At 33.2% G+C, this 71,783-nt stretch overlaps 6 protein-coding genes and 3 pseudogenes across 7 annotated transcripts; 5 read left to right on the top strand and 4 right to left on the bottom strand.

The window, feature by feature from the left end:
- The first annotated feature begins 10,076 nt into the window (after positions 1–10,076).
- Positions 10,077–13,986, top strand: LOC107489959 (disease resistance protein Roq1-like; annotated as a pseudogene).
- Positions 13,987–17,088: 3,102 nt separating this feature from the next.
- Positions 17,089–21,116, top strand: LOC107489870 (disease resistance protein Roq1). Its single transcript, XM_021143906.2, has 5 exons — positions 17,089–17,895; positions 17,988–19,092; positions 19,190–19,519; positions 19,606–20,418; positions 20,529–21,116. The coding sequence occupies exons 1-5, from the start codon at positions 17,369–17,371 to the stop codon at positions 21,114–21,116; spliced, it is 3,363 nt and encodes a 1,120-aa protein (XP_020999565.2). The 5' UTR covers positions 17,089–17,368.
- Positions 21,117–22,160: 1,044 nt separating this feature from the next.
- Positions 22,161–23,807, top strand: LOC107489961 (E3 ubiquitin-protein ligase RING1). Its single transcript, XM_016110728.3, is given in 3 exon segments — positions 22,161–23,075; positions 23,077–23,379; positions 23,620–23,807. Coding segments are annotated over 2 exon segments (1,077 nt in total). The 5' UTR covers positions 22,161–22,280; the 3' UTR covers positions 23,359–23,379; positions 23,620–23,807.
- A 5,877-nt stretch (positions 23,808–29,684) lies between these two features.
- Positions 29,685–32,811, top strand: LOC107489958 (uncharacterized; annotated as a pseudogene).
- A 712-nt stretch (positions 32,812–33,523) lies between these two features.
- LOC107489957 (dolichyl-diphosphooligosaccharide--protein glycosyltransferase subunit STT3B) lies at positions 33,524–39,142 on the bottom strand. The gene is made up of 6 exons (XM_016110724.3): positions 37,901–39,142; positions 36,696–37,232; positions 36,168–36,622; positions 35,406–35,528; positions 34,668–34,727; positions 33,524–33,830 (listed from the first exon to the last, which is right to left on the bottom strand). The coding sequence occupies exons 1-6, from the start codon at positions 38,813–38,815 to the stop codon at positions 33,701–33,703; spliced, it is 2,220 nt and encodes a 739-aa protein (XP_015966210.1). The 5' UTR covers positions 38,816–39,142; the 3' UTR covers positions 33,524–33,700.
- Positions 39,143–40,798: 1,656 nt separating this feature from the next.
- LOC107489956 (succinate--CoA ligase [ADP-forming] subunit alpha-2, mitochondrial) lies at positions 40,799–45,342 on the bottom strand. Its single transcript, XM_016110722.3, has 7 exons — positions 45,009–45,342; positions 44,584–44,793; positions 43,447–43,617; positions 42,734–42,857; positions 42,500–42,561; positions 41,829–41,910; positions 40,799–41,222 (listed from the first exon to the last, which is right to left on the bottom strand). The coding sequence occupies exons 1-7, from the start codon at positions 45,204–45,206 to the stop codon at positions 41,083–41,085; spliced, it is 987 nt and encodes a 328-aa protein (XP_015966208.1). The 5' UTR covers positions 45,207–45,342; the 3' UTR covers positions 40,799–41,082.
- Positions 45,343–46,638: 1,296 nt separating this feature from the next.
- On the bottom strand, positions 46,639–52,480 carry LOC107489955 (plastid division protein CDP1, chloroplastic). Its single transcript, XM_016110721.3, has 12 exons — positions 51,803–52,480; positions 51,251–51,364; positions 51,038–51,175; positions 50,814–50,918; positions 50,596–50,718; positions 49,580–49,948; positions 49,348–49,443; positions 49,076–49,192; positions 48,465–48,530; positions 47,597–48,373; positions 47,193–47,383; positions 46,639–47,011 (listed from the first exon to the last, which is right to left on the bottom strand). The coding sequence occupies exons 1-12, from the start codon at positions 52,064–52,066 to the stop codon at positions 46,930–46,932; spliced, it is 2,442 nt and encodes an 813-aa protein (XP_015966207.1). The 5' UTR covers positions 52,067–52,480; the 3' UTR covers positions 46,639–46,929.
- A 489-nt stretch (positions 52,481–52,969) lies between these two features.
- LOC107489954 (DNA-binding protein RHL1) lies at positions 52,970–59,151 on the top strand. 2 transcript variants are annotated; one of them, XM_016110720.3, is made up of 12 exons: positions 52,970–53,433; positions 54,005–54,115; positions 54,586–54,672; positions 54,830–55,041; positions 55,544–55,616; positions 55,903–56,121; positions 56,972–57,002; positions 57,086–57,135; positions 57,249–57,297; positions 57,927–57,961; positions 58,507–58,611; positions 58,734–59,151. In XM_016110720.3, exons 1-12 carry the CDS (start codon positions 53,092–53,094, stop codon positions 58,782–58,784), a joined length of 1,365 nt encoding a protein of 454 aa, XP_015966206.1. In that variant the 5' UTR covers positions 52,970–53,091; the 3' UTR covers positions 58,785–59,151. The 2 variants fall into 2 exon arrangements, with proteins under 2 accessions (XP_015966206.1, XP_015966205.1); XM_016110719.3 differs by having other exon boundaries at positions 52,971–53,433; positions 56,969–57,002.
- Positions 59,152–66,231: 7,080 nt separating this feature from the next.
- On the bottom strand, positions 66,232–69,836 carry LOC107489953 (probable metal-nicotianamine transporter YSL7; annotated as a pseudogene).
- Positions 69,837–71,783: the final 1,947 nt, after the last annotated feature.

Here is a 71,783-nt window from a genome sequence, read left to right as displayed (position 1 = left end):
CATTGCAATCTGACTTTTGCTTTGCACAATAAAATAATGAAATGGGAATACATAGAATTCGCCCATCTACCCAGCGAACTCCCTTTAACTTTTTTCAAATCCGTATTTTTAATCAAATTTAATCTATTATTATTATCTTCAAATAGTATATAGATCTACAAACAGTATATAAGAGTACACAAAAATATACATATAACAACCATGACTTCTTCAAAGATTTTTTAATTATAAATTAAAAAAATAAATCATATTTAACTATGACAACCATTATCATCGTCTCCAGAAATACGACTTATAATTAAAAAATAAGTCTAATAGCTCGTGACATGCACGTGATAAGATTGAAATTATAATTTTAAATTCTTTTGTTAAGATTAATTTGAATTATAATAATTTGATTAATAAAAATGTAACATATTATGTATTGTTTGTTTTTTCTTAATCTAGTGTTAAATGTATTAACTCTAAAATAGTTATTAATTAGTTTTAATAATTTACTTTTTTCAATAAATCAAACATATATACTCAATGTGATCACAAATAACTTAGTAATACTTAGACCCACCAACATTTTTTTATATGATGTTTTATTGTCAAGTAAGAACATATCAAAATCAGCTCAAAATAAATAATAACTTATTAGAGAATTCTAATGCACAAAATTCTCTAATAAACAATAAATAATTTAAACCACTAAAAGTAACTCAACACTTTCTTTGATACCTGCAAAACATATACCTGAAATAATATTATATCAATGTTAGTATACAGTTTTACAATCATCGATCGATTGTATTTACTATACGTGACTCCTTCTTAAAATTTATTCTACATACGTGTGCAGTCGAAAGATAAATTACTGGACTTTATTTTATTTTTCTAAATTACTATAATTATGCATTATTCATTAAATGCTACTTGTAACATAATTGTAATATTGTAATATAAGTATAATACAGATATTTTTCTAAAATAAATTTAGAAGAGAGAATAATGCTTTCATTTTGGAGGAAAAATGAATTTATGAAGAATTGACACTTCACTTTTATTAGTTGATAATGTATTAAATATTGATTTTATATAATTTTAATAAAGATATTTTCCTAAATTAGCATAATCATACATTATTTGTTAAATGTTAATTGTAATATAATTATAATAAAGATATTTTTCTAAAATAAATTTAGAAGAGAAAATAGTGATCTTTTAGAGGAAAAATGAATTCATGAGGAATTGACACCTTACTTTTATTAGTTGGAGGAAAAATCCAGTTTTAGTATATTTCTCGTTATTATATATTTTTCTCTAATAATATATCCACTGTTTTCTTTCATTCGTTTCAGCATTTTGAATCTGGATTTAACTTATCGTAGTTCTTACTTCTCAGTCATTCTATTAGATGTAGTTGATAAATATTGAAATTCTTTGATTAATATATGAGAAAAATATATTATTATATGATAGAATTAATATGAGTATATTTTGTTATTAAATACACAAAGTTAATGTAAAATAAAATTACACATAAAAAAAGCAGAGAAAATAAAATTAAAATAGCAAAAACGATAAAAAGATTATTTTTACAATTTTGTTTTGTCATTTTTATGTATAGAAGATTAGAAAATAATAAACTTTTGACTAAATTAATTTTGTATTTGTTGTATTCAAATTAAATAAGTAATAAGTTATATTATTTTAATTTATTCCTTAAATTTATATATCATAAAAATCAAATCAATATACATAATTTTAAATTGTGTGATACTTAAATATTTAATCAAATCAATTAGTTGATATAATTAATGCATCATAATAAATTGTATTTAATGAGTTAAACAAAATAAATTAAGAAACACTCTCAGAAACATGCTACGTTGACTCTATTATTTAATGTAAAAAATCGATTTTTATATAATAGAATCGATAATATAATAGACGGCGAGAAAGAGAAAGATAAACATTTTAGATCCTAGGTTGTTTCATTTGGATGTTGTAATATGGGTATCACATTATTTTACTTATTCTATCTTATGGACCTTTTTGCAACTTTATTTCAGTATCAATAGAATTTCACTACCTTTTAGTAATAAATTAAAATCCAAAATAAAACTGAAAAAAAAGTAAAGAATATAAAATTATTGATTGAAATTTTATTTTATTTTTTGTTATTATAACAGGTATTATATTTAATATATCAACACCGTACAAAATTAATCGTAAAAAAAGTATAAAATATAAATAAATATACTGAATTAAGAGATAAAATTATATTTGTTATCTCATTTTTACTTTTAGCAGATTTTTTTATTAATTTTGTTATTTTTTCTGACTACCTTTAAAATTACGACTTTTTTTTAAATTTGACCTTGAAATAAAATTAGAGTTGTTGGTCTACACTATTAAAAAAAATACTATGCAATTATATTTGTACATATAACATGTTCCTAAATTTTTATATGCAAAACTTAAAATTCTGTATTTCTTTGTTTATGCCATAAATAAGTATTATTTACAATGATTCGTATTGATTTAAAAGTTTAAAATTTTTTGTACGTATTAATTTTATATGTAATATTAAAACATGAAAATTTACTATGTTATTTTACTATTAATGTATGTAGTATTACATTATAAAATATAAAAATTAAAATGATTATCATATAGCTTAGATGGATTGAATTAAACATAAAAATATAAACCAGAATTGTATTATTAAATTTTAGTAATTTTAATTAGTTAATAATATAAAATAAGATAGAAGTGACTATTTATAATTGAATAGTTTTGGTTGATTAGACTAAAAAAATTGAAAAATACTCTAAATAAAAAGCCAAATTAACTTTAATATTAAATTCATTAATACGATTTTAATTTTTATATAATAGTTAGATAATAAATTAGTAAAAACAAATAGAAGGATGTCTTTAATTAGTATTTGATAAAATATTCATTTAGAATAATTAAAAAAAGTAAAAGTATGATATTACTAAAAATAATATATTTTTATGTTTAAAATACATTTAAATAAAATATTTGTAAAATATAAAATTTAGAATAATATAGTTTCATGAATATTAATCATTAATCAGTTATGAACTAACATAAAATTATAATACAATTTATTGATGAAAAATAATCAACACTTAATATTAATAAATATAAAAATCATCCAAACATTTTGATTAAAAGTATGAGTGATTAATTATTATTTATTATTAATAATATTTTGTCCATAACTAAAACTAAAAAAATAATTATTCAGATTTAGATTTTAGAAGAATAAACGTATAAGTAACAAATAATCTATTTTATCATGCATATTATAAATTAATGAATTAAATTAACTGATATAATGAATTATAATTAATTAATTGGTATAAATTATAATAAATTATATAATACTTTTAAAAAAATAAAATGAATAAGAAGAAAATAAAAAGAAATAGAAGAGATAAAAGACTACAATAAAATAAATTGAGTGTGAGAGTTTTTTTTTTTTACAAATTTTATATCACATCCGTTTTAATAATAATAAATAAAAATACATCAACTTGATATCTAAGAGAAAATGATGAGATAAAATCATAACACAGTTCTAAAACAAAAGCTTAAATTAAATCATAATATCATTGCACAACACAAATTGAAAGTAATTTCACACTATAATATACCACACAAACAGATAATTGACTTAAACTTAATTACAAAATTTTTTTTATTTATGCATATATGATAGCACTATGGTCTATAAATACTTCATGGATAATATATCATATATTGCTCTGAATGATGAACACAAAAGTTGAAGAGTGTGTGGTGGTTTGTGTCCATGATAGTTGACTTCTTACGACGACGCCTCATAGGAAGAAAAAAAAAGAGTAATTCTCTACATACAAGTGATTTTCCATACAAGTCATACAAGTCATTTATAAACACGCCGTTTCACATTTTTTTTTGTGCCTCGTTTTCTTCTTCTTCCTCTTCCTCTTCCTCTTCTTCTTTTTCTGTGTCTCTTTTTCTTCTCTTCCTCCCTCTTTTTTTATTTAAATTTCTTCTCCTCTTTTCGTTTTCTCTTTCTCCTTCATCAAAATCACCAGAAAAAACGAAGAAACATTATTCAAGGTACGTTTCTTGCCTTCTCTTTCTCCTTCTTCTTCTTCTTGCTACACGTTCTTCTTCCTCTTCTTGTTCTTCTTCTTCATTTACGTGCTTTTCTCTTTGTTTTCTTTCTTTGTTATTCTCGGTTACCATTATTTTTTGACATCAAGCTCTGAAATCGTTTTTGAAGAAGAAGCAGCAGCAGAAGATGAGGAGGAAAAAGAGAAAGAGTTTTGAATTATGCATAAGGTGTACTTCAACGAATTTTGGGTGTATTTCTTAAATTCTTTGGGTGTATTTTTGTAATTCTTTGGGTGTATTTCTATAATTCTTTGGGTGTATTGATTTCAAGAAGAAATATACTGTCTCTCCCTATATTTGGTGTATTTCTTAAATCCTTTGGGTGTATTTCTGTAATCGTTTGGTTTATTTCTGTAACTGTTTGGGTGTATTTCTGTAATCCTTTTGATGTATTTCTATAATCGTTTGGGTGTATTTTTGTAATCGTTCGGGTGTATTTCTGAAGTTCCATCATCTTCAAAACAATTTCAAAGCTTGATTTCAGAAACCATAAAAATACAAAAAAACAGAAGGAGATCGAAGGCAACGAGAGAACGCTTTTCCATACAAATCATACAAGTCATTTATATTCACGCTTCTTCTTCTTCTTCTTCTTCTTCTTCTTCTTCAACGCACGTGTTAGGCCCAACTTCTTCTTCTGTAACGCGCGTGTTAGACCCAACTTGTAAGACTTGTAAACAAAAATGACTTGTATGTGTAGCACTCCTTGAAAAAAAAATTGTTGTAAAAGCTACCTAATGAAATAGTAATTGGTAAATGAATGATAATTTCTTCTAGCATATATGATCTTTTATAGTGGTAAAATAAAAATGGAAGGAATAAAATTTTTTATTTTTATATTCGGAATAGAATTTGATATTTATCGTAACAAAATTAAATAACTAATCAGTTATAATTTATGTATTTAAATAAATAAAATAAATTAAATAAAAATATTTTTAAGAACTAATCAAATGAGTTAGTTGATACAAATAATTAGTATAATTGATTTTATTTGATTTATTGAATTCAAAAAAATAAATTAAAAAATAATTGATTGAATTAATTAGTTGATATAATTAATTTATTATAACTGATTGGATATAATAAATTAAAAAAATAAATAGGAAAACATATGAGACAATGATTTTTTTAACTAAATTAATCTGTATTATTGTATTTAATCATTATAAGTAACAAATCATCTATATTATTATGTACCTTATAAATTAATGAATTAAAATAATTGATATAATAAATTATAATTATTCGATTGATATGAATTATAATAAATCGTGTGATATTTAAATATCTAATTAAATCAATTAGTTGATATAATTAATTTACTGTAATAAATTGTATTCAATGAATTATAAAAAATAAATTAAAAAACATGCTCAAAAATAGTGATGAATCCAAAAATTTTAAATAGTAGGAATAAACATATAGCATATAAAAATAATAAAAAATATTTATAAATATATCAAAATATATAAAAAATAAATAATATAAAAATATTAAATATTAAATAATTTTTATGTAATCATTATCAATATTAATATGTTGATAAATAATAATATGGTTATTAATTTATCTTTTTGTAAATTAAATATAATAATAATAGTAATGATGGTTTTTCAGTGGCTAAGAGAAGAGGGGTTGAATCTTAGCCCCCTTTTTACCAATTATACTTTCTGGTCTTTGAGAAGATTTTTTGATTTTTGTCTCGTCCTTAGCCACGAGATTTTTATTTTTGTCTCGTCACTTGACACGAGATATTTTTTGTTTTAGCTCCTGTGCAGTAGAAACAGAAATGGAGTAGAAGAGAAAGAAAATTACACCCATATATATCCTGATTCAGCTGCTAAGTGCAGTGCAGCCTACATCCAATCTCCATCACAACAATGATGGAATTTCACTATAATCTCCTTGATTACAGACTGTAAAGTGCTAACCCAATTTACAAGGGGATTCCCACAGAATCATGAAACACAACATAGATGAACAAAGAAACTCTAAGGACATCTATGACTTTTTCTTTTAATTTTGCTCTCTCTGCCTTTTTCCGCTCTATGACTTTTTCATACAAACATCACTGTTTGCCTTTTTCCATGAGACTCAAGACATGACAAAATTAAACAGAAAAATACTAAATAGAATACATTAAAGGAGAAAAAAATCTGTAAGCTTAGGTAGCTATGAGACTTCTGTGCCTTGCACTCTCACTGCTTACTTCTAACTCCTTGAATCAAACCGTGACTGTTCACCCCTTTTATAGAGAGGGGAAGCCTTCACAGTTGAAACAAAAACCAAGCTTAACTTCTTTTCCTTCACACATAACCGGTTCGGCCAAAGAGGGAGAGAAGAGGTAACCCATGCAAAATTCAACATGCAAATACCTCTAGTTCTTCTTTGGTCATCACTCTTCATCAATTCGAGCCTCCATCCTTGGCTTGTTCTCCAAGATGAAATTCTGGCCCTTGATGCTTCATGATGATGATGACTTCATCTGCTCCAATCTCTGCCTCTTCCATCACGTAGCCACCCTAGCTACCTTCTGTGGTGGTTGAGCAGAATCAGAGACAAGCCAACTCTCTAAAGATCTTTACCTTGCTGGCCGAGATCTTTTTCTTTCTTTTTGGGTATGAAGAGCTCGAGATTACCTCACCAAATCTTACCATTTTTGGTGAAAATCTTAGCCACTACATACTTTATATTTTTTTTCGTGCCATCATTGAGATGGTTTTTTCCTTTCCTTCTTTTTGGTAGTTCAAAGTAGCTTCCATGGTTTGCTGTGTAAGGACCAAAGAAAAGAAGGAAAGTGATGACAGAGAAGAAAGAAATCTGAACATCATTGAATTAGGAAAGAGAATGAAATTAATTGAAATGATTCTTCCCTTGTTGAGTAGCGTGTAGCATTAGTTGCTACAATCAAATCAGATGCCCTTTTTCTTTCTCTCTCATTGTTCCCATGCAATAAATGGTAATTGAATGAATTTTGGAATCCATCACATGGTAATAAGCTTAGATCCGTTGAAAATAATTTTTGCTTTCTTCATCATTTGATTTTGGATCAAGCATGAATGATTACTCATCAAAAATAAATTTGGGCTTTCTAGTATCAACATTTAAACTGGCCCAATAGATAAAATATTTCAGCGATCATTCATATGGCAAAAGTTGAGATCCGTTAGAAGGCATACGGCAAATAGTAACATTTGCTTTCCTGATGAATTATTTTCGGATCATGCATTGGGGCAAATAGCAAAGCATGTTTAACTTGGGCTTGTAACAAAAATGAATCAATTTGGCCCAAGTAACATAACAATCAATTCAGCCATTTAATAAAAGCTTTCAACAAGGCTGAGTGTGTATTTTGATTTGGGCCTGCAACAATTTTTAATTTTTCAGCCCAATAGTAAATCTGCATCACAAAATTATTAATTAGCACATATTACATGAAAATCATAATTAATAACTTTGCAATCAATCATTTTAATAGTGTTTGTTCATTATCAAAATAAATCTGAGTTTTCCAAATTCATCAAGTAATAAATGAAATTAATCAAAATATAAATAAGTTATCTTCTAATCAATAATAAAAGTAAAATATATTTTTTTATGAATTATATACAATAAATGATATTTTAAATAAATGATATTTTTTATGTTATATTTTTTTTAATAAATGATATCACGGATAATTATAATAAAGATATATTTCTAAATTAGTATAATTATGTATTATTCATTAAATATTAATTATAATAAAAATATTTTTTATAAAATAATTTAGAATAGAGAATAGAAAAGTTCATTTTGGAGGAAAAATGGAGTCATGAGAGATTGACACCTCACCTTCATTAGTTAGGGAAAAAACCCAGTTTTAGTATATTAAATAGATAGATATGGAGACGATGATAATGGTTGCCATTGTTAAATTTTTTGTGTACTCCTATATACTGTTTGTAGATCTATATACTATTTGAATATAATGATAATGAATTAAATTTGATTAAAAATACGAATTTAAAAAAAGTTAAAAGGAAATTCGTCCACTTGCTCTATAAAAAAAATCGTATTTGTAGAATTAAAATTCAAAAATAACTTTTAAAAAAATATAATTTTTTTTATTTCTAAAAAATATCCCAACTCAATTAGCCTGTATAAGTGTGATTAATTAAAGAATTTTGGCATTATCACACATTATCATAAGAATAATACAGGAAAATTCACATCTCATATTGGATAGTGTTAATTAATGAAAGCTTACAGACTATAACATCTATCTAGGTATTATATATTATTAATTTTAAGGACAAAATATGTCACATGCAATTGAAATTAAATATTTTTTTTTAAATTAAAGAATTTTTTTATTTTTTCTCTTCCTTTCTCTATCTCTTTTTATTCTTTTATTCACTTTATTTCTCTCATATATCATTATCAATGATTAATTACGAATTTGACAATTAAAATATATAACATAATATTCTCTAATTATATTTAAATTAAATTAAAATACTAAAATTGAAATATAGCTATATTATATATTATATTTATATATTACAAACTAATTTAATAACTAAAATGTGTCACATGACATTTTTTTTATATTTTCTTATCTACCTTTCTTTTTTTCTATTTCTCTCTATCCTTTTCACTCTATATATAATTTATAATTCATATTTTATATTAGTAATTTGACAAATCAAAATGTGTCACCATATATTTTTATTATAATTAAAATAAAAATTTTTCTTAGTTTCTAAAATTAAGAAACTCCCTCTCTCATTCTTCTTCTTTATCTTTCTCTCTCTTTTCTCTCATTTTCTATTTTTCTCTATCTTTATCTTCTACAAAAAATAAAATTAACAACATAATATAATTTAAATAAAAATATTATTATATACATATTTTTTATTTAATTTTAAATTTTTACTGCTTATCATTTTAATATATATTTTTACTTCTTTTCTTTTAAATAATTATTACATATAATTAAAAAAATACTAATGTTGTGATTAGAATTACAATCAAGATTCAATTGTTTTAAAAAAAATGAGTTAATTTTATAACTATCAATATAAATTTTTTTATGTTAATATCTAATTATATTTTTATATATATAGAAAAAAATTTTATTTTTGAATAGCAAGCATAAAAATTAATTATTTCTATTTGTGCAACAAACTTAATACCTAATCAAATATAAAAATATACACGTTAAATTCTTTCACATTTTAGATAACGAATATTAAAATTAAATAAAAAAATTAAACTCTTTCATTTGAAAATAATAACTAAAAAATTTATTATTTAATTTTGTTTAAGACTGTGGTCTTTTTAGCCGACCGGGACTTTTGTCCCTTACTTTTAAAAAATTTATATTTTCGTAATAGTATTACTAGTAAAAATACTAGTTTAAGTTCTAAATTCCAACATTTGTCTACTCATTCATACATCAAAGTGCTGTTTTTGTAAAAGACGTAACCTTTTTTCCACCTTTTTTGATTGCTAAAGTTTTAATCTACGGACAAGTTACTGCATGGGGATGAATAATGATACCGCGTGGAATTTGTATGCAATATGCAACAAGAAATCATGATGGCCGATGGGAAACAAGGTTTCACTTGCTTGAAATTTCGAGGCAAAAACTAATGAGTCAGTGTTTATCAAAATCACAGTATGCTAATTACAACAACGTTTGTGCCAAAGAAAGAGTTAATAAGAATTACACCACACCGTAGCATAGCATTAGATTCTTTTGACGCGTGGGTCAGAAGTGGACCAAAGGAATCAATAATGAATGAATGCAGTTTCTGCTTACACCCACTATTATTGTCTCACTCTCTCTCGCTCTCTCTTTATATATATATATTTACTACTTTGATTCTTTCTCTGGTTTTCATCATCATCCAACACTCCAACATATATCCTTCTTGCTTTTATCTCATGCCTCTGCAATCCTCCTCCTCTGCCCATCCCTTTTCCTCTTCCTCCTTCAGCTATGCTTGGAAATACGACGTGTTTATTAGTTTTAGAGGCCCAGATACTCGCTACGGTTTCACTGGCAACCTCTACAAAGCTCTCCGTGACAAAGGAATCGTCACATTCTTTGATGATGGCGAGCTTCAAAGCGGAGAGGAAATAACACCTGCACTTCTCAAGGCAATTGAACAGTCCAGGATTGCCATTGTTGTAGTCTCTCCTAACTATGCTGCTTCTTCTTTTTGCTTAGATGAACTGGTCCATGTCCTTCACTGCATCAAGGGAAACAAGGATCCTTCTGATGTGCGCCATCTGAAAAAGAGTTTTGGAGAGGCAATGGATAAGCATGAGAAGAGATACAAGGATGACATGAATAACAAGGTGGACAAATGGAAAAAGGCTCTGCATCAACTGGCTAATTTATCAGGCTATCATTTTAAATATGGGTACTTTATATATACCTTCTTATATTTGTTTTATTTGTCTGATATTTATATTTTGAATTGAAATGACTATCTATGTAACCACGTGTCTTGATTGGGCAGGGATGGATATGAACACATGTTTATTGGAAACATTGTGGTAAACATCTCAAAAAGTATTAGAAGACGTGCAGCTTTGCCTGTTGCTGATCACCCTGTTGGATTGGAGTCCCCGGTGTCAAAGGTAGCTTCCCTTCTAGATGTTGAATCTAATGCTGGGGTTCACATGGTGGGGATATATGAAATTGGAGGAATAGGAAAAACAACAATTGCTCTTGCCGTCTATAACTTGATTGCTGACCATTTTGAAGGTGTGTGCTTTCTTGAAAATGTGAGAGAAAATTCAAACAAATACAGGTTGGTACATCTTCAAAATATCCTTCTTTGCAAGATATTAGGAAAGGAAGGGGTCCAGATATTAGGTGTTAAAGAAGGAACCACACAGATACAACAAAGACTTTGTCGAAAGAGTATTCTTTTGATTGTAGATGACGTTGATGAGCATGAGCAGTTGAAAGCTATTGCTGGAAACCCTGATTGGTTTGGTTCTGGCAGCAGAATCATTATTACAGCACGGGACAAACATTTGTTAGCACTTCATGGTGTTGAAAGGACATACGAGGTACAAGGTTTAAATGAGGAAGAGTCCTTAGAATTGCTTAAATGGAAAGCTTTCAAAACAGATATTGTTAACCCAAGGTACGCAGATGTTTTAACCCGTGCAGTAACTTATGCTTCTGGACTCCCATTGGCTTTGGAAGTAATAGGTTCTAACTTGTTTGGAAAAAATTTACAACAATGAGAATCTGCAATGGATCAATATGAAAAACTTCTTGATAACAAAATACGTAAGATACTTCAAGTACGTTTTGATGCATTGGGAAAAGATGTACAAAGTGTTTTTCTGGATATTACTTGTTGTTTTAAAGGATATAAACTAATGGAAGTAATAATACTACTTCAAGCTCAATATGGGAATTGCATGAGATATCATATTGGAGTGTTGGTTGAAAAATCTCTCATAAAGATCGATAAGAATGATAGATTAACAATGCATGATCTAACAGAAGATATGGGTAAAGAAATTGTTCTAGAAAAGTCACCAAAAAAACCCGGAAAGTGTAGTAGGTTATGGTTTCATGAAGATATAGTAAAAATTTTAGAAGGCAATCAAGTAAGTAATAAATTTTTCTATACATGTTTATTAGAAACTTTGTTTATTGTTTTAATTAATTCATATTGTCATTTTCTGTTGAAGGGGACTAGTGCCATTGAAATCATACATTTGGAATTTCCGTTATTGAAAGGAGAAGTGAAATGGGATGGAACAGCTTTTGAACGAATGAAAAATCTCAAAATACTTATCATAAAAAATGGTCATTTTTCCAAAGGTCCCAAATATCTTCCAAATAGTTTAAGAGTATTGGAATGGAGGAGGTATCCTTCAAAGTGTTTTTCCTCTAATTTTGATCCAGAAAAGCTTTCCATGCTCAAGTTGCCTGATTCTCTCTGCACGTCACCCAAGTTGGATAGCTTATCCAAGGTAAGCGTACTAAATTCATTTTTATGATTTTGTATGTTTGTAAATTCACAAGATCAGGTTTATTTGGTGTTATTTTAGTTTGATCATTAATTTTATTTGTGTGTTTGTTTCTTCTCCAGATATGGCTCACCTTGAAAGTTTTGAGTTTTAATTACAGTGATTCTTTGAAAGAGATACCTGATGTGTCTAATCTTCAAACTTTAGAAGAATTTTTTTTTAAAGGATGTAAAAAATTAGTCTCGGTTCACCATTCAGTTGGTTTTTTACCTGAACTTAAAATATTGAATGCTGAAAATTGCCCCAAACTCAGAAGTTTTCCACCTGTTATTAATTTGCCCTCACTGGAAACACTCGATCTATCTCGGTGCTCAAGCCTTGAGAAATTTTCAAAAATTCCAGAAGAGATGGAAAATCTAAAAGGGCTTATTTTGATTGGCACTGGCATAAAAGATTTGCCGTGTTCATTTTGTAACCTTTCTAGATTGCATCATTTTTTTTTGGACTCTTCAGGTATGGAAGAACTTTATCTCAGAAACAGCAATTTGTCAGATGAGTTTTTTCCACTAGCTGTTGCATGGTTTCCCAATGTGGAAGTGTTACACCTAGGAGGCAATAATCTCACAGTCCTTCCTGAATGCATCCAACAATTTCGCTTTCTTCGATATCTCTATGTGGAAGATTGCGAGCATCTTCGGGAGATTAGAGGGATTTCACCAAACTTGGAAATCTTCTCAGCAGTAAACTGCAAATCATTGAGTCACAGGGGAACAAGCGTGTTACTCAATAAGGTTTGGTTACTTTTTTAATAATTAAGAATGCAGATGACATCATAATTCATATTAAATTAATAATGTATGCTAAACTAATTCTTCTGCATTATGAATGAATGACAGCAAGTGCACCAGGGTAGAAGCACCCACTTTGTGATGCCAGGTGGAAGCATTCCAAGGTGGTTTGAGTGGCGCAGCAGTGGACCTTCTATTTCTTTCTGGTTTCGTGGCACCAAATTCCGTTACAATGCTCCTTGCTTTGCAATTCTACTCAAAGATGACATCCCTTCCCCACTTGATGTTATCCCCATTGTGACCATCAATGGCAACCAAGTTCAAGATGTACAGAAGAGATCAATGGATCAGTTATTTATTTTTAATCTGAACAGATATTATTATCATGAAGCACTACATCTTGAAAGAGGATGGAATCATGCGAAGCTTTCATATGAAGCATATAAGCATTATAAGGAAAAGGTCCCAAGTGAGTCAATTGCAAAAGAGATTGGAATGCACCTCTTGAAGCTAAAGATCAGTAGCAGTATAATTGAAGATATTCGATTCACTGATCCTTACAAAATGACACAAGTAATTATAATGATGATCATGCTCTCAATAGCATTCCCCAACCATAAGAACCACCCCTTGCTTCTGGAAACATGCATTGGTCTGTGGACATTGCTGTTTCTAACTATGTATGATTTGGATAATGAGAGTGAATTAGGGTCGGAAGGATCAGATATCAGCCATGGTTCAATGGCATCCACAGAGCTAGTGGGTGCAGAACTTGGGTGTGCCCAAGCGTAATTGTATTTATCACTGTTTTTGTGTTACTCATTTTAGATTTTATTTATCTCCCTCTCCCAATTTTACTTTTATCAATAATATTTTTGTACATAAAAGGAGCCCTGGGAGTCTGGGACTAGAGTGATTCATTGAGCTTGTTATTGTTCTTGAAGATAACATAAAATGAACACAATCTTGTTTATTTCATTAGTGACAGAAAAGATAAAAGAATATTGTATCAGCATGACAGAAATCACCATGCATGTGTACTTGAGATATCCATTCAATATGGTACTTGCTACTTTTTTATCAAACAGGTTATATTGTATGTTACACTGAATGATTCTGAATTTCTAACAAAATGGGTGCTACGACACTAGTTAGGAATGCAAATAAGTAGTTTATTAGTCTTATCTCAACAAGAATGTGGAGCACAGACCATAATGGTTATAAAATAACCTTATGCAAAATATTGGAATGTATGAAAATGAGTTACTTATTATGGAATGAAAGAACAGGGAATTATTTGATTCAAGCTACACTAGACCTCCTTATCAGCACTCACTAATTCTCAATCACGTCCACAAAATTAGATGAGCATAGTTACTCAAGGCAGAACAAAGTAAACCTTCTCTTCGTATTGGCAGAGTTATTAGGAACTGAAATGAAAAATGGATCACTGGATTCTAACAAAAAAAGGTTGAGATATGTGACGCTATGCTAACCATAGCCACCAATCAGCAGAACAAAATCTCAATCCAATCATTAACAGGATAATGGAATTCAAAAACAAAATGAAGACATACCTTGCTTATTCTATGTTATTGTTTGAAAATTCTTTCTCTTATTCTTTCTCTATAATAAATTAATAATGCTGTGGATTCTAAAATCATTTCTATAATTTTATCTCTTTAATTAAATGAATATCATCTTTATATATCAAAAAGCATGAAATTGACGTAATTCTAAACAGATAAATGTGATTAAGGAGCATCCTCCAATCCAATTATTGAGTGGGCTTGGCACTAACAAGTAACAACATTAAGAAGCTCAATTTCAGTAACTTTTTTGTATCATACATTTATATATTGAATGATTCTGAATTCATAACACATTGCAATTGCAAAGCAAATAGATAACCCTGTTGCCCACGGTCTGGACTTGGTCTGGACTCGAGTCCCCAGGATAAAAATAATAATAGATGAATAATGACACAACAATATAATAATTATGTAAATTGCAAGGTAGGGGACACACACCCCTGAAATTTCGGGGAAAGAACAAAACATGCTGAGGCCTGATTTCTTAAGTTCATAGATAAAGACTTTTGGGATAAAAAAAAATTCAGAATCACAAATTACAGGCAAAATATGTGGCATCAGTAAGAAAATTAATTCCACTGCCTAAATTTAATTCATTCATATGTCACTGACTCATGCTGATTATATAAGAAATAAAGTCTTATCAATACTTGTCTTCTTATTTACCTTTTTGTGAATTCTATATGTGCTTCTTAGAAGTAATTTAAGACATGAATGCCAACTCTACTTTGTATAAGGCATGACAAATGGAAAGTCAAGAATTCATAGGTGTTACTTTTTCTGAGATTTATGCTCCTCACAGCACTAGACATTTTGATCTCATTTATTGTTGATTTTTGTGAGCAACAACTCCAACCTAATCTTAAACTCTTATTTTTTTAATTTTCTTCTGATTTGGTTGATGCATGCAACACATATACTAAACAGCTAGTTTGTCAAAGGCTTCAATACAGCAACTAATTTCTTAGTGAACTCAATCACTTGTTAAATTCAGCAGGGTCAAATTAAAACCACTAATCAAAACTTCTTTTCCAGATCTTAATTTCACTTCGTTATGATTTTTTAATAAATAATTGTGAAGGAAACTAAAGCTAATCCAAACATAGATATTACTAAATTAAACTAATAAAAAAGATAGCCGTTGTTAGATTTTCGGAAACATGTAAAAATGGATTTCGTACACTGCAAGTGCCCATTACTATTTCATCAAAGAAATGTTCGCGAGCATTTGGATTAGAGAGTTGAATCCCTTTATTTGATCATAAGGGTAGCACGGAGGATATTCAATTCACATATCCTTATGAAAGAGGAAAATTAGGCTGCATTTCAGAAATGAAGTCCTTCAGGGTCTTTAGATTGTTGCTGTATACTTTTTTTAACTTTGTTCATTGGATTCATGGTCTGAAAGTAAAAGTGGTTACTTGGATATAAAGAAACAGACAGGATTGAATTAAAAATGAAGTTATTTTGGTTGTAGAGTGAGAGAGAGATTCTTTGGTAAGCAGAAATGGAAGAAAGTGTTAGTGTTATTGCAGTTATTAGTTTATTATCAATCAGTGACAGAAGACAATAATAATGTCCATTGAGGGTAGAAAACGCGGTTGTGTTGTTCATAGTAAATGCGAATAATTAGTCTATGTTTTTTCCCTTCTTCCTTAGAAAATTGTATGCAATGCAAGAAGAAAATATAGTAGGCTTTTGTATATAATTAATGATCATTCTTTTAAGATTTTATACGATCGAGTTTTCAGAACATTATTTCACATCAAATCAATATTCAATATACGGTCATATTCTCTTTCTTCTCGTATAATCTTATCCTCTTGAGTGTAATAATTAAGAAAATAATAGTTATGCAAGGTGTCCCTTAAAATTTCGAGGCAAAAACTAAGTTACTGCTTTACAATGTTTGTGACTTTCATTTTTTGTTGTTTTATTTGAAAGGAGGATCAGCAAAGTATATTCTCTCTTAATACTAATAAGTTGTTGTCCATATAGAGTCTTGACCAGTGAATTATTGATGATAATGAAAGGCTCTGCAGCTTTTGTAATGTGTCAATGTGTATAGATTGTAAGATTTTCTTAGATTGGAACAAGTTGTCTTTTAAAAAATTGCTAAAACATAACGAGTACTAATCAAGTTTATTTAAAGGATTAGGTAAAGTCATATTATTGCTTGACTAAGAATTTAGATAAGCTGCATTCACATTATATAGGCAAATAAATTGATTATTGATTAATGAAATAAGAATTATTTTTTGTTGTCATGTAATCTTGGCCTATTGACTCTTGAGTCACCAGGATAAGAATAATAATAGATGAATCAATGACATAACAATATAATATATGCAAATTAAATTGCAAGGTCTGATTTCATGAATATAATATATGCAAACTGACACACCCTTCCTTGAAATTTCGAGGAAAGAACGAAACATGCTGAGGCCTGATTTCATGAATCATGAGTTCATATTTACTATGTCTTATGAATATAATATATGCAAACTGACTGGTTATGAATCTATTCCAACCAAAGAAAGGACTTCACTTCATATTCAAGTTTAAGGCATGTGGAAACATTTATAGCCTATACAAAATAATCAAAGTTTAAATAGTCTCGAAGTTTCAACCTATTCAAGTTGCACGGTGATTAATAATGCGTGGAACCGTGGAGCAATTTTGACAGAAATTAGAAGGCAGTTTCTGATTTCTTGCTACGTTGACTGACTTTTAGACACTTAAAATCATTACATTGATTCTCACTCACTCACTTTGCCTTTCTGAGACTCAACACTCCAGCATACATACAACCTTCTCATGGCTCTGCAATCTTCCTTCTCCTCCTCTTCCATCCATTCTTCTTCTTTTTCTTCCCCCTCCTCTTTCAGCTATGCTTACAAATATGATGTGTTTATTAGTTTCAGAGGCCAAGATACTCGCTATGGTTTTACTGGCTATCTTTATGATGCTCTTTCTAATAAAGGAATTCATGCCTTCATTGATGATGAGGAGCTTTCAAAAGGAGACCAAATCACACCCTCACTTCTCAGCTCAATCCAAGAGTCTAGGATTGCCATCATTGTCCTCTCTCCTAACTATGCTTCTTCTTCTTTTTGCTTAGATGAGCTTGTCCACATCCTTCACTGCATCAAGGGAAATAATCGGTTGGTTTTGCCCGTTTTCTACAATGTTGATCCTTCTGATGTTCGCCATCTGAAAAAGAGTTTTGGAACAGCAATGGCTAAGCATGAGGAGAGATTCAAGAATGACATGAACAAGGTGCTCAAATGGAAGAAGGCTCTGCGTCAAGTAGCTGATTTGTCTGGCTATCATTTCAAAGATGGGTAATTTCACTTCCCATACTTCTTTTTGTAATTATTTCTCATTATTACAGTTTTGAATTGTAGAAGTATCTATGTTTATGTCTGTTGGGCAGGGATGGATATGAACACAAGTTTATTAGAAATATCGTGGAAAACATCTCAAGAAAGATTAGGTGTGTACCTTTGCGTGTTGCTGATTACCATGTTGGACTAGAATCTCGAGTACCGGAAGTAATTTCCCTTTTGGAAATGGATTCTAGTGATCGAGTTCACATGGTAGGGATACATGGAATTGGTGGCATAGGAAAAACAACACTTGCTCATGCTGTTTATAATTCGATTGCTGACAATTTTGAAAGTGTGTGCTTTCTTGAAAATGTGAGAGAAAATTCAAATAAATATGGATTAGTACATCTTCAAAATTTCCTTCTTTGTAAGATATTAGGAAAGGAGGGAGTCCATATTATAGGTGTTAAAGAAGGAACCTCACAGATACAACAAAGGCTTTGTCGAAAGAAAGTTCTTTTGGTTTTGGATGATGTTGATGATTGCAAGCAGCTCCAGGCCATTGCTGGAAAACTTGATTGGTTTGGTCCGGGTAGCAGAGTTATTATTACAACACGAGACACACATTTGCTAAAATGTCATGATGTGCAAAACACATTCGAAGTAAAGGATTTAAATGAGACAGAGTCTTTTCAATTGCTTATTAAAAAAGCATTTGAAAATGACAATGTTGTCCCAAGTTACACAAATGTCTTAAATCGTGCAATAACTTATGCATCTGGACATCCACTGGCGTTAGAAATAATAGGCTCCAACTTGTTTGGGAAAGAAGTAGAAGTATGGGAATCTGCATTGGATCAATTTGAAAAACATCTTGATAATAAAATACATAAGATACTTCAAGTGAGTTTTGATGCTTTGGGAAAAGAAGAGCAGAGTATTTTTCTTGATATTGCTTGTTGTTTTAAAGGATATACATTAAAGGAACTTACAGATATACTTCAAGCTCATTATGGGAGTTGCAGGAGATATCATATTGGAGTCTTGATTGAGAAATCTCTCATAAAGATTGATCTACACAAAGTAACATTACATGATCTAATAGAGGATATGGGCAAAGAAATATATCGAGAACAATCATCAGAAGTGCCTGGAAAGTGTAGTAGGTTATGGTTTCATGAAGATATAGTTAAAGTTTTAGAAGATTACAAGGTAAGTAATAATCTTTTTTTATATAAGTTTATTAAAGACATTTGTTTATGCACATGTATTTTAATTAATTCATATTCTTACTTTTGTGTGATGAAAGGGAACTAGTGCCATTGAAATCATACATTTGGAATTTCCTTTATTTAGAAAGGAAGGAGGTGAAGATCCATCGGAAAAAGAGAAAAATGATGATGTAGAAGTAAAATGGGATGGAACAGCTTTTAAAGAGATGAAAAATCTCAAAACACTAATCATAAAAAATGGTCGTTTTTCCAAAGGTCCCAAATATCTTCCAAATAGTTTAAGAGTATTGGAATGGAGGAAGTATCCTTCGAGGCATTTTCCGCCTAATTTTGATCCAGAAAAGCTTTCCATACTCAAGTTGCCTGATTATCAATACATGTCACCCAAGTTGGATAGCTTATCCAAGGTAAGCAGGCATACTAAATTCATTTTTATGGTTTTGTATATTACTTTACTTTGTTTTTTAATTTTGTTTGTTTCTTTTTTCTCCAGATGATGATCACCTTAAAAGTTTTGAACTTTGACAACAGTAATTCTTTAAAAGAGATACCTGATATGTCTAGTCTTCAACTTTTACAAGAATTTTCGTTTAGAGGATGTAAAAATTTAGTTACAGTTCACAGCTCAGTTGGTTTTTTACCTAAACTAAAAATATTGAATGCCGAAGAATGCAGCAAGCTGAGGAGTTTTCCCCCTGCTATCAATTTACCCTCACTGGAAGAACTGGGTCTATATGGTTGCTCAAGCCTTGAGAATTTTCCAGAAATTCCAGAAGAGATGGAAAATCTTGAAATGCTTCAATTGCAGGGCACTGGCATAAAAGATTTTCCATGTTCATTTCGTAATCTTTCTAGACTGTGCCATTTGAAAATGAGCGGAGGTAAAATGTGTAAGATACCAAGTGTCATTGGCATGATGCCAGAATTGGCTTTTTGTGAGATTGATGGAGAAGGCAATATGGGGTGTGTATCAGCAAAACAGGAGGAGAGTCTTCAAGGAATACTCACTCACTTCCTTCCCTCTTCAAATATGAAATTGCTTTCTCTCTTTAACAGCAATCTGTCTGATGATTTTTTTCCCTTGGCTGTTGCATGGTTTCCCAATGTGGAAATGTTAGACCTAAGAGGCAATAATTTCACAGTCCTTCCTGAATGCATCCAACAATTTCTCTTTCTAGATTCCATCATTGTGGATCACTGCAAGCATCTTCTAGAGATTAAAGGGATTCCACCAAAGTTGGAACATTTCTCAGCAGTAAACTGCAAATCCTTGAGCCCTAGGGCCACAAGCATGTTACTCAATCAGGTTTTGTTATTTTTTTTTATTAATTAGGAATGTAAATCACATCATCATTCATACTAAGTTAATAATGTTGTTAATAATGTAACTGCTGCTGCAATTTGAATGATTGACAGGAATTGCACGAGGGTAGAAGGGCTCGGTTTGTGATGCCAGGTGAAAGGATTCCAAGGTGGTTTGAGCACCGCAGCAGCGGAGCTTCTATTTCTTTCTGGTTTCGCGGCACCGAATTCCCTTCGAAATCTCTTTGTGTTGCAATTCTACTCAAAGATGACATCCCTTCCCCAGATCAAGTAACAACCACGTTGTCCATCAAGATCAAATGCAACCAAGTTTCCCTTCCATGGGTCCTGATGATCACAATGGATCAATTATGTATTTTTAATCTGAATACAGTAGATTATCATAAAGCACTACATTTTGAAAAAGGATGGAATCTTATGGAGGTTTCATATGAGGCAAGTCAACAGGACGATTTCTACTACAAAGTGGTCTCAAGCGAATCAATTGCAAAAGAGATTGGAATTCACGTAGTGAAGCAAGAGAGTAGTAGTGTAATTCAAGATATTCGATTCACTGATCCATACAAAATGACACAACTAATTATAATGATGATCATGCTCTCAATGATATTCCCCAACCATAACAAGCACCCCTTGCTCCTCCAAACATGCATTGGTTTGTGGACATTGCTCTTTCTGTAATTGCATTTATCACTGTTTTTCTGTTGCTTATTTTAGTTTTCTCCCCATTTTACTTTTACCAATAATATTTTTGTACATAAAAGGAGCCCTGGGGTCTGAGACTAGAGTGATTCATTGAACTTGTTCTTGTTCTTGAAGATAACATAAAATGCACACAATCTTGTTTATTTCATTAGTGACAGAAAAGAAAAGAATATTGTATCAGTATGATAGAAATCACCATGCATGTGTACTTGATACTTTTTTATCAACAGTTTATATTGTATGTTACACTGAATGATTCTGAATTTCTAACAAAATAGGTACTACGACACTAGTTAGGAATGCAAATAAGTAGTTTATTAGTCTTATCTCAACAAGAATGTGGAGCACAGACCATAATGGTTCTAAAATAACCTTATGCAAAATATTGGAAGGTATGAAAATGAGTTACTTATTATGGAATGTAAGAACAGGGAATTATTTGATTCAAGCTACACTAGACCTCCTTATCAGCACTCACTAATTCTCAATCACGTCCACAACATTAGAGACACTTCATAAAAAGAACATGACCATAGTTTCGAAGGGCAAAACAGAGTAAACCTTCTCTTCGTATTGGCAGAGTTACCAGGAACTGGAATGAAAACTGGATCACTGGATTCAAACAAGAAAAAAAAAGGTTGAGATATGTGACGCTATGCTAACCATAGCCACCAATCAGCAGAACAAAATCTCAATCCAATCATTAACAGGATAATGGAATTCAAAAACAAAACGAAGACATACCTTGCTTATTCTATGTTATTGTTTGAAAATTCTTTCTCTTATTCTTTCTCTATAATAAATTAATAATGCTGTGGATTCTAAAATCATTTCTATAATTTTATCTCTTTAATTAAATGAATATCATCTTTATATATCAAAAAGCATGAAATTGAAGTAATTCTAAACAGATAAATGTGAATAAGGAGCATCCTCCAATCCAATTATTGAGTGGGCTTGGCACTAACAAGTAAAAACATTAAAAGAAGCTCAATTTCCCTAGTTACCCACAATTGATTTCTATTTACGCTTTTGCCCCTACTTTTCTCCCTCACTTGTTGGCACTTCCCACGTTCTTACGCTCTACTCACTTTCTCTCTCTACCAAACCTTTCTCTTTCTCTCTCATCTTTCCATTGACATGTCTTCTTCCGGCGGCGTCACCTCCGGCAGCCCTCAGCAATACTTCTGCCACCAGTGCAACCGCACAGTCTCCATCGTCCCTTCTTCCTCCGAGCTCCTCTGCCCTAACTGCAACGAAGGCTTCCTCGAAGAACTCGAAACTCCAATCCCTAACCCTAACTTCAGCAATCCTTTCTTCTCTTTCAACTCTGACTTCGCCGGAGGTCCCTCCGCCGGAAACCTCCCGTTCTTATTCTCCGGTGGTGGCGACGATCTATCCACGCTGCTTGGCGGCGGCGTTGGTAACACCGCCGCCTCCGGCGAAGCCTTTAACCCCTTTGTGTTCCTCCAGAACTACCTCCAAACCCTAAGAGCTGGCGGCGCCAACGTCCAGTTCGTGATCGAGAATTCCGGCGACCCTACCACCGGAACATTCCGGTTTCCCGGAGGGAACATGACTCACGGCGATTACTTCTTCGGCCCGGGGCTCGAGGAGCTGATCCAGCAGCTGGCGGAGAACGATCCGAATCGGTACGGGACGCCGCCAGCATCGAAGTCAGCTGTGGAGGGGCTGCCGGACGTGTCGGTCACAGAGGAGCTGCTGGAATCGGATTCTTCTCAGTGCGCGGTGTGCAAGGACACCTTCAAGCTTGGCGAATCGGCGAAGCAGATCCCCTGTAAGCACATATACCATTCTGATTGCATCTTGCCATGGCTGGAACTGCATAATTCGTGCCCAGTTTGCCGTTACGAGTTGCCTACCGATGATCCGGATTATGAGCGGAGGGCTCAGCGTGGTGGGGTTCCTACGCCTGCCCCAGTGAACCGGTCTGTGGGAGCAGAGTGGTGGCGGTGGTGGTGGTGTTGGCGGTGACAATGATGGCGGGGATAATAGGCAAACGTTGGAGAGGAGGGTGTTTAGGGTTTCTTTGCCGTGGCCGTTTAGGCAATTCGGTGGTTCTCCTGCGGAGACAAGCAATGTTGGGAACAACAACAACAGCAACAGTGGCGGCAACAACAACAGTGGGCAACCGAATTCCGAAAGTAGGGGGAATCGGAATTTTGAGTCAGAGACCAGACAGGAAGATCTTGATTGAGAGCAACTTGTGTTTCATAATGTAAGTTCATATCATTTTATCATATGGTATTTTGGTTCCGAATTTGGTGTTGAATCATGGTGTTGTCTAATTCGAATACATTGAGTAACACGATGAAGGAGCACTAAAGTGTCAAGTTTAGCTCTGGTTATTGTGAAATCCTTTTGCTTTTCCTGCTTTGTTTTGAGTCCCCTGAAGTGAATACAATTGTACTGTGAGAGCTGAGACACCTCTCTTGATTAGAAATTTGTGGTATGTTAGGTGGCAGGTTAGATTTAGGTGGTGATAGCTTTGAGCCTGCAGCTATGGAAGAATGAGGTTTCTGAACTTATAGTTTGTGTTAAACATATGGATTGTACAGCTGCTACTTCAAGGAACCTTCATTCTTTTTCTTTGTTGCTTGGACAAATTTGAACCAGAGTTGGAAATAGTTTGATATTTTTTGGTCATGTTTTTTTGGATGCAATTGCTTTATTGATCAATGTCATCACAGCAAACATTTATAGGATGAAGAAAGGATTATGGTTTCTCTTATAGCAAACTTTGAAAGAAAATGCTTCAGTTCATTAAAATATTTATGCCACACTTCCAACCCGTCTAGATAAATACAAAAGGTCATTACAACAACAGAAGCTTCCTTATCTCTTCTATTATTTATATTGGAGGAATTAGCAGCTATTGCAGTTGTTTTCAATGTCTATGAGCCTCAACATGCCTGTGATTCTGTGATTAACGTGAACAATTTTTGTATGAAGATTTACCTCTGCTAATGCAATATGAAGTCCCCAAGTAGTGTAATGTCACTAACGTCCCCCCATAATTATTCTGCTAAGTGATTTTCTGCAAGAAATGTTGTTGTTTACAGTGATCTCAGACTCAAAGGATGAATGGAGTAAACTTCCTTAATCTTATGTAGACTGAAGAAGATTTTTGATGTATTAACTACTCAGCTCAATTGTTTCTTTATGCACGCTAACTGAATGAATTAGCTTAGTTTCTCTTCTGTTTAGAAAGACTTGTATAAAGGAAGGAGGATAAAAAAAGAAGGAAAAAATATTGTTACCAAATGAAATGTATAAGCATAAATGGGCTTGTGTAGAACTACTCTTAACGATTGTGGCAGAGGATAATTTTAGATCTATTGAGGGATTGTAACTACGGATGAACAGCGCTTATTCGTTTTGATCTTGTTAATATACTTGCCCTTTGATGGATGCTTTACTATCATGGATATAGGCTTATTATATTGTTAGGTAGCCAAATACGATGAATTTAGTATGTATTTTACCACTCGTGAAACATGGCTTCATAAGATTTTGTATTTCTATTTTCTATATGAAGGACCATGTACATATCAATTTTCAACAACAATAATTGTGGTTCATCTGTTTGTTATTTATATTTGTTGAAATAATGCTTGCTATTTTTAAGACCTTCCTCACTTCCTTGAAAGACTTCAACTCTGGGATGTGTTTGCATGATTAATCTTTATCTAGTCTTCAACTTTTCATACTTATTGTTGAACGTTACAAAGGTTGTGCTTGTTATAATTTTATTACATAATCCTGGAGTGGGAAATTCTAAGTATCATAGACATAGGGGCTTATTATATTGTTTATGTAATCTCTTAAAAGCAACTCCACCACTGCTTAGTAGAGGGGTTGGCCAATGTAGTCATGGGATTTGTATAATTTGGGTTTGGATTCAGGAACTCCTTTATTGTTGAAAGCTCGATTGTAATCCTATTTATAAATCTACCTTTTTATAAATCTCCTTGCAGTTTTGCACTAAGCATTGTGAATTAAAGAAAAACAATGTGACTGCAGTTAATATTTTGTGTTTTTAGGTTCAAGTCTAGCTTGTTCCATTCTCAAGCCTTTATGCTTAGATATCAGATATCCTGAATTGATTTTTTGCCTTTGGGCTTTGGTCTTATGCTGCATGCTGTAATATTATGATTCAGATGCCATACACTTTCGGAGATTTTCACATAGTTCTGTTTTGTTTTGGTGGCAGGTATGAAGAGTGTTTCAAATCTGCAGCCTTGTTTAATAGAAATGATCTTAAATGTCAATCAGTGAATGGTGACAGTTGCAAATGTTATGTTCCATGATACTAATAAACACACGTAACTGTCAAATGCCCATTACCATTTTCACACTTAGAATTTTATACAGATTCAAAATTTTATGTGCATTTTCAATATTTGTAAAGTTTTGATTGTCTATGTGTGGCTCCTTTTGACTGGTTCATCTCTTAATATACTGCCATTGGAGAGCTTCTAAAGATCAAATATTGAGCCCTTTTTTTTGGTTTTGGAAGGGAGGGTGGGGGTGTGCTTTTGCAGTTGGCTTCTAATGTCTGTTCCTGTTCTTCATTTGTTCAGTCTCAGTTACAGCAGATAAGCAGGGGATTTTTCATGATATCTTGTTTTCATAGATTTTCCCTAGTGAGTTTTGTTGTGGAACTTTGAACCATGTTGAGAGTGTTTTCTGAGAATGGAAGGGTTTGAAGGAAGAGATTTTCAATCCTCCTTTTTCTTCCCTTCCCTCTAATTATCAAAACTTACATACATCTCCTGGAGTTTCATCGATTTTCTGGTTTTCAGAAGTTTTCCTATATATTATAATGGACAGCATTTTCATTTTGATCAACCATAATCAGGAAGGATTGTTATCATTCCTTGTGGCTTGTGGGGATATTCAGCAATCTTCTTTTCATTGTCATTCATTTTCATAGTCTGTGTTGTTCAAATGGATGTAGAGGAATGTATTATATTCTATGGTCCTATGCTGAATGATAGGCAACGACTATTGGCTAGCTTGTGTGTTATTTTCCATAGAAATTAGATTTGCACATCCCATTTGTCACGCTCACATGTGTTGACACAACTCTTGCTCTCTTGATTTTTTTTTTTCAATTTTAATTTTAATTTTGAAGATATGGGTTGCCTTGGAATGTTGAGTAATCGGTTTTCTATGTTTATCTGGGACACGTTGCTCTTGAATTGAGACTTGGTAAGTGGCATGTGTTAATGTTCCAAGGCAATTGCCGAATAGAGGCAAGTTAGTTTGGTAAGAGAAAAGGTCAACTAGCTCATCTCCCAAAGTGGTGGCACTAACTTTGGCATCTGCTACTGGAGCTTTGGTTGATGGTTGAGTGCTTTTTGGAGATAGTTAACTCTTTGTTGGGAGAATTTTCAATATGTTCCCCAAAGTTGTGGCAATAACTTCGCATTCAATAACTGAGTACAAGTTAATGGGAAGAAGATAAATGTTTGTAGATTTGTTGAACAATAGTACCACCTTGACCTTAGCATCGCTTTCACTCCCAGTTTCCTGAGGGATCATTTCATGTCTTGGAAGTAATCCGGTCTAAAATTAAAAATACTGTAAAAAAAAAAGAAGAAAGAAAAATAGAAAAAAAAATAAAGGGTAACGGAATTTTTGTTTTTGTATTATCCTAATAGCTTACTTTAAAAAAAAAAAAACTGATCTAAATAATTGTCTTTCACATATCTTATTATTTTAATTGTTGATTTGGTAAAACAGGATTTCAATATTTCATTTAAAATTGAAATATCTAATGTTTGTTTTTTACTCTCTATACACAATATTTTCTAGAAAAATATTTCAATCCCTTGACTATGTAGGTGAACCCAAAATTTCTCTTCTTAGGCTCTTATCCCTTGCTTTAGGTTAGGCCTCCTAGATTATTTATTTTAATAAATGGTATAATATAGCATATGAAATCAATGTGTAAACTTAGATAGTATTCATAATTAACCAAAAAGTTACATTTCGTGATATATGTTTAACCAAAAACGATAATGAGGGAAAGAAGGGAAAGGAATCTGTTCGGTTTGCAAATATTGATGATAAAATCCCGAGAAAATTGTAGGTTTTTTATTAAGTTGTTGACTGCTTTGAGTATACATCGTAAAACAAGAGGGAATCTTAAAACAATGTGAATGAATTATGAATCCATTGACTTGCATTTTGCCAGCACACTTTGACTTTAATTTGTTAGATTTGATATACTTTATTAATGGTCTATGACAGAACTATCTCCTATTTTTACATCTTAAAGTAATGATATTGAGAACTCGCCAAACTTAACTAAGATACATCCCTTGGAATTTATTTTATTTAGTTTTTTCTATAGAAGCTAGATACTATAAATAAAAATAAATATTTATAAATATTTAAATATCTTAAACATTTAAGTATTTGTCATTTAACTAATGAATGAAGACATTGAAGGAGGTTGAGATAACACGGAATTGAAGTGTGATTTACACTAATCCGCGTTTGATTATCACTAATTACGCTTAATAGTTTCATGTTTCTTTCTAATGGAAGACTCAAATTGCAAAAAGAAAATAAAGAAGGGGCTTCTTTCTAATTTAGTATGGCGTTTGGGAAGTACAAGCATCACGTGGTTAGGTATTTTAATAGAAAAAACGGAGAAAATTGAACAATGAACATGAAACTCTTAAATTGTTGTAAAAGTCTTTTATAATATTTAAGAAAGTTCTTAATAGCAAGTTAATTTACTCTGATTATTACCTTATTAGGAGTGTATGATTTTTAGAAACTAATACTAGCACTTAAGCACTCAAAATTTTCTAAGCTAAAGGAAAAAACTGCAAGAGTTGGATAAAATCACATGATAACAATAAATGTTTGCTGATTAACATAATAATGGGAGTGAGTGACAATTAAGTGCACATGACCTGATTCGTCATTCGAGTGATTTCATATTAAGCATTTCTTAACCAACCTTAGAATATCCAAAAAATAAAAAAATAGAGTGAATCGTATTAAAATAATTATGTAATTAATCAAGATAAAAAAACATAAAAGAAAAATTCTATGTGCACTTTTTAAACACGGCTAAAATGAAAACTTGGACTTGCAAATGACAAGAATTAGCTAGTAGAAGAAAAAAATTGGCACAATATGAAAATGTCATAAAATGAACATTCATTTATATATTAAAGTTATAAGAATACTTTGCAAATATACTACTATTAGAGAATAGAATTTAATGGTTAAAATTTGATAAAGCATAATTTTAAGAGAAAAAAAAAATGAAGCGTAACAATCATGAGAGGGGCCACATGGCTCGGTGCTTTTGGCTGTGTTTGGCTGTGTGTCGGTGCATCGCGCTCTCTCTCACCGCGTTACTCAATTTTATAAAAATTGATTTCATTGATTAATATTTTAACATAAACTCGTGCCTCTTTATTAGACTTTACAACGTAAGAATTTCAATGTATACCAATCTTTTCAATATAATAAATTAAGAACAGAAATATATATACTATCCCATACTATATTATACTACTACCATTACCACTACCAACACCACCAAACATTTAAATTAAACAAAATAAGCTATACTACAAATGAATAAAGTTAAGAAATTGATAAAAGAATAGTGAATCTCATAATTCGCAGTGATTCCAAATCCAAAAGTGGTGTTAGAGGTTTGAAGAGCTACGCTGACAAAGGTACAAGGAATCCATTCTATCATCACCGGTGTGCTTGCACAATCATTTGACTTTCCTTCTAAACCAACTTTATTTATTTCTTTACTAATATATAGTATGGAATTATGTTTTCAATTAATTAATATTACCAGTATATCTGAATACTACTTTTGTGTATTTTGTTTGAAAAATTTGCAATGCTATTGTCATAGTAATTTAAGCCATATTGAGAAAAAAATGGTGCATGTAAAGGATCAAGACTCCAAGAGTGTTGACTCACTTATAATGTATATTTATATTTATATTAATTAGATTACACTTCAATTTATCTTTATTCGTATGATAAAACATTATTCATATTAATATATTGTTAGTGTGATAAATTAAATTTTTTATACAAGCAAAATATTCTATATTTTAAAAGGAAAAGTCTAGGAGGCAGCAATTTTATTACATTTTGGCCAGCATGTAACCAGCAGAGAAAGATGAGCCATTGGATGAAATCTTACACCAATTTCAGACCATCAAATCATCATTGATGGTTAGTTGATGACTATCAATCACAAATATTGCTGGCCTCTAGCATTATTTATTTTAAAATAATAATATTTGTATGATAAAAATTTGTAATATTTTATTATTTACAATAAATTGCTAAATTTGTTATAAATACGATTAAGGAACAACAAAATTGAATTAAAATATAACAAATTTTACAAATAAAATTTCAACCATAGTGACCTAATACATTTAAAACTAATTTCCATTTTTATATTTTTGGTTCAAAACCTTAACCCCCAAAACGGGAAAAAAAGGATTGGCATGTTACTTAAAAGAGGAATTAACAAGAAGAAGAAGAATCCATTCCCATTCTCCACATCCAAAATTTTCAATCTCAGAAGAAAGAGAGAAAGAAATAAAGAAGAGTAATGGTAGTGTGGAATAAAGTCAAATCCCCTATTGAACTAGAGGAAGAAGAAGAAGCTTAGGAAATAAAGAACCCTATTTTTCATTTCATTTTTGTTTTTTCTCTTTTCTTTTTCTTTTATTTTCTCACTCTCTTTACCAACATAATACAGAGTTTTATTTTAAAACCCTTGTTTTTCTTCATCCTCTAATTTCCCTTTCCCTTCTTCTTCTTCTTCCTCCTCCTCCAAGATCAGATTTTTCTTTGACCCTTTTCATCTTTAGGCGCAATTCCACCCTCCACTCTTCCACCCACTTCACCAAACCCTCACTTTTTCTCGAATTAATTGGTTGCCCCTTTTTTCTGTATATGTGAAGAAGCTATTATTCCTTTGGTGTGAGATCGTAGATCTTTGGTGTCGGCGACCGATCGGAGAAGATGTCGCCGTCGAACGGGTTGCAGAACGGCGGCGGCGTCTGTGGCGGTGTCGGCGGCGTCTGGTGGAAGTGGGTTGAATTATATTGAGCACCAAGTCTCTAAGCTCGACACACTCGCTGGTGTGGCTATTAAGTATGGCGTTGAGGTATATAGCTACTTCAATTTTTCTTTTTTCATGATCTTATTGTGCATTATTTTCTTATGATTCTGAACTTGGGGTGCCTTAAACGTGGTAAAGTTTACCCTTTTCTTCTGGGTTTCATTCTGAGGTCCTATTTTCATTTTGTTTACACCCTTTTCTTCAATACTTTTTGGTGTCCTGTGTTGTGCTTGTTTAAACTTATTTAACTCTTTTTTTTTGGGAATGATGGAAGGTTGTGTATGTTTGATTTGTTTTTGTTTTGTTATTCCACCAAACCGATCTGAAGGAACCATTTAAGTTAAGTGGCTCGATTTCTGATTAGTTATTTAATCAAAGTTTTCTCCTTTGAGTTAATATTCTCCACTTTTGGGATTTGAGATTAGTGGAATGGCTATGCAGGTGAGAATAAGTAACGATAGGTAGAAATTGTTTTGAAGTTGGGGCAGAACTTGAATTCATTTGATTTCCAACCTATTTGACTTTTCATTTTCCAAATATTGTTTATTTTTATTCATTTCCAGTGACATACAAATTACTATTAGAGATACTGCATTATCATGAAGATATGGTAATATACAAAGTAGATGATTGTATAATGTGCAGAAATGCCTATAAGGCTATAACAATGAATGCGTCAGAAATTTTTTACTTCTGGCCAGCAATGCATGGATGATTGCTTTTTGGGCTGTGATATCATGATACTGAACTCTCCTTATTCAGGTAGCTGATATCAAAAGGATGAACGGGTTAGCCACGGATCTTCAAATGTTTGCACTGAAGACATTGAAAATTCCGTTACCGGGACGACATCCGCCATCCCCCTCTCCCACTCCGAGTGTACCTAATGGACATGCAAAGTTGGGGTACTACCATATACTCATGTATTGTGTTTTCTAATTCTTCCCCATGTCATTGTGCAACAATTTATTATTGCTTTTCAAGGATGCTTTTGCAAGTTTGTGGTGCATCATCAACCCATGATATTTACAGTTTGATGAAAATTCTTGCTGCTACTCTACATGTTTTGGCTTGTATCTTTTTTCTTTGGGGATGAGTTTTGTTTGATGTTCTAGGCTGTTGCTTCAATTCAAAATCTGCTGGTTTCACAAACTAATCTTTTTAGGTTAAAATCATTGCAGGGATAATAGCTCGGAAAGAAGACCCCCACGTGCAGGTCAATACGGCATGAAGGAACCTCTACAATCCTTAAGACTTAAACCACCCAAGGAGAAGGTTTCTCCAGCCATGACCATTTTGCAGAAATACTATGGATTGAGTTCTTCTATAGCTAGAGATACATCTGAGACAGAATTGGCAGTTTATGCATCTGATAATTCAGATCATTCTGGAGATGATTGGTTTCCCAAAACTTCGCCAATTTCTGACCTTCGATCAAACCATTACCCCAGGTCAACAAATATAGTGTATGATTTATTGACTGGGAATGATGAAATGCATGAGTATGTGCCTCTTGCGGACATTGGAGATGTGGGAGGTGAGAAATCTGATGAGAAATCCGTTCGCAGACGGCAGAAAGCTGAAGTTGATAGCAGACCTGTTACACCAGAAAAGATTCTGAAGGAAGGAATTAACGGGGGGTCAAATGGTTTTTCTTCAAATGGAAAAGCGTTGTCTATGAGGCCAAAATCAGCTAGTCGAGCAAATCTGCTTTCAGAATCAGAATCAGGATGGTTAGATTCTATTGCAGTGGGGATGGGCGAATCCATCTTTACCGATACTCTTTCTGGAGTACGCAAATCATCAAGTGCGTCAAGCCTGAGAGAGCAGGAAAAGAACAATTCGGCCTCAGCTTGGCCAACCACAATGTGGAATCTGAAACCGGATTTGCAAGCAGCTATCTCCAAACCCATCTTTGATGGCTTACCGATCCCAATAACTGGTCGGAGGAGCAAAACTGCCCTTGATTAGTTGAAACCCTTCCCTTGGAGAAAAATTATTATTTTTTTTTGACATTATACAAATTACAAAACATAAATTGCAACAAGATGCAAATCTTTTGGGTAAGTAAGCATGAGCCAAAGATGTAGAAAGTTGGAGAAACAAAATACATGGTTAGGATATTTATTCCAGGCTTAGAATAACAAGGGGATCAGTGACCTCCCAAAGCAGCTAAAGCTGAGGAACAGGTGCAAGAAACTTGGTATGCAAAACTGGTTTCTGTGAAATGCACCAGGTTGCCCCACCCACCTGGATCACAGAAGTTACTTACAGATCGATAGCCTCATTTGTTGAATGATTGGGTCAAGCAAAGTGCAAGTCATTCTGTCCAGTCATCACTTGTATCAAGTCATTATATTTGTGTATGTATCTAAGGTTTATTCTTTTTCTTCAGGCCCTTTACTTTATATACTCTGCATTGACAGAAAAATGTGCAAACCATGTTACATGGCCTTTTATATTGGATTTATTTATGTCTTATATTTTATATTACATGGATTTGCGTACCCTCAATTAGATACATCTGGTTAGTACAAGAGATCAGGCTATATCAGATTATTTTATTCTTATAAAGTATGCATTCTATTTACTATTTAGGATAAAAAATTATGTGAAGTGGTACGTATATCTGATTTGCAGAAGTTCTAAGAAAACCTATGGTAGTGCTCATGTTTAAGGTAGGGTAGGTGCACTGTTCACGTGAATGTGTTATATACTTATACTTATATATATCACGGCCATAAAATAATAAAAGCAAGGATTGTTTTGTGAAGGAGAGATACCGGTGTGAATGCTTGTTTTAGTTGAGAAAAGCAATGCTAAGCAATGATTTATTAGCAATTAATATCTACTATTGAGACACCAATATAGAGATTAATGGACATGCATGTCCCCTTTTTTCATTTCTCGAGACAACGACATGGCACATGGCTTGAATCACGTTTGCCGGCACAATGAAAATGATGGGTGTTGTTGAATTTGAAAATGAACAATCATGAGGCTCTAAATGTTTGGACAGAAGCACCAGAGGATATTCCAAAGGCTTTTTTTCTGTCTGTCTGAACATTTGAGGCACTTCTAATTGAGTGGCCTAGCACAATTTGATGTTATCACACCTCATGCTACGCGTGTGTTGTTTTTATCAGATAAAGATTCACAAGAACATTAATGGTATACTTAGTACGAATCAGATGACAATTTCCATTCCTTTTTTTCTAAAAAGAAATGATTCCAAAGCTTTAACTTAAATGTATTCTACATGTAAATACTTCAAAAATCAGTCCACAATCTGTAACGTAGCTAAACACGTTTTTCAATTCTCAAGTTCACTCACTACAATGCTCTATCGTTCCCGCAAAGAAAACAAAGTCTAACTTTAACTTCTTTTTTTCCTTTCTAAAAGTTACCACCTGTTTTTAGGTGGTTTCACTTTATAAATACGAACTATCCAGTTTTGGGTAGTGAAGGCCTCTTCCAAGTACTCGAGCTTTATGTCCTTATTCCCAATTTCAACTCCTCGAGCGCGATCAAACCTGTCATTCCACAATACAGGCAGTTGTAAATAAGGTATCAATTATCAAGCAAATACACTATATTCACAATTTGTTGTGCCAATTTCAGAACTTCAATCATTAATCTTTGGACAAAGGATAACTGGCAATGTCAGGGGCCTGAATCAGAGTGCTATGTGTAGAAAACAAGGTGGGTTTAGCTGAAATAAGATAGCGAACAGTGAAAACTGCACATCTGACCATCTGTTAAGTGATGCACATGTGCGACTGTTGGGGAGGTGAGGGCGGCAATAACGATTCATTTTCCAAGCCTAAAAACGCAGGTCACACTTGTAAAAAGGCACCAAGATTTTACCAGGATTTCAGATTTTAGGGACTAATATCAAGTGTTACATGGGTTAGTCTCAATATACTATATAGGGTTGGTCACCTCTTCCTTAGAAGAATGAATAATATCTAATAGGAATCATCAAAAACCCATGTAATTCCAAAATTCAGATGAACTATGACTTTCAGAAAGCTAATCAAGTCATAGATTCATTAAATACCCTAGTAAAAACCACCTACATGTAATTGTACTTCCCCCTCGTGTCAATGACAGGGTGCATATATAGATTCTATGCATAATATCTTCATAAATATCATTGTCAATAAGGATATATACCAATACTAATTGTTCATTATAGTCTTATATGCTCACATGCATAGAACAACATAAATAAGATTCTTTAAAAAAAGAAAAATAAAAGAATATAATGATATAAATAACATTGGCTACCTGTCAGTGAAGATACAAAATTTTATGCTGCGCCAGTGTTAAATAAACAAGTATAAACCGTAAGGGATATGGAAACTTACCCAGGTGGTTTGCCATATTCTGTAGTGAGCTCCCCAAACCGATAATAAGATAGTTTGTACCTGATAATCACCGGAAAAAAAATGCATAAGTCACCATGTATCAATTCATCACTTGCCTTTACATGTAAATAACAAATAATATTGTGCTTGTTTAAGTGTTATTAAGTTGTTAGAAAAATATCTTTTTCCAAATGAAAAAAAAAATTTATTATTTTTTATTGTTTTTGGCAAAATTTTAGTAGTTAAAATAAAAACACTAGAAAAATAAAAATAAAACATCTCTTTTAGCAGCTAAAATTTGCATTTTTAAAAAAAATCTTTTTTACTTAAAAAAAGATGTGTTTAATATAATAAATATACAAAAAATACTTTTATATTGTTGTACCCAAACATAATTGTTAAATAAAAAGATGTTTTACATAAGATACCTAAACATGAAATTCCTTTTACTTTCTAAACGATCTTTTAAAAAAAGATCACTTGAAAAAAAATCTTATAGAAACACATCAAACAAGCCTTTACATCTTTTTTTTAAAAGATCCTTTTTACTTAAAAAAATGTTTTTAACATAGTAAATAAACAAAAAATTACTTTTATATTGTTGTATCCAAATATGGATCTTTTCTTATTTTTAATGTCTCAAGGGAAGAATCCAACAGATTTGTATAAATATAGACTTCTTGGAAGTAAACAGTGATTCAAAAAGCAAAGCCCAACTCGAAGTTGAAAGAAACTTACATAAGACAGTTCAACATCTTGGGAGCTGCACCTTTATCTACACGATACTCTCCATTGACAAGGTAATCAGGTTCCTTAATTACAGGAAAAACCCCACCACCGATTCTCACCATCCAGAGAAATCTATACAAAATTATGAATATCAGTACAAAAATGTTGCAAGGCCTTATAGGAGTTAAGATATAGACTACTTGCTCAAATGATAATTTTTTAATTTTATTAATTATTTTAAAAAGAAAATTGAAAGATGGCGACAACTATGAAATGATCAAATATGCATCAATTTACATATTCACAAGTAAAGAAAATATAGCAAAAGGAAAATCTACTAGCACAGTGTCCAAGCTCATTCTAGTGAGTCAATTATAAAACAAGATATATCTTTTATTGCCACAGCAATGCAAAGTATCAAACCATGAGAAACAGAAGTATGCTTGACACAAGTGTTCATAGAAATAGACTACCGATGTGTACTATCTTAAAATGGATTGCCAATGAAACTTATTTTTTAAACAATATGAGGGCTATCATTCACAATACAATACGTATGGACAAGAAACACAAGCAAGGATGAGGAGAAACTAGAAAAACGATTTTTGAGAACAAAAACAACCAATTGCGATAAATGGAACTCTTGCAATCATTAAGCATAACAATGTAACAAAATGATTCTAAGTTCAGGTGACAACCCTAAAACTTTTATATGCTAAACAACTCAAATGAACATAGAAAAGCATTGTATATTACTTCAGATGGACTTACTTATTAATATCATCAGAAGAATAGCCAGTAACACCGCCGAACACAACTAATACATAGTCAACATCAAGCGATCTCATTATCTCATAGGCCTCATCCTCATACGATGACATTGCCCGCCCAACAGTTGCTATATGTGTATTATTCCAGGTGTTATTGTCAACAATAACTGTCCTGTTACCCATGGCTGTTATTTGATAACCATAATCCCACCAAGACATCACCTTGGCATCTGGTGGGGTGTTCTGGCGAAGCCAAAAGTAAGCTTCACGATAATCATCAAAGATGACCCTGTTTCCATGAGCCCCCCTTGCAGCCAAGACAATCGAGGGAGATGAATAAGCCTCTGATGTGACCCAGGTGCAGTGAATAGCATATCTAGTCAGTAGATAGAAAGCACCCAGAAGCAAGAAAATAGCACCATTTCTTTGGAAAGGCTGGGAATTATCAATTACACCCTGCATGGAAGTAACCATAAAGTGTTAAAATTCACATTAGCAATTGCCCACTAATTCCATTGAAAGTTCTAACCTTGGAAGAACTCTTTGCAGTGCTAGCTCCTTTGCTAGAACCACTTTGAACAGCTTGGCTTTGGGACCTCACCAACCGAGTCAGATTCTTCACAGTAGCAGAAACCGCAATAGCACTAATGAGGCACACAGCAGGGGTAGCAACAAGAATCAAACGAACCATCACACCAGCAAAGTACATGCTTGTAAGGCCATACATAACAATGAAGATCGTGGCATCTGACAAGCGCTTGAAGCAGAAGTAGAGCCCAGCAGGGAAAAGTATAAGCAAGATATGGAAATCGAACATGAAGGATGACCAAGCAGTTGGCTGATGCTCAGAGACAGATGCAATGATTGGAATGTGATCCTTAGCATATGTTGGATCAAGCAAGGAGTAAAACCTTCCTGTCCATGGAGAAATGTAGCCGGATGCTGTGCCTACTCCCAAAGCAATGGCTCCAACACTAACTGCACCAGTTACCGTGATCCTCAAAAATGCTTCAAACAATTTTGCATCACTGAGCAAATGTCTTACCCAATCTAGGAAGAAAAAAACCTGGGAAAACAATGAGAATTGGCGTCACAAGAAGATCACATGCATTCAGAGGGAGCAGCAATTCACCATAAACATCATTCTGATATTTTGTTGTAACAATCAATTCATAATCCTAACTATCAAAGATAAATTCAACTTGAATGACAAGGGAAACAGAGAATAAAGTATTGCAACTACAGATCAAATCAAATATATAACAAGGCAGGCCACCTGGGCGGGAAAAAACAAACTAAAACAGCTAGGTTGTAAATGCATCCATCAAAGGTAATTTCCTCAATGTAATTACAAAAGACCTATAAACTATGAAGTGCCAAACACAGATCACTTCACAAGTTCACATCTGCATTGTTCATGATTTGATTAAATCCAGTCTGACCTAGTTTTCAGCAATCCTACAATTTGATTCTGCCACATATTCTACATGCAAGGTGATGTGCGAGCACAAGATGAATAACAAGCAACGCTCAACTCAGTAACTGATTACTATAACAATGATTTTAAATTGGACTCAACAACCTATGCTATATTTTCCATAATGCAGACACAATTAAAACCAGGAATGCGAACAAGAATGCAACTCAATCAATAACATATTATCAACTTGCTCGAAAATCATCTGTCATACGCACAAAAAGCAATTCAACAAGGCAACATAGAAAAATCTCAACCTGCATCAAGAAAAACACGCCCATAGCAGCCATGTGCTCTCCAGACTGAACATGCTGGAACCCAACGAACCTAATCTGCATAGCAAGCAACATTCCCACTACATACATACAATTATAAGCTACATACAACCTCAACGAGTACCTCCCAGTAACCAACAACACCAACACATAAAGTGGCACCAAATTGATGATAAACACATAACCACCCCAAGCCGAAACCATGTAGAAGTATCCAAACGCCGAAGCCAGAGCCCAAGCCAACGACCCAGTGTTAACAGCCTTAACAAACAAGTAAAATGTCAACAAAAGCGCGAAAATAGCAACGCCTTCATTGTCATAGGACCCTGCCACAGACCGCGAAATATACCCAGGGCAGATTGCAATCAAAGCCGCGGCGACGATCCCTGCGCCGGAATCCCAAATCTCCTTGCCGAAGAAGTAAGCAACGAGGGTGGTGTTGGAGGCGAAAAACGGCGCCGTTAGGACGCAAACCTCGCGGATGTGGACTGCAAAACGGAGGAAGCGGAGGACCCAGTAGAGCGCGGCGGCAGTGAGCATGAGACCGGGGTAGAGGGTTCCGCCGATGATGCGTCCAAGTGGGTACCAGCTCTCCGAGTCGAACCAATTCCAGAACTCGGCGAAGCCGTTTTTTGTGAGGTAAAGAGTGGTGCGGTAGTTGAAGTAAGGGTCGAACTCGTGGATCATGGACTCGTAGCGGAGAACACTGAAGAGGCGAGTGATGAAGGCTAGGATGTAGATGAGTGTGAGGACAGTGACGCGGATCAGAAGCTCTTGCTGCTTGGTCTTGAGCTTGAGGGTTTTGGAGAACGAGAAATTGTTGAAGAGATCTTGCGCCATTGATGACGACGAGGAAGGTGGCGGCCGTGGTGATCCGGGTTTCGAGCTGGCTGCCATGGTTGAGCGGATCGGAATGGTAGGAAATTTGATTTCTTTTGTATGGGAGTGGAGAAAACGGAGTGGATTTTGTTAGGGTGTGGGGATTTCCATGGAAAATTTGAAAAACCCTAGTGTGAGTGTGTGTGTTGCAGTTGGGGTGTAATGAGAGTGTGGATCTGATCGAAGAAGAGAGGAAGAAGAGTCAAAGTCAACAACAAATATGAAAATGGTAAATAGAGTGAGTGAATCAAACAAAGTGAGAGTTATTCCTTATTCCAATCCAAACCCAAATGAGGGATCTGAATAGTGTATATACCAAACACTAGACAAGAGCTAAAACCAAAGGTTGGTGAATGAAATCCAAGATACTCCAAACTCCAAAGTCCAAAATCCGCAGAACAAACGAAAACGAGGTACCCTTAATAGTTAATACTACTACTGGCTTGGAATTTATTGCTTTCAAGTTTTAGGACTAAGTAAAGGAAACGAGTTTATTGCTTGGATTTTTGGACCACAGCTTTGAGCTTATGAGCTACAGAGCACAAGGCCCAATACAGACGGTGACAAGAAAACCATGCACATTTAACCAAAAATAGAAATAGGAAAAACAATCTCAGCAGAAAATACTTAAATTGGTTCAACGAATTTTAAATTGGATATGTTGGTGTCATATAAATTTTTATCTTAGAAATCTTTGATACTTCGTCGAACATATTAATTTTTATATTGTTTTCAATCAAATTTTAATGTGTTCGACAAATAAATTTTTAGTAAATTTTATTATAAGATAATTAAATTTTTAAAAAGTATCATTATAAGACAAAGTTTAGTTTTAATGTATTGTTATGTAAAACGTTTAATACAATTATGAAATCATATCTATTTTTTGGATGACTATTTAGTGGTCAATATAACAAGTAATTATTTATGCTGATGTGACGTTATGTGATTAAATACACGTGTAAAATTATTTTACGTCGACGGTATATCAAAATTAAAATCTAAGACAAATTAATTCCCTTTAAAAATAATAAAAAATACATTTTTTATAAGTGAAAATAACTTTTGTATTTGACAAAATGTTAATACATATGATTCAAAATTTTGTGACAACATTTAGATAATACTTAAGAGTGTACCAAAAATCCGAACCAAAATTTGATTTTTAGATATCCTTTCTTCATTTCTTAAATGGATTTTTTTCATTAACAAAAAATAGTAAACATCATCAAATTTTTAGGATAAATCTATTTCATTTTCTAATCATATTTATATCTAAGTCTAATTTCTAAAATTCTTTTGAATATATATATATATATATATATATAGCGGTTTACTCGTCAAAATAATTTTTATGGATGGCACACTAGAACTAGGTGTTTAATGTCACACAGGCGATGAACTTCATCTTCTGGACAAAAAACTGCCCTTTTCGACTAATGGTAATTCTTCAACAGCAAGAGCTGAAGTGCAATTTAGAACTTAAAGATTGAGATATGTAGAACGAGGTTTATTTATCGTACCAGTCAGCATAGCATTTAAGACTAGTCTTACAAAATTCCTGATTTTTGCATCATCAGGTTATATCATGCATACAATCCATAGGCTAATATAATATTGTCCCCTCTTGTTCAAAACTTATGGATGTTCTAAAAAAAATAGCTACCTTAATTGCCAATGTTCTAACCAATAATAACTTGCTAAATCTGTTTTTCTTTCTCTTTTTCTTCTTTTTTGCCTCTTTGAACGTTACTATCACTTTTTAGTTTCTAGTCCATCACTGAATTACAATGACGTACCAAAATATGACAAGTTGACAACATATGTATGCCCAAGATTATCCACAGCGAATCATAAGACAAACATTATAGGTGACCAACTTTGCAGAACAATTTTAGGTAGTTCGAAAGTCACTGCAACAGGGTGAGTTTATATCATAATGCGTATTGATAACAAAGCTACCATAAACATGCACAGAAGTACCCAGTTGCAGGCTACCGATGCAGAAACAGCAATTTTAAGCTGCTGGAAATTCACTGCAAATGATAAATTAGATGTTTACAAATCGGTGCCACAAAACTGGTAGAGACCATAACAATCTTGCCGGAAATACGAAGAATCTTGAATGACTTTTTAACTTTTTTTTTTATTTTAATGCACCTCTCAGCCTTTCTTTGGGGGAAAAAGGAAAAAGTCCCATTGCTATCAATGGGGATCAAGTTTTCCGATTGTGTTATAGACAACAAAAACCAATATGGTTTGATTAAAAGTCAAATGAACCCAAACTATTGCACCAAACCCCTCTGCTTGAAAACATCTAGCATAGCGACTCCAATTTTGGCAGGGGACTCCACAACGGTGACACCAGCTTCCCTCAAGGTTTTGATTTTGTCTTGTGCGGTGCCCTTGCCACCCGAGACAATAGCTGCACAAACGAGCACAAACAAATTCAGGATGTATGGTTGATTTAATACCAATCATAATAAAATTACGTAAAATGAACATATAACTAAGAAGTATCCCAAAGCTAAATGGCCAAAATATCAACTAAACTCCTCCAATCTATAGTGCAGTTTTCAATGAGAACTTCAGTCTTTAATAGAACAGTTTCGAAATGAACGATACTTTCTCCCCTCAACAAACTAAGGGTGCCTCCTCTGTATTAAGCAAATTGTAGCACATTAAGGCTTAAGCATAAGATGCTTTACATGAACTCATTCATATCAAACAACACAGTTCTTGGTCAAACTAAAAGGGAAAACATATAGTAGTTAATAATTGTCACTTGTTAACTAAACTAATAAATTCAAAATCCCTTGACTTGCAAAATAAAAGGCATCAACTGACATTGCGGCATTTAAGGAACTCCATAAATATCAGTTATAAATTGTAAACTAAAACCCATGGCATGGAGAGAAAGGAGCAAAATAAGCATGCATTATGCTATCTAATTCTCCAAAACAAGCAACAAGCCGCATTGGTATGTTCCATTACAAGTCATCAGTTCCACATATATATAAAATATCCTTACCTCCAGCATGGCCCATACGACGGCCAGGGGGAGCAGTTAATCCAGCAATAAATGCAACAACAGGCTTCTCGGTACCACTTGCCTGTATAGAATGCCATTTCAAAGTTAAGAACCGCCTAACATCAACATGGTAGTCTAAAATAACATGATAACTGAGCATGTTTATGATATGTAGCATAAATATCACCGGGCAACACTTTATAACATTTAATATATGCACAACAATATATGGACCTTTTTTCTACTACACATGATCATATATAACAAAATGAATGAACCAAAAGCTTTTAGACCTAGTTAATACAAGCAGAATAACAACAAAACATAAAATTTTGAAAATGTTGGACCAAGAAGAAGATAACATTTAGAAGTGATGGCTAGCAATGAATTGCTTTAATATCCACTCACCCATAAAAAGAGTAATCTATCACTTAAAAGTTAAAACATTTGGAAATTTGGAACAGAATACTGCAGCAGCAAGTTCTACTCATATTATAATTCAGCATAACATAAATACTTTCCTCAAAATCATAATTATAATGTAGGAAACATATTATGAAAGCCTAGCTGTGTTCCTTACTCACAAGATCAAAAACATGTTTTAATTTCTCAAATACTGATAATTAAGTAAAAGACAAAATCATATGCACAGCTAATAATTAAAAACGAACCTTGATTAATGCAGCAGCATCCTCTTCTGCAGTTCCTCCAATCTCTCCAATAAGAATGATACCTGAATTAAACAAACAGAAAGTATTTACAAATGACTCTACCCCATAATTCCCAGAGGAAACACTTCACGATACAAAGAAAATACTCACAGAAGTCACTGCCAAGGATCAGAAGATAGTCAAAACATGCAGTAATATAAATGACAATAAAAGAGATAAAATATGACAACGTACCTTCTGTCTGAGGGTCTGCAATGAATTTCTCAAGGCAATCAACAAAGTTTGTTCCATTAAAGGGATCTCCTCCAATACCGACACATGTGGATTGTCCAAGGCCAACAGCAGTCGTTTGGAAAACCTAAATAGTTAAGAACACATACTTTATCCTTTGTTAAACAATGAACATCATTAATTATGAATCAAAATGAACTTGAATATTCAAATGATAATAACTCCCAGGAATAAAAGCCAGCTATTTGGTAACAAACATGAATGCTGAATCAGTGTTGCTAAACTAAAATTATAAAAGATGCATGCAAGTAGAGGCATTAAATGTCAAGAAACTGAGCAAGAAAATTGATCCATTGAAACCTATAGTTGATTATCGTGCTCCAACTAAGAACTGGAGTGAACCAAAACAGATGATAATTCAAAAAGTGGCATATAAATATTTTATGAATGGTATAATCACAAGTGGAAAAGCAGTAGGTCAATGAACCAATTTTCAACTGAAGAAAAGTGGCAAAAGATACATCAGTATCCCGAGTAGTATGTGCCAATATTTTCCTCTACATACTACCGATATCATATCCCATGAAAAATTTGGGAAAAAAAATTAAAAAGAACCCAATCCAGACAAACAACACTTACCATTTAGCCAAAAAATTCAATTGCATCCACTATTGAACAAACTATATATTCAACTCGAAATCAAAATAATGACTCACCGCTTCATATGTCAAGGTACCAGAACGAGATACAATTCCAATACGGCCAGGTTTATGAATGTAACCAGGCATGATTCCGATTTTGCATTCCCCAGGCTTGATGATACCAGGGCAGTTTGGTCCTATCAAACGAGTTTTGGACTGCTGGTTAAGAGCAGCTTTAACTTTTACCTAGCATAAACACAATAACTTTAGTAATATTTTCAGCAGCAGTGAGCAATATGTAAACTACACTAGTGTAATGGTGCTTAGCAATCGCTCAAGTTCAAACATAAGATTTCATATGATATTTTAATATTAGTCCATAAGTCCAGATTCTCATATCCATTAATACTACCAATAGTTTTATGCGTTTGTCAAGCTAATCTTTCACTACTAAACACTACAATATCAAACCTATAAATAGAACGAAATAGATTTCAAAGAATCAACAATTGAAACCTCTACATGTAATAAGATAAACCTATCTCGGAATAAAAAGGAAAAAAAGTTCTATTTACATAGGTTGTTATAAGTAAGTTCCAAATACCGTTGACCTAATAGAAGAGATTAATTCATAATGCCCAATTAAGCATATAATAACAACCAAACTCTTTCTCACTAGGTGGAATTTCCTATGTATACTATCTTTAGACACATATATTGTGACGATCCCAATCAGCTTCTCTCAATGTGGAATAACTGATAATAACTATTTATACTGGAACTACATAGATGGAATAGGACATGCTGTCTTAAGCCATGTAAATGCTAACATAAAAAAGAAAAAAAGTATAACAAAACCGATGAAGCATCAACGCATCATTTGAGTGTCACACACACATGAATCTTGCATTAAACATAGACAACACATGTCTATACATGTTTACCTCAAAAATTGTTTCGTTGACCGTGACATACTGACACAACATAGACAGTCATCTAAAATTGAAAAAGGAAATAACATATAACTTCCAAGTTCATTAGAAACTTCGAAGAAAATTTTCATTATTGAAACAATGAGATTAAGGCAAGGCAAGGCAAGGTGAAGCTCATATACTTAGGGCATTATGAATAATGAATCAATCTCTACAATTCTACTATATATCTGGTGTACTAGTATCCTACAAATTTGACATTATAGAGTGAGAAAATTACCATATCATGCTGGGGAATGCCTTCAGTGATGCAAACAACAAGATCCAATTCAGCCTCCATGGCTTCCATAATTGCTGCCGCGGCAAAAGGTGGAGGAACATAGATGACTGAAGCATTGGCCTTCGTCTCAGCCTTCGCCTCCGCAACAGTGTTGAACACAGGTAGACCCAAATGCTCCGTACCACCCTTCTTTGGTGTCACACCACCCACCTAATCACCCGCACATAACATCAAACACATAGAGATCAGCCACGTATTCAGTTCAAATCCTTCATTTCACTGACACACATTATTTCATTTCAAGTTTCAACATCACACACATAACAAACGAATAGAACCTAAGGATCGCTAATCCAAATTCAAAATGGGTCAACAAATTCAGCTGATCGCGGAAATGTTGGAAGGAGGAAGGACGGGGAGATTACCATTTTGGTGCCGTATTCGATAGCTTGCTCGGTGTGGAAGGTGCCGTTCTTGCCGGTAATGCCTTGGCAAATGACGCGGGTGGTCTTGTCAACAAAGACGGCGGGGGAGGGAGTGGGACTCGCCGTGAAGTGGCGGATGGAGTGGCCGCGACGGGAGGCGAAGGTGGCGATCAGCTTGGTTAACGCTTGGCGACCCATCTTGTTCGTCCTTGTTCACTGTCTCTGTCTCAGATCTGTGTTGAGTTTGAAACTTTGAATGCAGTGAATTTTCTTCTATGCTCGCTTTTCTGCAACTGATGTTCACTTGTCTAATTTGCTTTCCTTAGGGCAAGCGCAATTTTCTGTGACAAAAAATTAAAATAAAATAAAAATTCAAAAAAAAAAAAGAAATAATTGAAGTAAGAATTTTGGCCTAAAAGGCTAAAACATTTGGGCTTATTGATGTTTGGGGAAGAATAATCGAATTCATGTATAGATATTATTCATGTTCCAAAAAAAACTGATATGTATTATTTTTTATTTAATTTGTCTTGTTAAATCTATTAAGAATATAAATTTACGACCTTATTATATATGTATAACGGATATTTATGTATTTGAATTTTACCTTAACATCTGATATTCTAATCACATCTTTCATCGAGTTATAATTCAAATGGCATAATCTCTTCATACTCACATAGAAGTCACGAATTTCAGTCTCATTCTTAACTTAAAAAAAAAATTTCTAATCACATTTTGTCCATTATTAAATACTAATTTATTTTTATGTTTATTATCTGGAAACAAAATTATTTTTACTTATTCGGTAGCACATAATTAAATGTAATTGCATGTCTATTTTATCCCATGTTTCACTATCTTTTCTATTATTTATTGGACATTTTTTATTTAGGTATTCAATGTCTCATAAGAACATGATTCTTTTGGTACTGATTACTCTATAATTTATAACCAACTTAGATTGATTAAATTGTTAACTTACTTGTTTTATGTATAGAGCTCAAATTGGCTTATAGATTAATCTTTGGTTTGGTCAACTAGAAAATGATACTAAAAAAAATCAAAATTACTCTATAGTCTATACATTGCTATAGTAGCAATTAGCAAAATGAGACTTGGTCAATCCATAAATTTTCTTAATATATAATCTAGGAAATATATAATTAAAGTATAAGTGCTCAAAGTACTAAATTCACCCTAATTTTTTCACGGGAAAAATTGTTACAGAGACCGAAGTGTTGCCAGAAATTTACTGTTTGAATAAACTTTTATGGCTCTGAATCGGATTGCAACCACATATTTCTGTAACATGTATCTAGCAATCGCATTTTCAGCAATCTATTCAAGATGCACAGCATCAGTGTTTTCATACTTTTAGAAGAACCTAGAGTTAGAATCATTTTAGAGCGGGGATTCGTTTGGACAAAATATATCCATCCTAAGTTCCTAACCAGTTGCGCAGATACAACACTCAAATCTCACGTTTTTAGTTGTATTTGCTATTCTTAAAATTCTGCAGAAGAAATAATAAAAAGAAAAAAGCCTAACTAAAGAGAATATTTCCTTGTCATGAAAAACACTGGTAACACTATAAGTATATCATTAACATAGAAGAAAAGATTAACTATGGACTCCATAATAATTTATTTTCACATTACTTCGTTAAAAAATTTTTATCAGAATTTTCTGCTCACTACAATGAATATGTCAATCAATCGGTTCTTTACACTTTAATCGACAAGAAAAAGGGAGGGGTTGGAGGACAGCCTATTCATCTTCCTTATAATATAAAGTAAAAAGAGAAAACCTAGTTATCTTACCTTATACAGTATACACTGAAAAATATATGTAATCATCTGCCTAAATAAACCAAAGTTAGCAGCAATGTAAGTTATTTCCTGGTGTGGTAAGCCAAAGATCATGGTGTTCGTATATCACCTTCACAGAACTTCCATGATCCATCTTCTTGCCTCTTGAGGATATACTTAACTTTATAAGTGCTGTAATTAATTAAAAATTGAAGTTAATGAAAAAATGACAGAAGCCAGGAAGTAGTGCAAAATGTTACAGGAAAAGGGGGGAAAATTGAATGGAGAAAATAATGAAGGATAGCAAAAATGATAGGTCTGTCTAGCCAATAGATCACAGAAAAATACAAGGTTATGCAAGTAAACTATATACCTGTAGTAATTTGGGTTCTTTTGCTGAGAATCATCAACTAGTTCCGCTGCTTCCTCTAGGAGAGCCTCTATTTCTGCCATGTCTACTCCACTCCCATCTGATAGAATGTCCGCTCGTAGGGCAGACAATTTTAGCAAAACAAACCTCCAGTAACAAGATCTTTCATTTGCCGCATCAGCCAAAGCTTGCCACTGCCAAAGATAGCACCGATTAGTTTTTCCCCCCTCTTTGTTGTGATGAATGAATTTGTATTATGTGATAATTTTACTTAATTTCATTCAATTCTAACTTTCATAAACCAACAAATTATGAGTATCTTGACTTCAAATGCCAGAAATCACCCATTACAAGCAAACAAGAATTTGAATGAGAGGAGATTAAATAATAGTCATAGCATAGGCTACCTGAGCAAGCATGGACTCATCAAGGACTTGAGCTAGGGAAGTAACTACATGGCTAGGTCCCAAAGCTTCAGCTTTGATTGCTTGCCATTGTTTAACAAGCTTTTCAGCCTCTTCCAAAGGCATCACCAGCCTCCTGTACACATTAACATGGGATGATGATTTGCTAAGAGAGGCGCGCAAATCACTTTGATTTCCGGCATCGGACTGCTGCAAAAATGGTTGCTTAACTATTGCAAAGATTTTCTTCATTCTGCCAGCAATGTTACTACCCCTGATGTAAGCAGGGCCCATAGTGCAGTCAGCAGAAGAATCTGTTGTCCAAGCACTGTTATTATTGGCTCTAGTTGAAGTCCAATGAGAGCTGCTCTTGCTTAAGTTCATTCCAAACAACTTGACAGTAGCAAAAGCAATACAACCAAGTACAGTAATGTATGTTATTCTTCCAAATATGTGTGGATGAGTGTAGGGACCATCCCAAATTCCATTGCGATGAGTGCCTAGACTTCTGTTCACTTGAACAGGTGATTCGTGAAGACTGCTTCCATTTTCATCTTTGCCAGATAGCAATGAATTCTGCAAATCAGTAGGAGTCAGTTGTTTGACTGCATACCCTATATTTGGAGAAGAGCTTGTATAGGAGCGAGGTTCCTCAAGATCTCTTCGTTCTAATGAACCAGATGAGGACAGAGGTCTATGACATATAGTAGGCACCAATTGTGGAGCTCCACTACCTTTCTTGCTTCCTGGAAACTTCTTTTGAGCATTAAAGAAATTGACCTGCACAGATGTAGATCGAAACACGACGTTTTGTTAAAATTAAGGAGGCAGCAGATGAGTTGTTGCCTACTACTACTACAATGGATCTCACCAGAGCAGGAGAACAATCTTTAGTATCTGGAAACAAAGCAAGTGCAGAATCCTTCAGCCATTTTTCCTGGTTAATTTCAGCAAGTGGTCTTCGATAAGAAAACAGAAACTCTAAATTTTATGACAAAACACTAAGATGAAGGACAAAACATTTTTCTTGAAGCATTACAGCTGTTATCTTGTGGAAAAAATATAATACATAATGAAGCCCAATCAGAACAGAAGTTTGTTAATTTTTTTCCCGACTATAAAAATCCAATTTTCAATGAAAGCAAACTCTACATAAATTATTGGAAAAGTATGGCAGTAAAATATGCATTATATTTTAGGCTAGACATTAAAAGCATTAAGTAATCCAAAATACACTACTTTGGAAACCCATCTGATAGATAATAGCACACACTGGACAGGAGGAGCCCAGGTCTATCGTTAAGGTCATCTAACAGACTAACACTACAATGGGGCTGCCGGAAGATGAGGTGGTGTCGCTAAAAGTTTAAAACTATCACCAACTTCGCATGCTACATAATACCAAAAAAGCCGCATAAAATTAAAAAGATACATGATCAGAGTGGCAACCAAAATAAGAAGCTGCATGAATAAGAGAAATACCAATGATGGGTTTTCAACAGAAGCATCCATTATTGCCTTTCCCAAGACCGATTTATGTTTTGGATTTGAGTTCAGCTCAAGCTGCTTAAGCTTTTCAACTGCATCAGCCTCTGTACTCTAGAATTTAAGGCCAAAAAAAGTTGATGAATTATGATGAAGAACTCCAGGGGGAATGTAAAGGGAGGATACAAATTAAAACTGCAACATAATTTTTAAATGCTTCTGGAAGGCCGAAATGATTAATAGAGTTAACATGAAATGAAAGAAAATACCTGGCCAAGAAGGAATAAGCAAAAAGCTTCCTCAAACTTCAGATCAATGCCCTCAGAAGCTATTAAACATTCACATATGTTTTTCGCTTTGTTAATCTACATATATTAATATAAACAATTAATATTAGCATGAAACTTACAAAGGCAATGTTAGATAGCACTATGAAATATGGACTATAAGAGAAGAATTCAAATATCCCTATAATAATTAAGCTTCAGAGAAGAGTATTACCAACTCTTTTTGCTTGCTTGAAAATCCAAGTGCCAAATGAGCAATAAATACTCTATATAAACAGTTTGAATCAATTACTACCCTTTGATTTTGTGATTCAATTGTCTTCTTATTCTTTCGCATCACTGCTAAGTTATCCCAAGGTAGAAGATCAACTATCTCACCAGCCAGCAAACTATTGAATGCTTGGCTTAGAAATGAAGGCCAGTCTTGCACTTGGCATGAAGCTTCAACATCAAGACCCTGTCTGAGCAATTCACGCAAAGCCGCAATAGCACCTCGCCTTCGATCAAAATTCTCAACAGAATTAGGCATGCTCAGAAGTTCTAAGGTGCAAGCAGGTGCAAGCTCTTCTAGAGATTCTTCAATCTAGAAATCATCAAAAGCATCCTCAGGGTGTGTTCCATTCCTAATCTTGAGATATGAAATGTGATAATACAAAGAGGAAGGAGGTTGATGTCTCAAAATTAAATGTTTTCAAACATGAATGCAGGAACTACTACTTCTCCAGCAAAAAACAAGTATGAAAAAGGAAAGATGTGAACAATTAAGAATGTCATGAACACATAATGGAGACTTCCAAGAGTGATAAATGGTTGCAAAATTAAATAAGTACTCTAAAGATATTAATATGTAAATATACTATAGTTATTGACAACACATAGTAAGATATTCATGAAGCTTGCCTAAAGTACATATTAGTGAAGCTTCCTGAATCATTGTAAGCAATAGCAATTGATTTTGTTGACATGCACAATAATATTTTCACTAAATAAGATACTGAATTATTCCAAGAACTCACTTAATATGCCACAGTTGTGGAAACAACAATGAAGAGTATAGCATTTTACATTGGTGGACATTAATTATCTTTTTTCTTCTGTTGAAAGACTGTATGAGATTTATATGGTCCAATATCGCGTTTGTTTGGTATATGTTAATATGTTATATACAGAAAACCAGCTAATAACACAGAGATCTTAAGTGAAATTATACCCTTTAAAAATGTTTCTTACTTGGGATAGCAGAGTCATTTTTGCAAGAGATGGTTTACTCCTTAGAAGACACTGGGCGCGAGCAAGAGCTTCAAAACCTTGAGAAACTTTGTTCTTCTCAAAGCCAGCCTTTGCAATTGCACACTTAAAGAAAACACCTATGATAAGGAATGGGTACATAACAAGATTGCTACAAATTGAGAAAGTAATATCTTGATGTCTGGGTCCACATTTCATACCTCAGCTAGTGCCATAGAAAGAAGCAAATCATCTGTGTAAGGTTTGGCATCTTGATGCTGAAGATTCGCCCGTCCAGTCTCTAATACAAGCTTTGATTCTCCAACCTAATTAGAAGAAATATAAAGGAGACAATAAATATTTCATCCCCAAAAAAAGCTAGAGAAACCATGCAAACAAACCAAAAGAAAAACATCCAAAATGACTAAGTGCATGTCAAGCTCACTTCATGAAGTAGGCACAGGGCAGCAGGCAACCAAGACCAAGGAATTCGAAGGGAGGATTTAGGGGGAATCTTTTCCTTCAGATCACCAGCATATTCTGGCTCAAATAGAAGCTTATCCCTGACATCCATCAGCAGATCCTGTAAACCAACTTCAGATCAGAGAAATAAGAGAAACTCAATTCAGATACCACCAATTGATGATCATTTCTATACCAGGCGAGATGCAACAACATCCAAGGAATAACCCTCTTCAATTTCTGCATTTTTCAAACCCATAACTGCTTTAACGATTTCATCTTTCTCAGCTCGATCAGGAACACCAATGAGCTGCAAAATGGTATGAACAGCACAAAAAACATAAATATTAATTGTAAATAAGCACTATCCAGCATCCAAGTCGAACATTACAGTATAATAGGAAAAAGATGGAATGTTAAGCAACCAAAACAAGATAAGAAGATGAAGATTCCTTCTACTCCCTTTATTCAGCAGTACAACTCTGACATTGTGACATACTTTTTCTTTGAATAAATTAACCATATTATTTCAGTAGAAAAGTTTATAAACCACCAATAAGTCAACAATCAAGTGCTCTCTTCTTCCATGACTTCAAACACAATTGAGCTAAATTTCCCATTATTTTTCTTCAACATCCGGGATTTGATTGCCCATAATTCATTATCCTTCCTTCCCAATTCCTCAATGAAAGTAACATACACAGATACAATAGGATAAAAAAGGACTAAAAAAGGTAGCTTCCGTTACCTGGTAGCAAGAAACAGGGATTTCAACAGTTGATTTCAACTGAGCATTTTCAATAATGCGGGTATCAACGGGCTTCAATCTTCTCCTCTCGAGCACAACATCACTCTTCCCCGCGTGTAACCCAACGCAGAATGAAGAACCACAAAACCCGGAACCCACATCGCCATGAATACCCGAAAATGGAACCTTCAAATCAAAGGAACCAACGCGAGCAAAGTAACGCAGAGATGAAGGAGCGATCGCTGAAGCATTCGCAAATGCCATGAGCTATCATTCCCCCAAAACGAAAAAAGGAAAAAGCACAATGCACCCCCTGAAACCCTAATTTTTCGAAAATCCGATTCAGCTTCAACTCTAACTTCGCATTTTCTGCAGTTTTTTTTGAATTCTCAGAATCGCATTCTGAATTTAATGGACATTAAAAAGAAAAAAAAAAGTGACCATAAAGAAGGTTCTTCTCGAGAGTGAGAGTGAGAGTGTGAAAAGCGTTGCAGACTTGCAGTAGTTAGAACTTAGAAGAGGAAAAAGGGAGGGAGATTAATTCCCATTCCCAAAGAGGAAAATCTAATTAACGAGCGAGTGTTTTTAATTAGCTGAAATAAAGTTTGATTAGAGAAATGGAACCTTCTTTTTCTTCTTTCTGTAAAATTCAATATAGCTTTGTTCTTCTTTTTTGTTTTATTTTCTTTTTAATTTTAACTTTAATTTGTTACTATGGCAAAGAAAAAGCTAAAACCCAGTTGGCCTTGTAGTGTGAGTTTGATGTGAAAATTGCAAAACAGAAAAAAGAATCAAATGATTGAGACCGATCTATGTTGAGTGTAAGGTTCAGAGTTTGTGCAATCTAATTTTAGCAATTTTATTGGAACATTCTTTTTTCAATATCTCCTTATTTACTGAGACTTAATGTATATCAAAATGTAAAAATAAATAATTTTAAAAAAATTATTTTGTCATAAACTAATTTTTTTTAACAAGACTTGAATTTACAATCCCTTAAATAAATATAAAAAAATTATGCCATTTAAAATATAATTCATTAGTCTCATCAACTAAATTTTAGTGCACAAATATTGATAGCTTTTTTTTATTTAAAAAATGAAAAAGAGGTTATACTCTTATAGAATAATATTATTTGTTAGTATTATTTAGTTTTGATAGAACAAGCTGAAGGCCTGAAACAAAACAAGTGAACCTTAAACCCAGTGATAATTATTAATTAAAGCTGACACGAAGAAAAATAATTTATTTCCCGCCTGTGACTGTGAGCGCCGAAGAAGAGAATCTCAATGGCGCGCGGAAAGAAGAAGAACGTCGACGAAGCCGAAGCAACAGACATGGATCCCTCAACAAACTCTGAAGCCACAGAGCGCAAGAGGCTCAAGGCGTTGGCGTTCTCCACCGGCATTCTCTCCGACGTTCCCGACGGCGATGCCGGTTCCGTCCACCTGAAGCCGTCATCGACGGTGGCGAAGCACCACGGTAAGGACATCATCAAGAAGTCTCAGAGGAAGAGCACAAGGTTCCTCTTCTCGTTCCCCGGCCTCCTTGCTCCCATCGCCGGCGGTAAGATCGGCGAGCTCACGGATCTAGGAACGAAAAACCCTATTCTCTACCTCGATTTTCCGCAGGTTATCCCCATTTTTAAATTTAATTTGAACTTTTTATGCTAAAATGAAATTTTACTTGAGTTTTGTTTGTAATTGAGAGCGAGATGGTAGTGTGTTGGAGATAGTATAATTAGCTCTTATTTAGGTTAACTTCGTGTTTCATTTGAAAAAAAAAAAGTGTATAGTTTAGCTACTCACTGCTTTGTTTTCAATGTTTCGAAGGATGCGATTTTGTTGTTCTTAGTTGCTAGGGTCAACTATGATGAGGCAGAAAGAGAGAAGGAACTGCGAGAATAACTGAAGATAGAAAATGAGAAGATATTTTATCTTCACCATGCGATCATCTACCCTGGTTTTGTACCAATTGTGATTTAACTGCCTACTGCAGTTTGTAGCTAATTCTAACAACTTGGTTTTGGAATAGCCGCCACATAAATTGTAAATACTGTATTATAGTTTCAGTACTAAGGATGTTTTGGGTTTCTGATTGAAATAGTATGAGTATGAGCGGTTGCTTGCTTTGGATGGACTATAAGTGTTGGGTTTGTTGTTTTATGTTTTGGTATCTAAAGTGATTTCTCTTACCTTCCAGGGCCAAATGAAGTTATTTGGTACAATTGTATATCCCAAGAACAGATACCTGACTCTACAGTTCTCCAAAGGTGGGAAGAATGTAATGTGCGAAGATTCTTTTGATAACATGGTTGGCTTTCTATCCCACTTCATTGTTATCTTCATTTTTGTTGACTCCTGATCTAGATAGTGCAAGTTAGATTGATGCTTAAGGTGCTCAATTAAATAAATTTCTCCTTGTTACTTCCTATCCCAGGCTTTTAATATATTCATTTCATGATGGGTGAATAGGTTCGTAGTTAACAGTATGGTCTATCATAAGACACACTGGTATTCTTTCCCTTGTTAGTGGGAAAATGCATTGTTGTTATTGTTGTTGTTTCATTGTATATATTACTGTAGTTTCAATTCCTATGTTTACTCTATGTAACATACAGATGTCTAGATCTAGCAATGCTTTGTGTTCTTCCTGAATCTCTTGCTTTTAGTCTAGGAACTATGATCTTATGCATGTCTTTCTGATTGTTCATTTGCAATTTTGTGTTTCCTGTAATTGGGATTTTCTGCATGAAGTAATTGATAATTTCAAGCTTTCAATAGATTGTATTTTCGGATGCATGGTGGATTGGGAGGAAAGATGAGAATCCAGAAGAAGCTAAGCTGGAATTTCCTAAAGAATTGCATGAGGTTAGCAATATTTACAATGTCACAGTTACCTAATTATAGAGACAACTGTTGCGTGCTTCTATATTTGGCTGGAAAAATGAAATCTCCCCCCTTCCAACCCTCCTCCTTCCTCTCTTGTGTGGCTGATACAACTGTTTGGAGTTTCTTTCTATTTCAGGGACAGCAAGCTGAATATGACTTTAAAGGGGGTGCAGGTGCAAATTCTGCAGTTAATAAAGCTGTGCACAAAACCGAAATTCAATATGCAGAATCAGATTCACCAAAGACACCAGTTGACAATGATTTATCAGATAGTGAAATGAATTCAAAAGATACGAAGGAAATGGTCCCAGTCCGCCATTCAGGAAGAATTACAAGGAAATCATATAAGTATGACCCTCTTCTATATTAGTTTACTTGATGTGTGCCAGTATAAAGTCATGAAAAATGATCATGGTTTGGTCATGATAGCAGGAGATTAAATAAAATTATTAAGAATTCCTTATTTTTAAATGCTTGCCTATGGACATGCTTTGTAATAGGAGACATTCTTCAATCTATGTATTCAACTCCTCTTACTCAAGAAAGGCTTTTTAATTCTTGTTGATGATAATGTTGATGTGTAAACAGAATTCTTCCATATTTCTTTATGCATATTGCTAACTGGACATGAAATCATGAAAAGTTATGGTGTTCTTATAAACACATTATTGCCATATTGTGAAGTTGTGCTGGAACCAGGGGCCTAGTCTGCCTTAAAACTTAGTGCTAAAATGTTCATATATAATTTTCTGTTAAACTATTTTGCTGAGTTATTTAGGAGGATGATCTGACTTAAATTAGTATTTTTGTGACTGAAGGCCGTACTCATGTGGTTCTTTTTTTGGACCAGATTTGCAGAACTTTCCTCTGATGATGGTTCTGGTGCAAGCAGCCCCGACCTTTCTGAAGATGAAGAAAAATTGGTACAAGTTGATGCTATTGTAGACGATCACCAGATTGAATAATTTTAGTAGTCTATTTTGGATCCCCTTGATATTCGGGGGTAAAAAGTTCAGGATTTAATTCTACGTATAAAAATTCCACTCCCTTGATACTTTTACCCTCATTACTTGCAACTGTGTTCAACATTATTTGTCCTTTTTGTTTTTTATTTCTTTGATCATCATTAAAATGTTGGAATTTAGAAATTCATTGATCTTATATTTTATATTGAAGTTTTATTCTATCTTTGTTAACTCGTCAATACAGGGAAAAAGCCCATGCTCTGTAGTTGTTGGCATTGATAATGAGGATACAACAGAAGTGAATCAAGTCCGTGAGGAAAATAAAGAGCATGCTTCAGGCTTAAAATCTAAGAAAGTTCCTCGATCTGCTTCAGCCACTGCAAATAATGAAGTTGTGTCTAGTAACAATGCTTCACTTGTCCAGCCTACTATAGGGGCATTATTCAAGAAAGCAGAAGAGAAGGTAAGGTTTTGACACTGTAAGCAGGACCAGCATTTAATTTCAGTATATGTCAATATTAGTCTACTCTTTTTCTTTTTTCTATTAATTAAGATTCTCTGTAGTCGAATATTGCGCATCCTCTCAGTTTATAGTTCAACATACAGGATATTTATTAGTCTTTTTAGATGTAGATCTTATGTTTTTTCTTGGATATGTAAGTTCCCTCTGGCAATTTCTATGAATGAAAGTTTGATCTTCTATAAAAGAAAAAAAGGGCATCGAAGATATGGAGGTGCTTTTTGAATTGCATCTCTAATTAATTTAGAAAATGTTTCTTAGCCTCTTGCTAGACACTGGGTTATGTAATCTTTTAATGGTGGTTTGAAATCAAATCTTATTTGATCATGGATTTAAGATTTTGTCATATGACCTCCATTTTCTAATATTCTTTTGGAAGATTTGAAGATGTACTTGCTTCGTTTTCTTTTCTTTCTTTTTTTTGGTTGGGTGGTGGGGTTCTTCCTTTTAGATAACGTAAATCAGCACAAGAATAAGGTCTTTACCTTGTGACCTGGAAGTCATGAGTTAAAATCTACCTACATCTACTTTCCTTAAACATCACTAGGTGGGAGCCTTGTCTAATGTCTAGGTTGCCTGTTTTAAAACGTGGAGATTTTTCACTTCTGATAACTATCCATGCATGCAATGAGAACACATGATTGTTCATCTCAATCAAGTGTCTCTGCATGATACTCTTTGGAAGATCTTAAGGTCTCAATTCTCAATATCTTGCCTTCACACCAAGATGAATTTGAATAATCTGAATGCTTGTATATATTTAATGGTCAAATTCCTTTTTGTGTTTCAGAAGGCTTCGACAAGGAAACCTCAATCATCTAAAGGTTGTAAAACTTTTGTTTCTTTATATAATTATCAGCAATTGGATTTGTGAAAATTGAATGATAAAACTATTGGTGTTTTTCAGTTACTGGCCAGAAATTGCAGCCTGGTGGTTCAAAAAGAAAGATTGATCAGGTCCTCATTTTCCTGAATATACTTCCTTCAAGTGGGATGAGAATCATCTTAATAGCAGTAAGTGGTTCAACGTTGGAATATGATAAAAGCTAATAAATTGGCTATTGTTACAGGATGCAGGAACCAAAAAACGGGCAAGGAAGACCAAGGACAAAACTTTCGGTGAATATCCTCCTATCCAACTTAACTCTCTATTGGCTGTGTTTTTATCATTATTAAAATGTCGAAATTCAATCTAAGATGAATGGATCTATGGATATTTCTTTGGAAGTCCTACGTAAACTTTGAGTAGCTATTAATCTTAGATAAGTTTTGGCCCTATTGATATGTCATTGTCCTACGCAATATATGGTTGTTTTCTGAACTCTGATATAATCCCTGCCTGAACATCAACAAATCAGTAGAAACTAGAAGACGTTTTATGTTTTTTCTTATTGTTCTTCATGTAGCTGTCCAAAGGGCAGCCCAGTACACAAGCATCCCATGTTAACGCAGGGTCCGGCAAAGGGCTGCACCTAAAGGGTGTAATGTAGGCAGCCTAACCTAATAATTGCATTAGTGGCTGATTCTATGGCTTGAACCCAAGACTTTGAGGTCATACGGAAATAACTCAACCGTTATTTGTTTTTTATTTTTTTTTCTTTTTCGGGAGTTACCAATCTGCATTAAAGGCTGCTTCTTTTCCGTAACTAAATGTCGGTTTTTCGTCTTCTAAAGTTTCTAAAATCTTCTATCTTAATAAGTCATTCACTAACAACTTTGGCAAACTTACCATGTCTGCTATTTTTCAGATGAACATATTACAGTAAAAAGCAAGGGGCATAAGGTAACTTTTTCCCTTTTAAGTCCATGATTTTACTTATTGGTTGATGCTTATCATAATGTTAAACAGCTCAGCAACTTATATAGGAAGTAAATCTTAGAATTTCTACTGGTTCTCCCGTTCTTTCATGGATTAGCTTTGCTTTCGATAATTGTTTGCCACAAAATGCATTTTGCCATCTCTCAATTTCCTTTTGTTCTGTCTTTGATATTTAAGTTTTCTACTAATACTTTGAGGAACACTCTTTGACTTTATTTTCTTTCTTGAATTTTGATCACTGATTTTTCCGTACCTGCATGAGTGCACTTGCTTCTTGTTTGTCTCTGGTTTCGCATTATATCGTATACTAGGGTTTTAGTACCTTTTTTTTTTTTTCACAATGTTTGAATTGGGATATTTTTCCCATTGATCACTTTGGGATTCAATACACTGCCTATTCTGAAAATGTACTCGTTTATCTATGAACCTCTCCCTCTCATGCTCTCTTCTAATAAAACTTGAATTAGCATTTGCACTGCAATATGATTCCTTGGCACTTTTCAATATAGGTTGAAGATGATGATGACGATGATGATGACGATGATGATGATGACGATGATGATGATGATGATGATGATGATGATGACATTGAAGAATTTTCAAATGCTTCAGAGGTAATTGTTCCTGATACACATGGCTGCATTTGCATGCATGTAGTTCTGTAACCACTGCTAGTTTTTCAATCATCTGAACTGTATTTTATGTTTTTTTTTTTTAATTTTCTTATTTTATTTAGGATGATAATGATGGCGATGATGATGATAGCGATGAAGACTGGACTGCCTGAGAGTGTGATATGAAACGCCGTTATTAGGCACAGAGATGATAAGGCATAGGTGATGTGGTGACCTTGAAGTCATTATGATGGATGAACTGTGATGATATTCCACTGCTTACCTATCTCTCCAGTGCATACATTAGAGAAGGGGTTTAAGATCGAGAGAGAGAGAGAATGAAATTTGCTCACTATTTGGTGTTTACCACTTCAGTCTTCATCTTGCAAAATTGAAGTTCTTATAAGTTGTTGGGTATATGAAGATGGTAAGATGACAAAATCTTATATTTGTGTAGTGTAAATTGTACGCTTAGTACTTCATATCTGAAATAGTGGACAAGGACTTAATTATACATATTGCACGTAGCAATTATGATTAGTTACGTATACAAATGGTTGTATCATTTCTATTGCCAATAGATACAATGTTTTGAACATATACAACTCTTAAAGAGTTGTGTCCCTTTAGCCAATAGACACAATGTTTTGAACATATACAATCCTTAAAAGATTGTGTCCCTTCAACCAAATGGTACAAAACGGTTAGTAACCGTTTATTAATATTAATAATATTAATAATAATATTAATTAATCAAATTTGTAAATACCCTTCAATTCTCCACTATTTACAAAATTTAAATGTCATACAAGTATATGCATAAAGAGTGTGTCACTAAGATTAAACATTCTTTTAGTGTAAATTTTAAAGTTCTAACGAAGTAATAGGTGTCTAATCGATTAAACCTATACTCCATATGCTAGTACCAAAAATCACACATATTACTTATACTCTCCAAGTTCAAGAGTTTACAATTTTAAGCACTTATATGGCCTTGTGCTCATCCTGGTTTCATGAATATTTACGAGAATAAAACCTCTAAAATTCTCAATTAAAGCGGCACCACTCCTATATTCATATAGGTGGAATCTTTTGATAAATAATATTATCATTCCATTAAGAGTTTAAACTCACCCTCCTAATTTATTGTAAATAGCACTAAATCCTATACCTTAGTGCTCCAATTGCTAAATAACTTGTTATTACCCATTAAACCTTGAAACTAGTGGTCTACTAGAATAAGGTTGGGTTCCCATCATTTAGCAATAATAGGTTTTAATCCCATTTTAGCAGTAGTTTCTTTGATTTTATCCCTTGACAAACCTTTAGTCAAAGAGTCTGCTAAATTTTCTTGAGATCTTACATAAGTGATGGTAATTACACCATCATCTATTAGTTGCCTCACAAATTCATGTCTCAAACTTATATGTCTAGATTTTCCATTATAAACCTTATTATATGCTCGAGACATTGTTGATTCACTATCACAGAAGATTGAAATGGCTGTCGTCTGCTGTGGCCACAGCTTTATATCATATAACAAATTTCTTAACCATTCCGCTTCTTTACCTGCGGCTGATAAAGCTACAAACTCAGCCTCCATAGTAGAATGTGAAATACATGTTTGTTTCTTTGAGGCCCAACTTATTACTCCACCACCTATGGTGAAAATCCATCCTGAAGTGGATTTGTTATCACTAAGATTTGTAATCCAACTTGCGTCTGAATAACCTTCTAAAACTGCGGGATAATCATTATAATGTAATCCCAAGTTTATGGTTTTCTTGAGATAACAAAGAACTCTTGTTATAGCTTTCCAATGTTGATTGCTAGGCTTTCCTGTAAACCTTGATAATTTGCACACAGCAAATGCTATATCAGGTCTAGTACAATGCATTGCATACATTAAACTTCCTATAGCACTAGCATATTCTAATTGTGCTATAGATCTTCCCATGTTTCCTTCTAATTTAAGATTAGGATCATACGGCGTATTGGATTCTTTAATTGTGAGATGATCAAACTTTTCCAATACCTTTTTAATATAATGAGATTGACTTAAAGTAAAGCCAACTTCATTCTTATGCACCTTTATGCCTAATATTGTATCAACTTCATTCAAATCCTTCATCTTGAATTTAGAAGTTAGATACTCCTTCGTTACACAAATTTCTTCTAAATTTGTTCCAATGATTAACATGTTATCAACATATAGACAAATGATTACTCCATGATCCTTAGTAAATTTTGAGTAAATACATTTATCCGCACTATTATGTGAGAAGCCATTTGATAACACCACTGAATCAAACTTCTCATGCCATTGTTTAGGCGCTTGTTTTAGCCCATACAAAGACTTAATTAATTTGCAAACTTTCTTTTCATTTCCGGGTAGCACATAGCCTTCTGGTTGCTCCATATAAATTTCTTCATTAAGATCTCCATTTAGAAAAGCCGTTTTAACATCCATTTGATGTATATGAAGCTTATGTATGGATGCTAATGTTATAAGAGCCCTAATAGAAGTCATTCTTGCCACAGGTGCGTAGGTATCAAAATAGTCTAGACCTTCTTGTTGTCTAAACCCCTTGGCCACTAACCTTGCTTTAAAGGTTTGTAATGAACCATCAGTATTATACTTTTTTCTAAATACCCACTTACATCCTATAGGCTTTGATCCTGGAGGCAAATAAACCAAGACCTAAGTATTGTTAGATAATATTGAGTCCATTTCATCATTTATTGCTTCTTTCCAAAAAGCGGAATCCCTTGAAGCCATAGCCTCTTTGAATGTTTGAGGATCACCCTCTATGTTCATAACAATAGGAATCTTGTTTGTTACGAATTCCTAGTTCCTTCTACCAAAAAGGTAATAGCCTGAGAAGAAATAAAATCTGGACCCAAGTCTTTTTCTTTTCTTACTCTCAAGCTCTTCCTTGGTTCAATAAACTCTTTGTCACTTAGACGTTTATTATTTTGATTATTTATTTATTGTGAAATATTAGTATCATTTTGGGGATACTCTGAATTAGAAGTTGAATCATTGATAAATTTATTTTCAATAAATTCTACTTCTCTTGATTCAACAACTACATTAGACACTAAGTCAAATATTTTATATGCTTTAGAATTTTGAGCATATCCTATAAAAGTGCCTTTTATGGCTCTTGGCCCCAATTTGGTTCTCTTTTGATCAGGAACTCGATAAAAGGCTAAACACCCCCATACTTTAAGATAATTTAAATTAGGTTTCCTTCTTTTCCAAATTTCATAAGGAGAAACCTTTCTATGTCTTGATGGTATCCTATTATGGATATGACATGATGTCAATAATGCTTCACCCCACAAATTGTAAGGCAATTTTGCATTTAGTAACATTGAATTAACCATATCCACTAAGGTACAGTTCTTTCTTTCCGCCAAACCATTTTGTTGCGGAGTATATGGAGCGGAAGATTCATGCACAATACCATGTAATTCACAAAAGTAATCAAATTCATTAGAAAAATATTCTCCACCTCGATCACTACGAAGAACTTTTATTTTCTTATCATGCATATTTTCTACTTCCATTTTATATTTCTTAAACATTTCAAAAGCTTCATCTTTATTTCTAAGCAAATACACATAAGTAAATCTAGAATAATCATCAATGAAGGTTATAAAGTATCTCTTTCCTCCTCTAGTAATATTGTCATTTAGCTCACAAATATCATTATGAATCAATTCTAATAAATGTGTATTTCTTTCAACCTTAGGAAAAGGTTTCTTAGTAATTTTAGATTGTATGCAAATATCACATTTCTTACTAAAATCCTTGTTACTAAGATCAATATAATTATTCTTTTGCATATATTCAATTGATTTGCAATTTAAGTGTGCTAATCTACTATGCATAAATCACAAGAATCAACAACATACAAGAAAACATTCACTTTATTAATACTAAGTTTAAACATGCCTTCAGTACAATATCCTTTTCCTATGAATACATCATTCTTAAGCAAGATCACTTTATCGGATTCCATAACAACTTTGAATCCTTTCTTACACAAGAGACTAACAGAAACTAAATTTTTTCTCAAATCTGGAACATGAAGTACATTTATTAAACTTAATTTCTTTCCAGATGTAAAATTTAATTCCACACTTCCTTGACCACAAACTTTGGCTGAGTTGTCATTGCCCATCAAGACTTCTCTATTGTTCACTTCTTCATATGTTTTGAATTGGTTGCCTCCTCTATACGTATATGCCTTAGTAATTTCTCAATTGTGAAGTTCTCACAAAGATGTAAAAGTTTCTTCCTATAACCATTCCAAGATGAAGGCAATTTTGAAATAATTGCTCCAACTTGTAATGATTCAGGGATCACCACTTGTAGATCACGAAGTCTACTTACAAGGATTTGTAATTCATGAATTTGATCCATGACAGGCATAGTATCATTCATAATAAATTCAAAATATTTCATCATAATAAACTTATCTGTTCCTTGTTGTTCGGTATTGTACTTTTCTTCCAAAGATTTCCAAATCTCTAATGGTGATTGAATTGACATGTAGAGATCATAGAGTCGGTCGGATAAAGTATTGAGAATATGACCTCGACATGTAAAAGTATCTTCATCACATTTCTTTTTCAATTGAAAAATCTTTTCTTTCTCTTCCGGTGTGTAATTTTCAGCGGCATCGGCAATTGGTGTAGTCTTTGGGTCAATCACATATGCAAGATTGAGAACTGAAAGAAGAAACATCATTTTGTCTTTCCAACGGTTGAAGTTCATTCCATCAAAGCGATCTAATTTGACAAACTCTTGATTCATGACCTTGAACGTAGTGTTTTGATCTTGTGCCATCTTCAAAAAATATCTCTCTAAAATTGTTGGGTATATGAAGATGGTAAGATGACAAAATCTTATATTTGTGTAGTGTAAATTGTACGCTTAGTACTTCATATCTGAAATAGTGGACAAGGACTTATTTATACATATTGCACGTAGCAATTATGATTAGTTACGTATACAAATGGTTGTGTCATTTCTATTGCCAATAGATACAATGTTTTGAACATATACAACTCTTAAAGAGTTATGTCCCTTTAGCCAATAGACACAATGTTTTGAACATACACAATCCTTAAAAGGTTGTGTCCCTTTAACCAAATGGTACAAAACGGTTAGTAACCGTTTATTAATATTAATAATATTAATAATATTAATTAATCAAATTTGTAAATACCCTTCATAAGTGACACAAATTTCAATCATCTTAAAAAGTGTTTTACAAAAGAACATGAAGCTAAAGATGCAAGTTTATGGAGGACTTGAAAAAAAAAAAACGAATGATCGGTAGGTTCTATTGAATATTTAGAAGACTGGTAGTGTGTTTGGTAAAAGGTAGAAAGTAATGAATTAATGAATGTTTTTAAGATTGATGTTAGAATAGTTTGCCCAATATATATTGTATACTTGTTTCTTGGGTTCAACGTCTGTCCCTAACCATCATGGCATGCTTGTTGGTGGTGTTGGTGAGGGGCAGGTGGAACATATGAAACTTACCGAGATATTGAAAAAGGTGAATGTAATCGAAATTTATTCCAAGTTCTTCTTAAGCTTCATTCATGTGGATTTTTACGGAGCAAGTTAAAACTTCATACTAGACAGAATGGAGTAAGAGTTCAGTGATGCAAAGTTACATCAAAGTTCTTGTTACCGGGAGAATTTGTTCAATAACAAATTTCTAGTCCCCTTGAAAGATACTATATGGTCAAAGAAAGCATTCTATATGAGCAAGATATCATTGATAATTGAAAATATGCGATGCCTTGATGTCACTTCTTCTTGTTGACATTGATGGAGTGTTTGAATCAATAGACGACAATATAGATAGTTAAGATAACCATAGAGCAATTTGCTATTGCCCCTTCTTTCACAGTTTTGCAATGAAGCATGCAGGAGTTTACTTCATTTATATATAAAAGTACTTGGGAGTTGGGACAGACACTTTGATCAATGATTTATATAGTAGATTTCATCTGGTGCAATAAGATTTTATTCTTATTAGCATTGAATATTTTAACAAAGGAATTTATAAATTTTAGAATATGGAAAGGGAGTTTGCTAGTTTGAACTAATATATTTTTAACACAAAATAATCATGTTTTTAATCAATTCAAGTTATGTAACATGTAATTAAAAGTTTGGATAAAAATAAATTTTTGAAACACATATTGAATATCTCAGAACCATGTAACGATCTCTCAATATTTATGTTCCTATGAATATAAGAATAAAATTGATACGATAAATTAATTATTTAAAGTTTAACTAAATTATAATATTCTAAGTTCAAATTAAGTACAAAAAAAAAAAGAAAATTTATTGTGCTCAACTGCTAATGTACTCATTACTCAATAATATTTATTACGCAATAGTAATATATAATAGAAGATAATTATCCTTTATAAATAGATAACATGAATACCAATCCGACGTCCATAAATTTGAGTTAAACATGTTAAATCATCTGACTAATTTCACGCAATTACATATGAATTTCTACTTTCTACCTTATAAATTGATTGTGCAAGATGGGCAACACCCTTGCTGCCATTGCGATTCTAAGGAAGACGGAAACAATATGGAAGAGGGTGGATGCGTGGCAGATGCCTGCACATCCAAGGATTACTGCGACAAAATGATATTCCCAAGTAAATAAACTACCTTCAGATTATGAAAGACAGATTTTTTTTTGCAGATGCTACCACTGTGAAATTGCTTATTGATTACTTATCTGCCCACAAAGGAGAGAATGCTTTTCAAGAATTTGTGCAGAAAATTGTTTGAATATATCAATATAACCCATTAGTTCATTATTTGAATCCAGGATTTGATGTTTTAGCTCTTGTATTATGGCGTAATATATGATATAATATTTTAAGATTGTTCAATCTTTAATCATTAAATATATTTACATGGTTGAAAAAGGGCTCTTTAGCCTAGAAACTCATCTCTTTTGGGTCAAATTTTCCAATTATTTCTATATATCTCCTTAGCATTAGATTTTTGGTTAAGTTCAAGGTGATTGTTATAGTGCTTAAAAAGTAGTGCCTAATTTATTAAAAAAAGTTAAAAATTAATATTTAATTTAAAATGTATAAAAATAAATAATTTTTAAAAATTTAGAATTTACAATAAAAAATAAACTAGGCAAAATTTAGATACCATAGAATTGGCCTAAATTCAATTATGGATAATAACAATTTATTTGAATTTGTAAACCAAAAGTAATAAATAATATGCTAATGTTACTTTCTAGCTTATCCTCTAATTGCAATTTGCAAGAATAAATTTCCTTTGCTAAAGAGTATTACAGGTAAGTTTTAAATCATCTAAATGGTTATAGCTCATCGTAATGCAATTTTATTATCAGAATTCATATATTATAAATAGAAGTTGGGAGTATGTATACCTGAAATGAAGATGTTTTAGGAGCCTCAAAATAACAAAATCAATCTAAGCATGAAACCAAATACCTGTTGATATAACACTGCACATTTTGTCTTTATCATGTTTGTTCAACTACATGTGAAAGCAGAATTACGAAAATGTAAACTTCAACCAATTTTGCTACATGCAATTTGACCTTCATTCCCTAAGAAAGTATAGCAGAAACTTGAAAGTTGCAACTTAAACTAGTCTTGCACTAAAGTTTAAACCCCAAGAACATGCTTTAAGACTTACCTAAGACACTGACTGAATTCAAGTCCATTTAACCTCAATTCCCTAAGAAAGTGTCAACCCTGGCATTAGTGGCCCTAGACAAGAACTTCATACAGATAGGTGGTTTAACTCCAGCAAGAGCAAGAATTGAAGAAGGCAGAGTCCATATTCCATCACCACAAATCAAACCAGAAGCTACAGCTGGTCCAAATGCATCAGCCTTAGCCTTGTTCAACTTTTCCCACACAAACAATATCAAACTTCCAACACACATGTCAATGGCAAAGTAGGGTCCTAGATAGAATGGTATTGCCATGGCCATTGGAAGTGGTATGTACCTCCCTCTTTTACCTAGGAAATCTTTGATCATGTTTATTACAATGGCAGAACCAAAGAGGATATAGCAAAGCAAGAGGCAGTGTTTTGGTAGAGACTTGAAGCCTTCTACACCCAATATGGCCATGTTCCTGAAAACCATTGCATTTGGGGCAGGGTATTCACTATTTGGTGTCCCAAGATCAGGAAATGCTTTGTAGAAAATCCAAAAGACACAAGGAGAAACTACACACCCCATTGCTGTGCCAATTACTTGGCTAACAAACATGGAGCGAGGCGAAGCGAGGGTAAGGTAGCCGGTCTTAAAATCTTGCATCAAGTCAGAAGCTGTGGAAACAATGTTCATCATCACCCCACAAGCTGCTAGGCCAGCAAGAACTCCACCATGTGATGAACCGGCCCATGCTCCAATTGTAAAGATGGCAAGCTTTCCATAGGTGGATGCAAGGGACCAATCCGTCAGTCCACTGCCATAAGAATTGCAAAATGCTAAGGTAGGCGCAATGAGGTAGATGACAATCATGTAATACCATTTCAGTTGATGAAATATGTGAGGCAAAGTGGCTGTGGAGATGGCAGCTATGGCTACATAGCCTCCAACTGCAAACCATGTGGGAATCTGATCTTTAAGAAAGAGTTGGGTTCGGCGCTGATCATCATAGGATTGCTGAGGAGGCAATGGAGAGTCCTGATCAGCAACAGGAAGAACACTTTCCCTTTTGTTCCGAAATTGAGTATACAAACCCAAGAATGTATGAGTTAGCACCTTGAAGAAGTTATATAAACCATCTCCAAGGATCATAGCTATGGCTAGAAATACCTGAGTTCAAGGTGAAAGATGCATCCAATTAGAAGCATTTAGATTAACAATGGCACTAGAGGTGCTTTGTAACAAAAAACTTACTCTATAACCTTGGATTCCATGAAGGCTGCCGTCGCCAAGGCCTTTACATACCAATCACCTTCTCTGTTCTTTATGAGTGGCCACATTAGACCCCATGAAAGGATTCCTCCAAGGAGCACTGATATGTTTATGATGTAGGGGCAAATCATTCCTACTCCAATGTAGGTTGCAGAGAAATCGAAGTAAAACCTGAAGCAAAGTAAAGGCTGAATTAATGATAACTAATTGAGAATGAGTTCCAATATATGAGGTATCTTAGTATTAGATTTATGCACATGTTCTTCTCAGGATAAAATGAATGCTTATTTAAAACAAATATCTCACGATGTACCTGTTCTGATATGCTTTGAGCCCCAGTGAAGGGAAGGCTTGAAATCCACATTGGTCAGTGGCTGTATAGAACCATTGAAAGAAACCCCATAGAAAACTAAAACTGAAGAATTTTCCCAAAGTTTTCACTTGCTTCCTGGAGTAGTGGAAAAAGAAACAAGAAATTAGTTTTGGATATCCAACTTTTGATGCAGTTAGAGTCTGTTAAAGTTCATACTTTGCTAATTTGGCTCCCTGAGGAGTGTGGAAACTGTTGATAAGATGAGCAGTTGCAGTACCACTTGGATATGTCAATTTGAAGTCAATAACCATAATCTGCAGCATGCAAAGACAATAACAAATGGTAACAGTAAAATATGATAATGAATAAACATCCAATTTGGTACTAAAAGAATTTTAGATCAGACATTTCAGTTCTCAACAAATTTTTATTCTCTAGAAGTCTTTGAGAATTACTCCCATCATGCTACAATTCATTTTCCAATATATTGTACTTAAAAAAAGTTAAACGGAAATGGATAATGCAATCAATGTTTGAAGAACTAGTCATACCTTTCTAAGAGGTACAACTGAGAAGAGTCCAAGAAAGCTAACAACAAATAGAAAAGCAATCATCCACCCTAATTTTGGGTCCTTAAAGTCACTGCTATCTGATGTTTGATCAGCCACACGTTTACTCATTCCAAATAGGTAACTCCCAAATCCTCCTGATCATAAAAAAGTCAAACACAGAATCTGAATCAGAATTTTCAGTTAGCATGGGCCTCCTATTATGACTTGATAACACAATGTTATCCAAAACGTTCAATTTTGTCAAATAACAATGATATAATATTCCAACTTAGATTAACATTACCTTAGTGATAGATGATATAGTGAGCATGGTTTCACATATACTATACCTCTTATAAATTAAAATTATCAAGTTTTTCTTTAAGAAATATTTTTCTTTTTTTTTTTTTCACCTCTCAAATTTGTTCTGGTATATACTGAAACTCGAGACAAAAAAATGGCATTATCTATGAATTCATGATATCATCTGGCCTTAAATTTCTTCAAAATTAGTCAAAGTTGGTTACATACATATTAGTTAACCACTTTAGTGTTGAAGATTTTTCAGTGAAATTTATACAAATTCAATCTTGGTCCACAGAGTTTCACATCATGCCAGAATACTAATCAAGGAGAAAAGTATATACGTTTTCTTTTTTATTTTTACTTTTCTATGAGCAAAAAGTGCCAAAAAAAAAAGTATTCACTCTTAATTTCAATGCTAAGGTAACAATCCTACTCTAGAGACTAATCACAGATCATATTTCAAGACATCTGTTTAGAAAGTTTAAAAAGTGTTTTAAAGATATCCAATCATGTATTGTCACTTAAATACAAGTATTTAATTCAAACATGTATGAATTTGATTGAATGACAGTGTACGATTTTAGAAAAGGACATAGCAAAAGAAGTTATACCACTAAAGGCTATGCCAGAGGATGCAACAACACATGTTTGTATGACAGTGTTCTCTTGCCTTGTAAAAGGTTGTTTCAACATTCCAGAACCTTCCAAGAACTTGGTCCATGTCTTCACAAAGAAGAACCCCAGAAGCCCTGCAGACACATTCAGAGAAGGTATGATACCAACTGTGAGGTTGAGCTTCATGACTATGAAGGTGAAGAGTATGCTGAGTGCAAGGCTCACTGCAAAAGCTCTCAAAGTTAGTTGGTTCCTCCATGATGGAACCAGCTTGTGTTGAAACACCTTCTCCACTGAAACCTCTTCTTCCCTCAGTTCTATGGTACCATCATCTGCATGATCATGATCATGTTCATGATGATCAACAGAGTCAAGACCATTCTCCATCACCATCCTATCCCCACTTCTATGTTGGGCCATTGATTTCTCAGTTCTAAAGTCGTTTGGTAAACCTTCCTATGTACTAGTAGTTTGGTTAATTTAGTTGTAGCTTGTAGTCCTTTTTATAACCAACAAGAAGTTGGAATTTTGCATGTGAATGTATCCACAAGTTGGTGTTTCAAAAGTCACAGCTTTTGTAGAGGTCACCACAGTTCTATTAATCAAGGATACGAAAACCGAACCGGCCATAAAACTCGTACAATTAAAAGTTCAATTGAGATTGAATCGAATATAATAAAATAATATATTTATGTATAAATATATAATTTTTTATTTATTATTTTAAATCGATTAACCGCTAAAAATAAATTAGTTCAATCGATTAATCAATTTTTTATTATCTTTTTTATTTTAGACCAATTCACTGCCAAACCATTTTTTTCTTAAACCGATTTAATTCAAACCAATAGATTCGATCGAATTCTTATAACAATGCCATTAATTGTGTGCATTTCGTTTTATTCCAAATCAATAGTCTAATATACTGTTTAACACTTGTATATGTCCATTCTTTTAATGATGTTTTGCTTTCTAATCTTTTTAGAAAAATATAATAGTTAATAAATATATATAAATTAGTGGTCAATCTCACTACTAAAAACTTGATCCAAGATATTATTATAGTAGAATTATTAAAAATATGAAAACAAGCTGGAATATTAATATGTGCTATGTGAAATAGTTGACTTGACGCACACAATAATATTGGGGGACTTTGGATTTGAGATGGCAATAGGGAGATATTCAAGTGGACTTGGATTCTTAAAAGTGAGATTATTGTAGAGTTGTAGTGTCTCATTTGATGGCTACAAACCAATGGGAATGGGAATGTAAAACATTGCATGATATTAAGATTACAGACCAATGATTAAAAAGGTATTTGCCTTAAATCAATCATCATTGGGGCGTCATGTTATTATTTTTTTTATTTCATTAGAAAAATATTTTTTAGAACGTTATGTTTGTTTATTTGGAAGATTATTTTGTACTAAAAACAAAACAAAATTACAAAACTACTAGTATACAAACATTATATTTGAGAAACTAAAACTTCTTATCTTTTGTGGGGACAGAGAAAGGAGGATTTCTTATAATATAAAAATTTGAAAATAAATAAGAATTTTAATTTTTATAGAAAAATTCATCCAAACTAAGTACTAAAAAAGTTAAACCTTACCCTTTTCCATTCTTAGCTTCCTTCCTACTTGGCTGCTCCAAATTTTAAGGTATCTAATAAGAATAACAATTAAAAAAAAAAACATTGCAAATAAGATATATTCTTACTGAGGATAAATTACAAAGTACCAAGTAACGTTTACCTTTCCGATGGCAGATGCAACTAAATAATTATAATGCCTGATTGAACTTGGCCAAATATTTTATCCCAAAAGAACTGAGTTTCTACTTTCTATGCTCAAAAGCCTTTTTTAAATCATATAAATATATTTATTGATTAAAGATTTGATAATATTAAGATATTATATTGTATATTAAGCTAAAAACACGTAATTTCAATAAAAAAAATTAGTTAAAAACAACGGACAAAATTTAACAAAAATATATTTCACATTAATTTTTAAAGTTTTTATTAAATAATTAAAAAAAATAGTTTGACCCCTCGCATTTGATCAGTCTAATTCGAGTTATACACAATTACAAGTGAGACCAAGACATCTCATATTTTCAATTACAATTATATCTTGATAATATAGATTTTTTTAAGAGAAAAATATTTTTTACAATATCTCCCAATCTAACAGGATAAAAACTAATTCGTCACAGATTCGTCACAGATTTGGTGCATACACAAATAATATATGATTTTACATCATTGAGCTTTGGTTGGTATATAAATAGGCCAGCCTTCCCCAAAATGGAGGCTCTTTGTTCCGGTAAAATTGAGGATGTTATATTTATCGGTATTTGTATAATATTTTAGAGTGTGTTAGATTGCTCTAGAGGACT

Source organism: Arachis duranensis, chromosome 5, assembly GCF_000817695.3.
Source record: "Arachis duranensis cultivar V14167 chromosome 5, aradu.V14167.gnm2.J7QH, whole genome shotgun sequence".
NCBI classification, from domain to species: domain Eukaryota; kingdom Viridiplantae; phylum Streptophyta; class Magnoliopsida; order Fabales; family Fabaceae; genus Arachis; species Arachis duranensis.
Note: the sequence above shows the minus strand (reverse complement) of the source record. Positions and strands in the feature narration are given on the sequence as shown.

Bases quoted from the DNA above. Each gene is read 5' to 3' on its own strand.
- LOC107489870 (XM_021143906.2), top strand. From the start codon at position 17,369: ATGGCTCTGCAATCTTCCTTCTCCTCCTCTTCCATCCATTCTTCTTCT. The intron at 17,896-17,987 runs GTAATTTCACTT...TCTGTTGGGCAG, and splicing joins GGCTATCATTTCAAAGATGG to GGATGGATATGAACACAAGT. The intron at 20,419-20,528 runs GTTTTGTTATTT...AATGATTGACAG, and splicing joins CAAGCATGTTACTCAATCAG to GAATTGCACGAGGGTAGAAG.
- LOC107489957 (XM_016110724.3), bottom strand. From the start codon at position 38,815: ATGGCAGCCAGCTCGAAACCCGGATCACCACGGCCGCCACCTTCCTCG. The intron at 36,623-36,695 runs GTTAGAACTTTC...ACTTCCATGCAG, and splicing joins CTGCAAAGAGTTCTTCCAAG to GGTGTAATTGATAATTCCCA. The intron at 34,728-35,405 runs GTAAGTTTCTTT...GGTGATTATCAG, and splicing joins AAGATGTTGAACTGTCTTAT to GTACAAACTATCTTATTATC.
- LOC107489956 (XM_016110722.3), bottom strand. From the start codon at position 45,206: ATGGGTCGCCAAGCGTTAACCAAGCTGATCGCCACCTTCGCCTCCCGT. The intron at 44,794-45,008 runs GTAATCTCCCCG...GCGGGTGATTAG, and splicing joins TCGAATACGGCACCAAAATG to GTGGGTGGTGTGACACCAAA. The intron at 41,911-42,499 runs GTTCGTTTTTAA...CATTCTATACAG, and splicing joins ATGCTGCTGCATTAATCAAG to GCAAGTGGTACCGAGAAGCC.
- LOC107489955 (XM_016110721.3), bottom strand. From the start codon at position 52,066: ATGGCATTTGCGAATGCTTCAGCGATCGCTCCTTCATCTCTGCGTTAC. The intron at 49,949-50,595 runs GTAAGAAACATT...GATGATTTCTAG, and splicing joins AAATGACTCTGCTATCCCAA to ATTGAAGAATCTCTAGAAGA. The intron at 47,384-47,596 runs GTAGCCTATGCT...TATCTTTGGCAG, and splicing joins ATGAGTCCATGCTTGCTCAG to TGGCAAGCTTTGGCTGATGC.
- LOC107489954 (XM_016110719.3), top strand. From the start codon at position 53,092: ATGGCGCGCGGAAAGAAGAAGAACGTCGACGAAGCCGAAGCAACAGAC. The intron at 55,617-55,902 runs GTACAAGTTGAT...TCGTCAATACAG, and splicing joins CTGAAGATGAAGAAAAATTG to GGAAAAAGCCCATGCTCTGT. The intron at 56,122-56,968 runs GTAAGGTTTTGA...TTTGTGTTTCAG, and splicing joins TCAAGAAAGCAGAAGAGAAG to AAGGCTTCGACAAGGAAACC.